The sequence below is a fragment of the Dama dama genome, chromosome 23 (genome assembly GCF_033118175.1).
Source record: "Dama dama isolate Ldn47 chromosome 23, ASM3311817v1, whole genome shotgun sequence".
Taxonomy (NCBI): Eukaryota; Metazoa; Chordata; class Mammalia; order Artiodactyla; family Cervidae; genus Dama; species Dama dama.
Window position 1 is genome coordinate 58,931,574 of NC_083703.1, and position 71,745 is coordinate 59,003,318.

Sequence of the window (71,745 nt, forward strand, 5' to 3'; positions counted from 1 at the left end):
GTGACCTGCCAGGTTCCTCTGTCCTTGGAATCCTCTAGGCAAGAATACTGGAGTGGGTTGCCATGCCCTCTTCCAGGAGATCTTTCCAATCCACAGACTGAACCCTCATCTCTTATGTCTTCTGCACTGGCAGGCAGGTTCTTTACCACTAGAACCACCTGTGAAGCCCCGTTTGTCGAGAGTGTGTGTGTGTGTGTGTGCGCGCGCGCGCGTGTGTGTGCGTGGACTATATACATGAATATAATTAGTTCAAGGAATTTTAGAGTGTGGGTGTGTGGTCTATATTCACGAATATAATTCATTCAAGGACTATTTATTAGGGTGCGTGGGTTGCAGAAATACACAGAACACACTCTAGCCCCACCAAGCCGCTATGAACAAGACAGATAATTAAACGGATTCAGTTCAGTTGCTCAGTCTTGTCCGACTCTTTGCAACCCCATCAACTGCAGCATGCCAGGCTTCCCTGTCCATCACCAACTCCCAGAGGTTGCTCAAACTCATATTCATTGAGTCGGTGATGCCATCCAACCATCTCATCCTCTGTCGTCCCTTTTTCCTCCTGCCTTTGCTCTTTCCCAGCATCAATCTTTTCCAATGAGTCAGTTCTTTGCATCAGGTGGCCAAAGTATTGGAGTGTGAACTTCAGCATCAGTCCTCCCAAGGAATATTCAGGACTGATTTCCTTTAGGCTTGACTGGTTCGACCTCCTTGCAGCCCAAGGGACTCTCAAGAGTCTTCTCCAACACCACAGTTCAAAAGCATCAATTCTTTGGCACTCAGCTTTCTTTATAGTCCAAATCTCTCCCATCCATATGTAACTACTGGAAAAACCATAGCTTTCACTAAATGGGCCTTTGTCAGGAAAAGTAATGTCTCTGCTTTTTAATTATACAATATATTATCCATTAGGAAATAAATCAGGGCACTGCCATCCAGGAGTGGCCAGAGTGGTCCCGGAAGCCCCTCTGATAAGGTGATTGGGCAGGGGAAGTAATTCTGGCCTCATTGAAAGTCCATCCCGGTGTTCGGGATTCCTCCGTCTCTGTCGGCAGCCTCTGGGGCAGAGCAAACAGAAAGGGCAGTGCTATTCCCTTTGTCCCTTCTCCAACCATAGGGACAGGCCCACCCCTGGGACTCTGGAGCAAGACCTGCTGCAGAATTGTCAAGGCCGCTTGTTCAAAGTTACTAGGAACTTCCTGTCTGACCAAAGCACTGAACACAAGGCCCCGGCACCAGCATCCCCCACCAGTGGGTCACACGGCTATGCAGAGCCAGGCCCTGAGGGTCTCAAACCCTCCACATGTCCAGGCACCAGCATTGGGATGTCCTGTGCAGTGGACATTAAGCCATCAGCCACTGTAGCCACCTGACTACACCCTGAGGGGATTCAGGTTGGGAGGCGGGGGACAGGATACTGAACCTAGATGGTTAAGGTACACATCAAAGGAATGATTTCCATGAGCCCAGACTCTTGCATCTTTGCATGCATACAAAAGTGCTAAATTCATTAACTTGTCTGGTTTTTCTTTAATTCACAAGAATCCTTTGATGTTCGACTTTCGGGTTTTTGTTACAAAAACTCCCTGTATCCTGACCCCTCCTTTACCGCTTAGGAACACTCTCTCACACTTTGGAGCACTCCCTCTGGGCTATCCTAGAGACTGCTTCCAGAGTTTGAGTCTGCATAAAGCCCACAGAATAAAATACAATCCTCAGCTTCTAGTTGTGCACCTTTTTTTAAGTTGACACTGCTCAAAGTGGGTTTGAGGGGCACAGAAAGACAGGCGAGGTGTTTACTAGTCTTGGCGATTATCCAGTACATTCTGTTAGGCTACATTTGACCCCAGGCCCAGACCAGCTGTGCCTGAAGACCCCGACTCCTTAATCCCACTCTCCCACAGGCAACCACTGTTCGGATCCTTGCCTCCCCCAAGACGCCCGCTTCAGCCCCCTGACGCTGGGAATGGAGCCCCGAGTCTTCACGGAGTCCCCTGGGGACACACTTTTCTGATTCCCCTGATTTCTCGTCTTGTCCTCGGTGTTTCCCCCAGCTCCCCAGGCCCGCTCCTGCCTCGGGGCTGTGTCACACCGCTTGCCCTTTAGCCTGCTCTTATCCATTCATTGCACTTTTCACCTCCCCAAACCCTGGTCCCCTATTCGCGGGTTTGAGTTCTCTCTCTCCCCTGCGAGGTGGGGCCTTGGATGTTTTCCTCAAGCTGTACGGTCTGGCAAGCAGAAGTCCCCCGAGGAAAGGTTTGTTGAGTGAACGAATGCATGGTGGAAGGAAAGAGCCGAGGAGAGCTCTCGACCAGAGAAGGGACCCTCAGCGCGCCCTTGGAAAACTTTGCTAAAGTGTCACCTACAGTTATTGGGCCAGGGAAGGCGGCCATCTTGCAGCCGCGCGATCTTGGGCACGTTGGATACCTTCACCCGGCCTCAGTTTCCCCTTCCGTGATTGGACCTCTAAGGGCGGGGGCAGGGCGCAGGCGGCTAGGCCTACAAGTCCCAGCACCGCCCGGGCCGGTCCAGCCCCGCCCACTCCGCGCCCCTCCCTACTGAGCGGCCGCGCGGGGAGGGGCGCCGCAGAGAGTGAGGCTGCGCCCTGGGCGGCCGGCGTCTGCTGAGCACGTGCTGACGCCGCGGGATCTGGAGGGTTCAGACCCTGGGTGGGCGGCCGCCCTGGGCGGGAGCACCGGGTTAGAAAGGCAGAGTGCGCAGGACCCGTGCCCGACGTTTTCCGCCCGTGTCCGGCAGGATAGCTGCGGGCCCCTGGCGCTCCCGCCCTGCCCGGAAGAGGGCATGGGGCATCTTTTTCGTAAAAATGCAGATGCTCAGCCATGGTTCATTCAGTTGTTTATCCTCCGGTCCCTAGGTTTCTGCGTCACCAACCTCTCCGCCCGTCGAGTGGTCCCGTGTCCCCACGTGTCACCCGCTTCTGCCTGAAAATCGGCCATTCTCCCAACAAGTACTTAATGACCTGTCAGGTGCCAGGCAGGGTTCTAGACCCCAGGAAGACTGCAAGCAGGAAACTAATAAACTCCCCCACTCCCCCCACCCGCACACACGTCCAAGCTTACGTTTTAGGAGGACTAGAGAGAAAGTGAATGAATGAATACTATATTTACTTTTAGGTAAATTTTTCTAGGCAGGTGCTGAGACAAGGGCAAAGAAGAGTGACAGGTGTTCTCTAGAAGCAAGTTAGGAGTCTAGGGGATTGAAAGCCAGAGCCATCGGCGCAAAGGGCACGGGTGACCGAATGTGAAAAGTCAGAGCAGGAGGAGATCCAGGCGCCATCACTGATGCAGTAACCTCTGAGTGCTGGGCACTTTTATGTGACTAATCCTCCCACACCACTAATAATAATAAAGGTCAATTGTTTTAATGCCTGTTGGGGTTAGGACCTGAACTGGGTAATTTATATATTAGAAAGTGTGAAAGTGAACATGTTAGTTGTTCAGTCATGTCTGACTCTGCAATTCCATGGACTATAGCCCTCCAGGCTCCTCTCCCTATGGGATCTCCCAGGCATATTGAGGATACTGGAGTGGGTTGCCATTCCCTTCTCCAGGGGATCTTCCCTACCCAATGCAGGGTCTTCTGCACTGCAGGCAGAGTTTTTTTACCGTGATTTAACCTCCAAACACCCTTTGTCACAGGGAGGGAACTGAGGCACTGAGTGACTTCCGCAACACCACCCAGAGCAGCAAATGGTCGGCCAATCCATGATCCTATTTTTGTCCCCTCACAGCCTTTAGAGAAGGCCTTTAATTTTTATTTATTTATTTATGCCTTTGCTGGTCTGCGTTGCTACACAGGGTTTCTTTAGCTGTGGCAAGCAGGGACTACTCTCTAGTTGTGTGTGCTAGCTTCTCATTGCGGCCATCTGGACTGAGGTGGTGGTCCTGGACTCAGGCCCTTCCTCTGGAAATGTTGGCCCTTGTCTGAGGCCACGCCTGGGTGTAGGTATCTGCTATGGGTTGGATTGTGTCCCCCAAGAATACATTCAAGTCCCCGGTACTCATAAATGTGCCCTTATTTGGAAATAAGATTTTTGTACTATACATCCATTTAAGACAAAGTCATATTGGAGTTGTATGGGGACTAATCCAATGACTGTTTTCCTTATAAGAAGGCTATATGAAAACTCAGACAAACAAGGAGAAGGCCATATGACACCAGAGGCAGAGGGGTTGGAGTGATGTGCCTGCAAGCTGAGAACATGGTGATTGCTGGCAACCCCAGAAGCCAGCTCTGAAAAAGGCATACTGGGAACAGAGTTCTCTGTCTGAGTGCCTTAACCAGGACCGTGGCCCTGCCGACACCTTGACTTTGGACTTCTGGCCTCCAGAGCTTGAGAGTAAATTTCTGTTGTTCTAAGCTGCCCAGTTCAACGTCAGACGCTGCAGCAGCCCCAGGAGACCAGCACAGCTGGAGGGGAGAGAAAGTCAGAGCCCCGGTGGGTGGAATCGTGGCTGTGGGACTCGTGGTTTGGAATGACCGACCTTCAGAGTCACACAAGGGTAATTGGGGCTCTCTAGGGTCATTCCAGGACTGGGAAGCACTCCTGTACCTACCTGGGCTTCAGCTGCTCAGCTAGGGAAAAGTCCAACTAAGCATCCTTTTACTTAGAACATTGCCAGTTTATGTCCTGTCCTGTTCTTCGCTGCCCAACCCACACTGGGAATGAAACTGATGGCACCCACTTCCCTGACGCCCTCCTGGCCGTCTCCTGAGTCTGGGCCCTTATACTCAGCAAGCAGTCCGGCTGGGACCCCACCTCCCTTCCTCGCCTACATCTTGGACTCAGCATCTGGCTGCAGCCCCAGGACCCACACAGACCCTCTGTTCCCAGCCTGTGCTAGAGGGCAGCCAGCCTGGTGTCTGGATCCGCTATCGCTGAGCTGGACGCTCCCAGGGCCTGAGACTCAGACTCCCTCCAGGCCTCTCCTCCAGCATCCCTCAAAAGCTCGTGTCCTTTCCCAACCCTACTTTATACATCTGTTTGCTTCTGTGTGGACCATCTCCCCTGGCTCTGGGAGGACAGGCTACTGGCTACTTTGTTCACTTCCATGTATTCAGGGCCTGGCACATGGAAGGCACTCTCTAAAGATGTGCTGAGTGGAGTTAACAACTGTGTCACTGAACACATTCCAGAGGACTGAGAATGCGTCCTCTGGAGAAGGACGCGTGAAAGGATCCCTAAAGCATGTTTCCTAACGGAGATGCGAGCTACACGATGTTCCTCTGGAGTCAAGCCTGGGCAGCCCCATCTCCATCTCAGAGCTGGGCTGCAGCTAGGGGGCGGGGTGCAGCCACCTGCACCCCCTCCCCCACCCAGACTGGGGGGCCCAAGGAACCTTGAAACAAAAAACTGAGGCAGGGAACCAAAAGAGGAAGCGCAAGAGACTTTTGCACGTCATTTGGGCATGGATTGGGCCCTGCTGTTTCAACTTCAGAGAGTAACCTGCCCCCTGGGTTCCTCTGGTCATCCATCAAGTAGTGAAAGTCCCTCTCCCTTCTCTTCAGGCAGAGGGCAGGCTGCACTGCACAGAACATAGCCGCCACCTGTCTGGGCCTTAGCTTCCTCAGTTCTAGAATGGGCATGATGACAGTGACTTCCTCCTAAGTCTTCAGTGAGGCTGAAATGAGATCACGTGCAGAGTGCTGAGCTCGTCCTCACACTGATTGTTGTTGTTTAGCCGCCCAGTCGTGTCCGACTCTTTGTGACCTCATGGACGGCAGCACGCCAGGCTCCCCTGTCCTCCACTGTCTCCTGGAGTTTGCTCAAACTCACTTCCCATGCCGACAACTGCAATTTTGACTTTTTCACCAGGCATGCCTCAGTTTCCAGGCTACACAGGCCAGGTGAGGAGGTGGGCACCTGGCAGCCCTCCCGTGTGTGCTCCTTCCATGGCTCCCCAGTGCCCAGGGACAGAGTCCCAGATCTCTTCATTCAAGATGCCTTCACTGCCTCCCAAAGCAGAGCCAAAGGGCCCAGCCTCCCAGGCTGTGTCCCCTTCCCAGGAGCTTGCAGCTATGTGGGCCATATGGCTGCTCTGCTGAGCCCAAAGAACCCTCTTCAGACAGATGATCTTAGACACTTGATAAAATGCCCGGAAAGGCAAAGGAAAACCGTCATACTAAAACACAGCTATTAAAATGGTTAAAATGAGGAATGAGTGTGCTCCTTGACTAATGCAAGAAACAACACGTAGCAGGGGCGCTGGTGAGTCAGTAGTTTCGAAGGACTAATGAGCAAATCCCCTGTGTCAGGATGTCAGTGATGCCCTGGGGTACAGGGCATCCATGGTTGGGTCACAACTGCTGCTGGGGGGCCCTGGCCCAGGTTGTGACTCATCTGTGCCTCAATCCGACCTCTGGTCACTAAAGATGTAGAATTTCCCCTTGCAGTTCACAGACCCTGAATTCTACTTGGGGGGTCTGTACATGCGTGCTAAGTCACTTCAGTCGTGCTAACTCTTTGTGACCCTGTGGACTGTAGCCTGCCAGGCTCCTCTGTCCAAGCAAGACTACTGCAGTGGGTTGCCGTGCCCTCCTCTAGGGGATCTTCCCATCCCAGGGTTTGAACCCGCATCTCACGTCTCCTGCATTGGCAGGCAAGTTCTTTACCACTAGCACCACCTGGGAAGCCCATGGGATCTGTGGGTCCCAGGTAAAGACCCCTTTGCTTTAGTTCCAGGTGCTTGTGTCACAGAGGGCCTGCACTTTTTGACTTAAAGCAGCAGACATTTCCTCTCTTAGAGTTCTGGAGGGCAGAGCCCAAACGTGTCTCAAGTCAAGGTGTAGGCAGGGCTGGTCCTTCTGGAGACTCCAGGAAGTAATCTGTTTCCTTGCCTTTTCCAGCTTCTAGAGGTTGCCAGCATTCCCAGCTGGCAGCTTCCTCCCAGTCTTTCTCCCACTGCATCTCCCTGATGCTCTCTCCCCTCTACCCGCCTCTTCCACTGTTAGAGACCCTTGCAACTCCACTGGCCCCCCGGAAAATCCAGCATAAGCTCCCTATCTCAAGACCCAGAGTCTCGGGCACATCTGCAAAGTCCATTTGCTGTGTGAATGGGCATGAAAAGCAGTAGGAAACTTGGGGACTGATGATGGTGTGCCAGTGCATACCTTGGGGCACCGCCTCTGTCAGCCTTCTAAGAGCAGCCACCGCTGGGGTGAGGATGTGGGTTAAACAGTCAGTCTCACCGGGAAGGCTACAGGAGTCTGTTTTTTGCATCCTCCAGGCCAGCAGGTGTGCTGGGAAGCCTGTCCTGCCAACGGGAGCCCCCTTTCCCGGGATGGTTCGTGGCTAATCCCCAAGCTGAGAGCCGTCTACAAGAATCAGTGCAGGGATGGGGGCCAGCCTGACTCTGCAGCTGGAGGGAGGGTGCCCACCTGCCGGCAGGGGTCTTCCCAGTGAGTGACAGGGGGAGACCCTGCCCCAGGCAAGTGCAGCCCTGCTCTGCACCTGCTTTGGGGGCCTGGGAATGTGTGTGAAGGCTCCTGTAGGTGTGACATGAACACGGGGTCTATTCCAGAGGGGACACCTGGTCATACGGCTGAAAGACACATGGCTACCTGGCAACACTTAGCTCAGGGCGCTGGGACAAAGCACCACAGAAATCTATTTCCTCACACTTCTGGAGGCCAGGAGTCCAAGATCAAGGTGTGGGCAGTGTTGGTTCTGTGAAGTGTCTCTCCTTGCAGATGGCTGGCTGTCTTCCCCTTGTCATCCCATGGTCTTTCCTCTGCAGTGTCTGAGTCCTAACCTCTTCTTTTAAGGACACCAGTCATACTGGATTAGGGCCCATTCTAGTGACCTCATTTAATCACCTCTTTGAAGACCCTCTCTCCAATCCAGTCATAATTGAGGTACTAGGGGTTAGGACTTCGAGATACAATTGGGGGAGTGGGGGACAATTCAGCCCATGACAAATACCTCCTTTGCATCTGCAGGTGAGTAAGTTGTTAGCCTTCAGAATTGTGCTCAGGGCCTTCCCTGCTGCTCAAGGGCCCTCACTGTGGAGGCCGCAGAGGCCCACAGAGGCAGCCGAGCAGTGGTTCATGTCAGGTGAAGTCCAGAAGCCAGAGAGCCTTGAGGGGGTCCCTGGGCCTTGGCACCAGAAAACACACACTGAGCTGAGGACAGTGGGAAGCAACCTGCTTGAATGCTTCCAGGCATTCTCTCTCGGAAAAAGTCAGCCTCCATCGCATTTCTTTAAGGGCCAACCCCAGAGCCAGAAAGATCCATGAAGGAGTGGAAGTGATGGTAAATACAGTGCCTGAGGTATTCTTGCCTGGAAAATCCCATGGACGCAGGAGCCTGGTGGACCGCAGTCCACAGGGTCATAAAGAGTCAGACACGACTGAAGCGACTGAGAATCCACACACGGTGCCTGATGAGGTGCCCAGAGTCAGCAGGGGCTCGGGTTTGACTCCGCTGCAGTCGGCGAGTCCTGGCCAATGAGTAGCCAGTGAAGGGCCAGAGATAGGCCCCTCCCAGTCCCCGGGAAGGCTTGTGAAATCTGGTAAGTGATCAATGCCCCTAAGCTCACCAGGGGTAGTGTTGACATGGTACCAGGGGGCTGCCGGCCACATCTAAATTTAAGACTCAAAAGGAAGAGTCTCCACTGCTGACCGGTGATGAGGAAGGGACGCTGAAGCCTTGGGGGTGACCCAGCACTGCCAGGGGCCCTGATGACCTAAAGGGTAGTGCTAGTTTGGCCCATGGGAGACAGGGGATTGACAGTGTCTTAGTACTGTGTCCATGTCCTCTCCCCATCACCACCCTTGCCCCACACCTAGGAGGGAAAAATCAAAAGAATGCACACCAGTTGCTTTTCGGGGGCTGAATTACTGTTTAAGCAAGTGTGTAACTGGTTTTTCTTATTTGCTTTGGAAATGGCCCTCACCTTAAAGAATATTTCTCAACACATCGATGCAAAATTCACAACAGACTTACATCAGGCTGCGAAGTTATTTACTCTGCTTCTGTTTGCTCTTTGGTGACATAACACCTGTTGTGATTAAAAAAACAAACAAAAAAAAAACCCTCTCAAAACTGCAGCCACAGGATTTTCCCACCTTTTCCCGCCTTCTGATGAACAAGATCTGTGAAATCCAGGAGTCCTCACTTAGCATGAAATTCTGCAGAGCTATGAAACGCTGGGTCTCTCGGTATCAACCCGGCACCTCTCAAGGAAATAGGACTCTAGTGTTGAAACTGCCTTTGCTAAACACTGCAGCCCCGAGAGACTTCCCACGAGGCGCTCTGGACCCCAGGCCTGGGGCTTATATAGCTTGTTCAAGGGCCTGCAAATGTGTCTGGGGGTGGGGTTGGGAGCAGGAGGGAGAGAGTGGAAATTGGCTTCAAAATATAAAAACAACCCCAAACTAAGGTAAGTGTCCACAAATATAATATTATCAAACTCTTCAGTGTTCCAAAGATTTGTCAGAAAACATGTTTTGAGAAACTTCCTGGTATTCTAGGTGATCATTAAGAAATCATTGCCAAGTATGAGTTAAAGACTGCCAAATAATCTCAGAAGTAAAACATAAAAAAAATTTTTTCCCCAAAAACTTGCAGCAAGAATATGTATTTAAGGTGGGATGTGGGTGCATTTTAACATATGATGTGATGAGTGGGGAGATCTTCAAAAAGTCAGAGGGCCTGGGGCCCCAGTGTCCTGGGGAAATACACTGTGGTGGATTTACATTTCTAGTAGCGGCAGTTACAAAAGTATGACAGGGTCATACCATCATCCAGAATATTATTTCAATGTGATATTAAAAAGAAGATATTTATATTCTGTTTTTGAAATCTACTGTGCCAAATTACTTCACTTTCACTTTTCACTTTCACGCACTGGAGAAGGAAATGGCGACCCACTCCAGTATTCTTGCCTGGAGAATCCCAGGGATGGGGGAGCCTGGTGGGCTGCCGTCTATGGGGTCGCACAGAGTTGGATGCTACTGCAGCGACTTAGCAGCAGCAGCCGTAGTGCCAAATTTTACATTTACATCTCCATTCTGACTAGACACACAGAGGCCTGGAGCACCCCAAGTTATTAAAATGCATCTTAAAATGGCCTGTTTGCCACCAATACCCATGTGGGATGGAGATTTTCTGAATCTTACTTTCCTAAACCAGGGCAGAGATGCTAAAGGGTGAGCAAGTGCTCAGAGCCACCCCCGCCCCCCACCCCACACAAGAAGGCCTCAACATCCCAGGAGGAAACCAACAGGGACATTAGATCTTAAGTAGAAATTCAGGAATCTGACCTCTGAAAAACTGTTCCCCTCAGCATTGTGACTCAGACGATAAAGAATCTGCCTGCAATGCGGGAGACCCAGGTTTGATCCCTGGGTCAGGAAGATCCCTTGGAGCAAGGAATGGAAACCACTCCAATATTCTTGCCTGGGAAATCCCATGGACAGAGGAGCCTGGCAGGCTATACAGTCCTTGGGGTTGCAGAGTCGGACCTAACACCTTCACTTTGACTTTCAGAATTTCCCACACAGAACATCAATCTTCTAAGATAAAAATGTATTAAAGACTAGGGTGAGCCACACCGTTTCTTCTAATAAGCTGGTACGTGAAATTGAATACAGAAGCTGGTCCCCAACACTGGCACTGGTATCCTTGGCGCCATCTGCTGGTCACATTGAAACACAGCCTCCCTGAGGGAGAATCCTCTTAGGGACATTTTGGTCCTAGCAGGCTCCCTGGGACAGGAAACTTCCCAGACACCATCCCCCTGAAGTTAGCGCATAGCAGCTGACATTTATTATGCGCCAGCCACGGAAGCCCTTCACACCCATTAGCTCTTTGAATACTCACACCGACCATTTGTGGCAGCTACTTTTAATGTCTCCCATTTTAGATGAGGTCACTGAAGCTCACAGACGTTTAAGTCACATGCTTAAGGTCACAGAATTGGTCATCACTTGATAGCTGGGGCGTGGAGGCAGGCAGTCCAACTCTGAGTGCATGTTCATAACTACGTCATACAGGTATTTCAAATGTCATTTTGGAATCGATGTAATTACCTCTTCCATTTGGGGAGAATGCAAGCACACAGTTAAAGACTGGTGGTCAGACAATAAATGCTACTTGAGGTTATTGAACCTCAAGAATTCAACCAAATCAAAAGTCCCCAACACCTGGGTTCTAATGCCTGACAATCTGAGGTGGAGCTGATGTAATAATAGAAATAATGTGCACAAGAAATGTAATGTGTTTGAATCATCTTGAAACCATGCCCTCCACCCCCTTGTCTGTGGAAAAATTTTCTTCCACAAAACTGGCCCCTCGTGCCAAAAAAGTTGGGGACCACTGCCCTAAATCATGTAAAAAGAGAGACAAAAAAAGAAACCCCAATCCAGTACATTATTAAACTTATAATGTTAGCACACCATGCAAAACAATATTTACCATTACTGTAAGCCACGTACTGGAATAGGTTCTGTCGTCTGTGGCTTCACTTGACACTACAATTCGTTGTAATTGTACCACCTACGAGGGGTCATGATTTAATTGGAAAATGCTGGCTTAGATGTTCCTATATGCATTCAAGGTTCATTTCTTACTGAGCCTTTCCTTTAAAGGAAACTAAAATTTTGCATGAAAAAAAAAAATCCCTCCATCTCTCTACGTAGCCCAGAACACATGAAATAGTCACCTTTGTGGAATTTTCACTGTATTTTTTATGGTTACTTTCTATTTGGGGTAAGAGATACTAGTTTTCCATGCAGTATTGAAATTTTTTTCTCTAAATTTATGTCAATGACAAATTTATTTTTGAGGAGCAAATGTTTTCAATAAGTGAATCGATTTAAAAGAAAAACAAGGAATGGTAGCAAAGTGTTGACTGTACCATCTAGGTGTAGATAGATGGTCACTATAAAACTCCCAACTGCTTCATATGTTTGAAATTTTTCATTAAAAAGTGTTGGGGGAAAAAAATGAACAACAAAACCTGTCTTCTCCATGAGGTTTACATACTCCACCTTCAGTGAAAGCAACTCCATCTTAAACTGGGTATAAATTTTTAATGGCAGAATGACTTGACACTAATTAAAGTGGAGTGAAGATTATACTTGGGTCTTCCCAAACTAGATGACGCCATCAAATTATGAATACCTATTGAGCACCTGGGGCTTCCCAGGTAGCTCAGTGGTAAAGAATCCACCTGCCAACGCAGGTTCAACCTCTGCGATGGGAAGATCCCCTGGAGAAGGAAACAGACACTCACTCCAGTATTCTTGCCTGGGAAATTCCACGGACAGAGGAGCCTGGTGGGCTACAGTCCATGGGGTCGCAGTTGGACTGGCACCTGCCATATGCAACACATAGTATTATGTCTACAGGGATGTCGAAGATGGAGAGTTCCTCAGACCCCACATACCTCTTACAAAACATGAAAACAAGTATCTTACGAAGTTTAATGATTTCAACAAATATTTACAGGTTCACTTTTATGTTTCAGGTTCTAGGTTGACAGAGGACTGAACCCATCTCCAGGACTCACATCCTGGGGCCCTTACTTACTCCTGGTTTCTGGCAGCCATTAAGTCCAACCAGGGACTTAAATGTTTTAAATCTGACCGTTAGAAAAGAGCACTCTAAAAGGTTCATGACTTAAGATGTACTATTCTATGGTCACTTTGAACCACAGCCAGTCACTAGCTTGTAAAAAAAGAACAGTGAAGCTCTGGCTGAACTAAAAGTGATAGTTTCTTCTCATCTCCAACGAACGTGGACTACCGAGACAATCAAGCTTGGCTAGAGCCTGGCTCTCTTCATAGCCACATCTGCACATACATACAGATGACAGGGCTACAGCGCTGATTCATAAAGGAAAGGAAAAAATTAGCTGTAAACAGTTAACTTGAAAACTAAGACCTTTCTAGTGCACCTGCCTTTCTCTCTCAGAAAATTAAAAAAATTTAAAAAGCCAAAAGAAAACAACAACCAGCCAAAACAAAACAACAAAACTTTTCAGACCAAAAGAGCCAGAGAGTTAATGGTCTGAATTCATCTATGATTTGATGAGCGAAGAATTTAAACCACTGAGTGCAAGTTATGTCTTTCAGTAGAAAACTTTATTTTGTCTTTTAGGAGTAGGCAAACATGTCTTACAATATTACAATACCTGACTTCCACACTGAGCAAGTTAATTTACAACCGGCCCCAAAGAGTAAAGCAGAAGCATTTGGGTTTGCAGGGTAAAAACACAACAGACTCTCATTTCTGATACTTACCAATCAGGAATTTTATTACATGAAATAAAAAAACACTCCAAAACTATGGCTACCGGGGGCAAGAACTCAGAGCACTTCCCATGCAGCAGACTTGGGTTCTAACTTGGGAGTCCACAAAGGCATCACCCACTTGGGCTTTGACCACAAAGGGCTGTGCCTCAAAACAGGAAGAAGAACCATGTTCCAGTCACCAGAACACCCAGCAGAGGTGAAAAGCACTGGGATGTCAAAGATGGGAATGAGGGAAGCAAAAGAAAAGCACATCCGAACTGTCCAGCAATGCTTGGAGCGGCTGCTGCTGGACATGCCACATGGCAGAGACAACCCCGGCTCAGGACTGTCTCTTCTGAGGGCCGCGATCTCTCATTTCCGACAGGGCATCTGCAATCACGAACCAAAACCCAACGAGGACGCTGAGCAGGACAACCACTTCAGAGCTCACGGGTGGGTGAGAGGAGAGTCGGACAAAGGGAGCTTAGGAGACAATCTTCAAAATGTTTATTACAAAATACAGTACAGGCTTGCCAAATGTTTCCCAATGTTCTCTAATACATACACTGCGGGACGAAGCACTGCAAATACCTGGCAGGCGCCCATGTGAATCTAAGGACGTCTATAATGATTTGAATCTCCTTAGAGGTACAGACGAAACCTGTAACCGGCAGTGGAATGGAGACGGACAGTCACTGTGGCCGCCTGGCTCCTGACTGCTGAAGAATGACATCATTTTCTCCAGAGGTTGAAATCCACATCCAGGGCTGACAACCTACTGAAAGCTGGGACCCAAATTCGTACAAAGACGAGGCAGAATGGAGAGAAAACTCCGGACAACCCACAGGTCTCCAGCCACTACTTCTTATTCCTGGGTTTTAGCTCTTCGGCTGCGTTACGCAGGAAAATGTAATTCTTCTTTTGGGGATTATAAAATTCATGTCCCTAAAGGGGAAAAAACAGTATCTTAAAAACGATGAAAAACCAGGTTAGCATTTTGTGGGTACTTTTAACATGCCAAGTCCTACGCCCTGTGCGTGAAGCATAATCTCTTAGGAGTGAAAGAGGTAAATGGACAAAAATAAAAGTCAAATCTTAAACAAAAACTTCAGTCCCCAGAGAAAAGGTTAAGGATGTGGGAGTTGCAATGTCCCCTTGGAAGGATGATCTTTTACATATTTTTCTCTTCAGCACTGAGACTCCTGTCAACCTTCCACCCACTGCTTTACTGCTGAGACGACTCCCCAGACAGCACAGCCTGGGGAGGGGAGGGTGGTGGAGAATGAGCTGCAGGTTTCTCAGCACAGGAGACACCTAGTCTTTGACGTCAGAGGGAGCAGATGTGCCATCCCAGACGCTGAGGGAGGTGACGTGCGGGAGTTGGTGTTATCTGCCGGGGAGGGAGGGGGGCTACCTGACACTGGGGGAGGTGGAAACACCCAGTTCAGGCCAGGCTATGAACAGCAAGGGGAAAAAGGAATGGTAGCCACAAAGACTGTAAGTGACAATGACAGTGACAGGACAGGAAGAGAGCAGAGTGGGTGGACAAGACAAGAGGAGTGGAAACCCACGGTGACCGAAAGGCCTGGAACACGGAGGTGGGAAGGGCCTCTGGGTGTACCCTGCCACCTGCTCTGCAATAGCCCGCTTTATTCTCATTCCTTGACAGCTATGCCGAGATGGTTCTAGAAATTCTGCTCAAACAATGACCAACCAGTCTCATAATATACAAAGTATAGCTTTTCTTACTGGTTACACTAAAGCAGCAAGCTAATATTAACCATGTAATTATGACTCCATACCACAGATACTGTCCTTCAACTGAGAACAATGAAAAACTCCTAGAACAACTTTTTTTTAAATTAAAAGATTATAATTAAGTATTCCACTGTAAGTTGACATTAACTGTTCTGATTAAGGATTTCTGAGCAGCATTCAAATCAATGAGCTCTGGTTATACACTTCTTTCAATTTACAACTATTTTTTCAAGGCCTGAAAACAGAGACCTGAGTGTCATGTGAGTAAAACATGGAGTTTTGATGTGGCTGCAGGTCAAGCAGGTGAAGAAGACGAGTTCCATCAGAGGCCCACGGAGACCCTGGGGCCCCAGGCCAGAAGCTGGCTCCAATTCCAGACAGGCAGAACCAAAAACAGCACACTCTTTGTAAAACCGAGGGTATGGCTTCCACGGGTGAAAAAATAAACAGTGATCCTAGGCCATGGGATACTACTGTCATAAATAGGAACGAACTAGTGACATACATAACAGCAAAAAAGCCTATCTAGTGTATGACTCCATCTGTATAGAATTCTAGAAAACACAAATTCATCCATAACAACAGAAAGGAAATCAATGTGTGTGTGAAAGAAAGGATTACAATACACAACCTTTTGGGGAGATAACTGTTAATCTTGACTGTGGTGATGGTTTCCTGGGTACATAAAGATACTGAAACTGATCAAAGTATACTTTTTACATATGCTTTGTGCAATTTACTGCATTGAAGTTGCTTAAAAAAGGGGGGGGGGGAGGGGGGGGAGGGGCAGCTGCATGGCTCACAGAAGCAAAGACTCAGAGAGGTTGTGCCTCCCACAGACCAGAGCAGGCATCACAACAATGTGCTGATCGGGCAAGATGTACCACACAGGTGAAGTAGATGCAGCTCAGTGACTGCCCAGCTCTTCTGAGAGAAAGAGAGAGAATCATAGGTGATTCCAAGACTTCTGCCCCACTGACCATGTGGTGTTTAAGTAAAGAGGAACGCAGGAGAAGCAGCAAGCCTGGAGGATAAAAGGAGACGGGTTGGAAAATCCACCCGATGTTTATGTCCTAGGTTAAGGTGCTCAGGGGGTGCCCAGGTGCAGACACCCCACTGGCATGGGTACACAGAAAACTGGGGCACAAGGTCAGGAGGAGGTGAGACACGAGAGCCACCAGCTTATGCTGGAGGTGCTTCATGAATGCAGATGCGCCTGAGGAACCTGAAGGAGAACTACAGAAAAAGGCCTGCGTGCAAGAGTTGGGAAGAAGGGCAAGAAGCCACCAGAGACGGTGAGCAGTCAGGAGTAGGAACACAACAGACAGTAGACATGTCAGAGACCAGGGAGAAGGCTTTGTGAATGAAGAGGAAGGGGTGGCCCACAGTGCCCAACGCAGACAATAAGCAGCTTCTGGACCGGACGAGGACAAAGGCAGTGAGGCCCCGACGACAGCTCCAGGAAACTAAGGAGGAGAGAGAGGCGGGGGAACAAGAGGGCAGGTGGTTACCTCCCTGGACGAGTTTAACAGTAAGGGGACACTGGGATTCTTAACGCTTGTTTCAGAACAGCTGAAGTGTGTGCTTATAGATGGCAGAAGGAGACAGGGGACAGGAAGAGAAGATGGAATAACAAAGAGGCAGAGAAGAATGGAGTTAAGTGTGTTGGGGATGGGAGGGGAGGGGGGCAGGATGAGTGAAGACAGACACGTGTGGAGGTGAGACTGTGGCTGAAACCTGAGTGCTCAGGTCAGTTCTTTTACCACAGCACTGGGATGACTCAAACACAACCAGGACCCCATCAGTCCGTCACTCCCTCCCCAAACAGTGAACAAACAAAAAGCTTATGCCTCTGGTGAAGGCCGGGCACCTTGCCGAGCCCTCGTCACTCTCACCCAACAACCCCCGACATCCCTGAATGACTCAGATGCCCCAGAGTGTCGGCTGCTGGGTTTACACTGACCAAGCACCTCACGTGGGCATGTTCTCAGGGAAAGGCTGAGAGGGAGGCCCTGCTGCTTCCTGCTGCAGTGAGGTGATGGTGACAGGTCACGTGCAAGACACACAGCACGTCTGGAGAGGCCTCACAACTAAGCTCAGGCCTTCGTACACCAAAGCCTGGCTCTGCTGCTGGACGGCACCAGTGCAGGCCTGGGGATTCTCACCTTTGACCAGTCGTAGCTGGAAGCATACGCAAATATGTTTCCATTGTGATTGAAGCAGCAGGCTGATATTGGCTGATCTAACTGTTCCGAAGTCTTTAGTTTTGTTCTGGCATCTTTGTCCCAAAAGCTGAATCTACCATCAGATCCCACAGTAGCAAGGGTGCCATGGACAGGATGGAACGCAATTCCATTAACCTACGAAGGATGGATACATACAATGAAGAGGGAGGAGAAACCAGGTTTTTGACAACGCAGACTTCCTGGTTCAATGAGAACATAAAATGAACAACCATAATTTCATTAGAACTGATGGCCTGCTGATCACATCAAAAATCAGCCCCGCTTCCTGAACCAACTGACAGCTCAGGACTGAATCTTGTTTCTCGTTAAAAACACAAGTCAGCAGAAGTTAATAACTACGTAAGCTAGTGGCACCAAGGAGCAAACCTCAGGAAAATGCCTTTTTCTTTTTCAGCAAATAGCAATTTCTCAGTTTTAGCTAAGCGTACCAACTGTCTACTATACTAGCACTCATACAGGTGGAAGTTGCTCCCCAAAACTCCTAAGCTTGCATTTCAGAAACAGAGAATGAAGAGAGTCAACATGTTCATAAAAACAGAAAACCGAAACCTCCCATGTAAGCCATTTGTCCCTGCACATGAACACACACAATGACAGTGATCTTTTCTGATCCCATAATGACTCAGCTATCCACCGCCAAGTCTAGTTTCTAGACATATTCTCAGGATTAACGTTTCTAAAAACGCACCGCGTAGATGTCCTGAGGAGCTGAAGTGTTGGTCCCGTTAGATCGATGACATTTAAAGGTGAAGTTATCCTTGGCACTGAAAAACAAAGGCCCAACTTAGCTTTCCTTCAAAACAAAATGTCTCACATGAACATCTGCAAGCTGACCAGGCCTCACTTACGGATTTGGGGGGTTGATGTAGTGGATAGCAACTCTCCCCTCAATGCTTCCCAGGGCAAAACCTGTTGGCTTGTTCTGTTTGTCTTTAAAAATAGCCACACATCGATGCTATAGTTGGGGAGAAAAAGTATATCATCATCATGTGAAGTATAACATTCCATAAATAACGTGAAAGCAAACAACTTTTACTCCATTTTTGGGTTTTGAAAGAACCAGAAACATATTTCTCAAACACGATAAAGAAGATTTTTCCACTCCTCCAGTAGGCATTATTTCTTTATTCAGCCACATGACTTTATGAATAAACCGCAGACCACATTCTTCCGTCCAGGTGCTGCTGCTCCTCTGCTACCCTGCGGCCTCGCTGTCACGGCAGCAGGGCACACACCCCTCAGCCCCACCAGCTCCTATTCCGGCACTGACCCCCTGGTGGGTTGGGAGGACACGTCCCTTTGATTTGCAGCATACCACTGACTAAGCAAGCGCCCTCTAGGAAGTCACCCAGTGTCCCAGTGTCTCTGCATCCCCAATTGGAAAAGGGAAGTAGTGTTTGCTGGGGGAGGATGTGGGAACAAGGGTCAAGCATACTGTGGATGTGGCCAGAACTTTCTAAACCATGAATAAGCTATGCAAAAGCTAGACACTACACCTGATCCAACACTGAGCCTGAGGGCCCAAAGGAGGGTCTCCTGGACTCCACAGAAGAGCCCAAACAAAGAGCCCATGGCCCAGTCTCCGGAGGCAGACACGCATAGGTCCACACTCCTGCTGTCATTCAACAAGAGCTGCATTTGAGTTGGAAGGAGAGAAATGGTCAGATTCAAAACCACACACAGGGTGCAAGTGAGCGTGGTAGTTAATGAGATGGGGGAGGAGAAAAGGACGGACAGTGCGTAAAGGACAACTCCTGATTTCTGGCCTAGAGAGCTAAAGGCTCCACCTAGTGAGATGCAGAGCATATGGGTAGGAGCAGGCTAGGGGCAGTGGGGAGGCCCTGGGCCTGGTATGGGATGCTACTGGGCTGAGATACCAGGGACTGGGGGTGGGGGGGGGGACGCATAGGAGCTGTCAGACTGCGGGTGCCCTTGTCAGGAGCACAGAGAGTAGGTAGCTAGGGATCCAAGACTCCAGCTCACCATGCACCCCTAACCAACAATCATGAACGGCAGACGGGACCGTGCTGAGGTTCAGGAGGCAGTGGCCCAGGGCAGATGCCTGGGGAACTTCAACATACAGCAAGAACCAGCAAGGAAGACAAAGCAGCAAGCAGAGGCCAGAGTTAAGAGACTGGCATTTAGAGCCCAGGCACAAAGTCCTAAGAACACATAGTTAAGAACATTGGTGAGTGCCATGGTTGTGTTAAGATGAGGGTGACAAGTAGCCACTGGAGTTACTGACTAGGAAGCCATCAGTGGCCGTGCCAGAAACAGTTTTGGTGGAGTCACAGGGGCAGAAGTCTCAAAGGAGTGGGTGAGAAATGAGTAGGAGGTAGGAGAACCAGGAAAGCTCATTTAAGACACTTGACTTTCAAGAGGAAAAGGTACCTAGCTGGCTGAGGGTGTGAGGGTCAGAAGAGGTTTGTTTCCCAGGATTAGACTTGAGTTTGTCTTATGCCAGCGAACAAAAAGTTGAAGGGGGTGAGGAGGAGGGAAGATGAGATACAGGAGGGAGGTGAATGGCTGATAGCCTGAGGCTCCTGAGAGGTGGGAGGGCGCAGAGCCCAACCAAAACTGGCCACTGGAGAGCGTGGACCACTCTTCAACAGGTGGGAAAAGGTAGGCAAGAGGCAGGTGTAGCCAGAGTTCTAGGTTCAGCAGGAGTTAAGATGAGGAAGTTTCCAATTATCAGCTTCTGTGTTCTAGGAGTAGAGGCAGATCTGATCTGCAGAGACAAAGGCCAAAGGAGGGAGGGATCGGAAGAAGGTGAAGAAGATCTAACAATCTGTGGCAGGTGGAGACCAAGCTGAAGGCAGAAGCTATGGACTCACAATGGAACCAGTTCACTGTAGTGTGTACCCATTCACTACCCAGGGCATGTCTGCCAAGGATGGTATTTACCCGCTAATATTGTGTTTATATCCTTAAGTCACCTCCTTTTAATATCCAAAAGTACAACAATTTCCACATGCACGCATTTACTCCCTATGATGCTAAATACAAGCTTCTTGATCTGATTCATGACTCACCTGATGCTTCAGTGGAGACTCTATCCTCCTAAATTCAGAAGGCTGATTCTCTAACTGATACACAATCAGGCCCCTCTCTGCAGTTGCCACCACAGCCATAGGATATATCTAGGAAAAAGAGGAAAGCAGAGACCTACTTAAAGTGGGGTGTGCTCTTTTATATACCAAAGTATTCTATCAATTTTTTCAGAGTCACAAAAATTAGTGAATTTTTTTTAAGCTTAACAATCCAATGGTATTTACATGTTTCAAGGTAACCTAGAGAAATCATATTTGAAAGTAGAACCTACCTTTTTAAAAGACTCACTTTTTAAAACTATGAAATATTATGAAATATTTATTTAGAACATATACTGAGGAATAGAGAAGAAATAAAAATCATTGTTCTACCACCCCTTCAAATGATAACAGTTGTCATCATTACGGTATGTTTTCTCTCGTCTTTTTTTTGAGCAGTTTTTACACACGTGTGTATATGTACATTTTTATATAATTCACATTCTTTACTAAAGTGTGTTCAGTGAGCACTGCTCCACACATTTTCCTGAGAACAGTAGTGGTGGCCATTTAAGTAATGTTCCCTCAAATCAAACGACTGCAGAGTTGGCCCACTGGGTCATTTCCAATATTTCACTCTATTATACAGAACAAAGAACATTTGCATCTCTACTTTTCTCATGATAAATTCCTGAAAGTGGAATTATGGGGCAGTTAGTACACTCTTAAGACTTATTGCTACACCAACAGAGAAAGTTCTTCAGCTTCTATCTCACTCAGGGACAGTCACCAAAGATCTAGTCCCACATCACAAAGTTATTACCAGTTTTTGTACAGTACACATCATACTGGTGCCAGCATGGCCTGTGACTGAATATGTTCGTATAATACGTGACTAAAAGAGTGTGACATCCAGTTTTCTGTAGTTCTGGAACATATGCAGTACAAAAATCTAGGTTTAAGACAAATGAGGCAATCCAAACTACATCCCACATCTGTTATTAAAGTCTGAAGGGTTTTTACGTTGTCCTCTAATTGTAAGGTATCATAAAGTAAGAAACTTCTTACCACATCAGCACAGTAACACCTTTCAGGGAGCTGTAACACCATCATAGGATTTGATGATCGTGTATCCCAAAACTGAAAGACAAAAAAACAACAACAAAACAAAAACAAAAGAAAAGTGACCAACCATTCAGAGCTAACATCCAGATAGCGTAAGAATACCACCTTGGTCAGGCCAGGAAGTCCCTCGACTATGTAGCATACCTTCAAGGTCTTATCCCAGCTGCCGGTCATCACACAGCTGTAGTTTGGTGCTTTGATCCAATGTATTGTTTTGACAGGAGCATCGTGCTTTCAAGAGAAAACCAAAACAGATCAAGGTAAAGGTAATGTAACATGCCACACAGCTTTGGTTCTGGAAATTCAAAGAAAAGGAATCTTAAATATTGAGGTCATACTCAACAAAAACCAAAGGATGGTATAGTCCTTCCCCATGACCAAAACATTCTGTGTAACATTAAGAGCATGTACCTACCTTCCATACCAACAAAATTTAATTTGATTTGAACCATAATTAACTAGTATGAGAGTGAAGGGGGAAGTACTCAGAAACAACTCACAGGGAAGAACTCCCCCACAGTTGTATCACTGAAAAGACAAACATTAGAGATCGAAGAGGTGCTCTAGCACACGGGACTGCTGTCTCAGGGTATGTGACACCTTCCTGAAAGTGTCTCAGTGTCAAGAGGCTCTTCCTCACCAGGCCTGACCCTCTGGCTCTAGGCTCTCTCCTCTTCATTGTTTCTGCTTTTCTTAGCAGTCTTCACACAAGAACCTGCCTGCCATCCTCAAGCAGGCTGTAAAAGCTCCTGACACAGGGAAGGGTGCCTCTCACTCACTGCTGTGTCTCTACTCCAAGGACAGTGCCTACGGTGTCACTGGCAATTGATACATACTTGTCTAATGAACAAGTGGCCAAACGCAGCCTGGGACAACACAAGCCAACACGGGTGCTGAAATGCTCAGCATCAGTTTTAACACTGCAGGTCTGAACATCACTAGCTCCTCATGATGCAACCCTCAACCACACAAATGCGGAAGACCCTTGATAGAACAACTTGTGAAACACCAGTAAAAACGAGAGTGCTCATAAAATTGGTGTTATTTTGTGCTGAAGAGGTTTCTGGTATATTTAAGTCTAATTGATTTGGTACAGCTGAACTGTACCTTTCCTGTAACAAAGAGTAAGAATCATTACAACCCTGCCTTGCCCAGCATCTCTGCAGAGGATAAATTTTATTATTTATTACCTGTGCAATCTGTATCGCCTGGTTACTATTGAGGTCCCACATTTTGGCAGTTTTATCACATGAGGCTGTAAATACTTTGCTCCCATCCTAAAATAAAGTAGAAAAAAATCTGACATTCTAATAAAAATAAAAATTCTATATGAACATTTAGATATTAGATTGAACATACTGAGGCAGGTTTTATTTTGCAATTTTTATTTTTCCAATTATTTGGGGGCTTGTGTATTGCAAACTACAATGTCATAAAAAACACATTTCCAGCTCTCTTCAATTATCAATTTTTTTCTAAGAGACAATGTGTAAACAGGTTAATAAAAAACTTAAACAGCATTTAGAGTTATGTAATGAAAACCAAGTCCCTCCCTGACCCCAGCTCACTGTTCAGAGGCAGTCATGGTCACTGGCAGCCTTCTAGAAGCAGCCTTTTATATCCTGTATCAATGTGTATTACCTACCAGGAGCCACTTACATTTTTTTTTTTCTTATTTTCATCAATTTCAAGCCTTCACAACAGGTACAAGAAGAGTACAATGAATACTCACAAACACATCATCTACGTTCACCAGTTTATAAACATTTCGCCACATATACTGTATCTTTCTCCCCGCAATTTCTGCTCTATACCACATATGTTCAATCATTATCACTTGTGTTCAGTTCAACATCTAACAGCATTCTAAAGTGCATGCAATAAAACTACACTAATTTACAATGATCATTGGTCCAATATAAACTACAGAATAATTGGCACTGTGTTATAGTTTTAAAATATTCACATACAGAATTCATAAAGTAGGTCAGTCAATTATGAAGTACAAGATAATTTAAAAACAGTAAGTACCGAGTTGAAAATCTAGACCTATCATCAACAATTCTTTTTCCTAAAGGGTAATAGAGTAAATATTTCAGCTTTGCAGGTCAAGTGGTCTCTGCTGCAACTCCTAATTCTGCTGTTGTAGCTAGAACGCAGCCATACACACTGTCAAATGAATGAGTGTGGTTGCGTTTCAAGAAAACTTCATTTACAAAAGTTAGCAATGGGCCAAATTGGGCCCATGGGCCATAATCTACAGACCCCTACCATGTCACTCCTGGTTCCACAGCTCAGATTTACCATTATCCTTCCCTGGCAAAAACTTATTTGAAGTCACCAGCTCTCCATCTGAAAGAAGAGAGAAAACTGTCTTCTCTATTAATGAGGCTCTAAGGGTAAGTCCACAAATCCTTGGAAAGATGCTAATGTGGGCTGTCCTGAGGCTGAGTGAAACACTGGCCCCTCAATCTCCTGAAATGTTGACCCTACCAGCTGCAGGATGCCAGGCCCCAGTGGACACACTGAGACAGAGGCCAGTCTATCAAAAGGCTGGCGCAGAGGAATGAGATCGCTAAATGCTCCCAAATCAGCTCCTCTAAGCTCCACCTGCTGTGTCCACACAGCGAGCTGTGTCCTTGGACTGCTGGAGAATCACCCTCACCAGCTGGGCTTTTACACCTTGAGGGTAACTCTGGCTCTTCTGTGCCTTTCCATATATGTCTTCCTCTTCCACGCCGGCTCCTATTTCCTACAAGCCCCTGTGAGGGAGGCTGTCAGTGCCTGGGCTCTGGAGCCAGAAGGTCCAGGTCTGGGCTCAGCCTTTCTCTATGTTACCTCAAGCAAGTCTCTTAACCACTTCCCACAGGTGCCAGGCTAGACTTTGAGTGACTGGATAACAGACTCAGAGAGATTAGTAACTTGGCAAAGCCAAAAAGTGAAGACAGAGCTGAAATTTGAATCCACATTTGGAATGGAGACAGTTCTCTAAAGCTATAAGCAAATGGTTTGCTTTTAAGATTCAGCTCAATTCTTGCCTCTTCTGCGAAGCTTTCACTGCACCCTTCCCAACTTCATAATTGCCTTCTGGGTTCTGTCCACCCAGCACAGTGCATCCTGTCTCTCTAAGAACTTAGCTCCCTGAACTGGAACTCTTCATGTCTATATTTTGACTCTTCCACTAGACAGCGCATGACTCTAATGGAGTTAGAGAAAGGAAATAAGCTGTGTACATTTCTGTAAAAGATGACGCAGGAACACCTGAACAACAAACAGAATTCTGGTGTCAGGTAACTCTACTTCTTACCATACCTGATAAGAAACTCACAATTCTGATCTGTTCTCTCATCAGTAAAGAAAGACAGGTAAAATAAATTAGAAGTATTTAAAATCTACTCAAATAGCTGTTTTTCTAAGTGTAATTTAAAACTATTATTAATCTCATAATAGCCTAATCAGACAAATCAGGAATACACTTTACAGATTGACAGAAATGCCTTAGAGAAAACTTTCAGAGATGATTAAAACGGGAGCAACTCAAAATATTTATAAACAGAATCATTTGCTATGTGTAAACTAAATACAATCACATAAATGAATGGTGTGAGTAGTCTGGTGTTTCTCATAAAAATTAACATAAATTTTTCATATGACTCGGCAAGCCCACTATTAGATATAAACTCAAGAAGAAAGAAAATTTATATTCACGGAAAATCCAGCATACAAAGTGTTTACAGCAGCATTTATTCATTACAACCAAAAATGGAAAACAACCTAAATGTCCTTCAGCTTGTGGATGGTGAACAAATGGTGAACATCCATACAATGCACTACTACTCAGCAACAAGGACAAACTAACTACTGCCAGACCCACGCCAGACGGCCCTCAAGTGCGCTGAGCTGAGAGCAGCCAGACTCAAAAGGATTCTATTGATGGCGTTCTAGTAAGGGCAGAAACACAGGGACGGAAAACACACCAGTGGTCTCCAGGGACAGCGGCTGAGGAGGATCTGACTACAAAGGGCAAGAGGAAATCTTTCGGCTGATGGACCTCTTCTATATTTTGACCACAACTCTATGCATTTCTCAAAACTCACAGAATCATACACGTAAAAGGTTTAATCTTACTGCCTGCAAATTACATCTAATAAAAAAAATTCTATGAGCCTGGAGAGGAACCTTGAGACTTAGCTTCCTCAGCACATCTGCCCCACTCTTGAGTCAGGCGCTTTTGTTTTTGGCTGTCAGCGGGAGAAGGAGGGGAGGGAGGCTGGGCCCTTCACAGCCAAGACTCCTGCTGTGCGTGACTTCACCATCCCTGTAGGCTTCTTTGTAAATGGTATACCTTTACTAAACACCCCAATCACCCACCTTCTCCCCTCAAAAAAAAAAAAAAAAAAAGGAAAGAGCTCAGAGTTGAATAAACTCAAACACATTTACTTATAATGCTAATGTTCAGCATTTGGAAGGAAAAAGAATTTCAAAGAAAGGAAATATTTCAAAAGTCTAATAATGGTAAAGGATTAATTTTCCCCATAGGACTTACTTCCTGGGACTGTAAATTTTTAATTTTAAAACAGCATAAGCTCCTGGCACATCAAGAGATATAGGAAAAGCTTTAACTGTCTAACCCTTGCTCAAGAAAATGGCAAAGCACTCCAGTATTCTTGCCTGGAGGATTCCATGGACAGAGGAGCCTGACAGGCTACAATCCATGGGGGGAGGTGCATGCGGTGCACAGAGTCAGATACGACTGAGCAGCTAACACTTTGCTCAAGCAAACAGGTCAATAAATTAGTGGATTTTTTTTTTTATGCAAGAAGTTCTCAGAGAGACTAACTAAAACCAACATAACAAAAGTTAACTGACTACATTATGAATATCAATCAATGACCGTATTTAAATTCAGAAACAGCATTTCTAAAATGTGCATGCATACATGCTATTTGTATTTCAGGTTACATAAAAACATAACGAAACTTACATCGCTCCAGCAAACATCTAGCACAGGCCCCGTGTGCATCTGCTGGGCTTTTGGAATAGTCTGTCCGCTATCTTGAACTTCCCAGCATCGAACCTACAGTAATAAAACAATGCAGACACAACAATTAATGATAACCCCTATGCTCCCAGCCATAATCAGATAAACACAAATTTACATGACAGACACTTTCCCCTATCAAACTGGCATAATAAAATGAGTAATACTTGGCACCACCAAGAAGCTGAAATCTGGACTAGTGGTAGCTGTACCCTATGTCTCAGACACTCCCTTTCTGGGACTTGAGAATTTCCCATGATGCACTTTGTATGTATTATCTGAATTCATCTCTACAACAGCTAAACCTCTGTGTACTTACTGTCATCTCCATCTTATTTCAGGATATGAAGCTTAGAGAAGTAAGATAACTGGCCTAGGTCCCCGACTTAAGTGAACAGCAAAGCCACTATGCATTTATCTGATTTTGAGTGTGATTAAATGGTTCAAGTTTGCTCGAACAAGCCACCTGCACTTCTTTTGTGAAGTGCTTCTAAACATCTTTTGCCTTTTTTTCTACCAGAATTTTTACCTTTCTTTTTGAATACTACAATTTTTGTTTGGTAAGTATGGTGTTGATGCAGGACTGTTAATGTAGCTAAAGGTGAAAAACTTTAACATACGCCTAAAGAATAGGCATCCTTCAGGATGCCTAGAAGAGAAATTCCCATAGAGCATTAGGGACAACATTTATTCTCAATGAATACTGCATATGATCAGGGAATATACTCAAGATACTGAACTAGAGTATAAATTTTTGAATGATGCATATGATCTTGCTTTCTTAAAAAAATGGCACAAGAAGTGATGCCTGCCATTCAGAATGGTTCAAACTCTTAAACTCATTTCTTTTAAAAAAAGGTCATGAATGAGCCATAACTTTGCTTTATTCACTTGGAGCAAAAACAAACAAACAAAAAACCCAGCCCTGCGCATGCAAAGAGATACATGACAGAGAGCACCTACATTTAAGGAGATACATTTAAGGAGCACTTACATCATTAGCCCACGATCCTGCAATAAGAAAGTTCCCCGGCAAGGTTGGGGGGCTAAATGATAGACAACCAATGCTATCATCAGGAGAGGATGTTACTTCAATATCCTGGGGTGGAAAAAGTCCATGTTAAAATGTATACATCACCACAATTCAAAATTGCTTTCTTTCTCACCAACACATCAAGGTGAAGTGTCCCTTTTCCCAAAAACTAAGTGAATCAGATCTCACTTGGATAAAAAGGGGGAGTGTAACCCAGCCAGTGAAAGTACTGGCACTGCTGGACCGCAGGCAGCATCTCAAAGCCACGTTTCCCAACAACGGCCCACCAGGTCATTCCTGCCCCGCAGTGCTCAACCATCATCATCACCTGCCTCCCTCTCCCAGAGAAATTCTCATTCAACAGTTGTGGACTGGACCCTGGGCACATGCAATTTTAACAAGCACCTTGTGTGATTTCAGTGACTAGGAATGTCAGGGGAAATAGGACACTAGTCCAGGGGACACACAATTTCTCTGCTCCAGTATTTGAGAAAACAGGCTGAACAAAATTTCAGCGTTTTCACCTCAAAGGAGGCTCCCACACCAAGTGGGATTCTCTTGCTGTCACGGATGTGGGACTCTCTGGGCTGCACTGTTTCTAAAAACCCCGTGAAGCTGTATGTGGTACCTTCATAGGGTTGTGATTATCTGTGGTTGTGCTGCCAAACATGCTGGTCCCACCAGATCCAAAACCCGAGGTTGTTCCAAACAGACTCATTTTGGCCCTAAAAAATAATGGAAAAAGTAAAGGACAGGTCCTCTCATAAGTAATTAACATCCTTAAGAGGCAATAAAAAGATACAGTTAAGTTATAGAAAGGATATAGAGAGTAAATAAATAAATGACTTGGTATCACGCTTCTCTCTTCTGAGGATATTTAAATATGCAATAAGCAGAGTGCCTTTTAACAATAAGCCTTCTATTTTTAGAATAGTTTTTAATGGAAAATTCCAAAGTCAGGAGAGTTCCCATATATCCCACATCCAGTTCCCTTCTTACATTCATCACAATTAATTAACCAATACCAATACATTACAGCAGAGTATTTTTCAGTCATCAACTAGAAAATAAATTCATTTTTACACAGTTTGAGACACAGCACTGAGCAGTAGGAATACAACAGGAAACCAGCAGAAGGCTCTGTTCTTCCAGGTTCCCATTTAGTGACAGTTCACTTTCCTCATACAAATTTCCACACTCTGGTTTAGATCACTATTTCTGCATGAACTTAATAAGAAAAGCAACCAATCTTGGCAGCAATCACAGGAGTTTTAAAGAGTAATCTACCTTTATCTGGTTTGGCATTGTGCTGGACATTTGCCCAGCAAGAATTCCCCACTTTTATTTTTAGGGGTGCCATAGTCTAGTAGGCCCACCTAGGTTAGAACCATGCCTCTGCCACTCACCAGAACTGGGATCCTAATCTGACCAAGCCTCATTTTCCCTGTTCTGCAAATACAGACAATATTAACACCTTATCCAGGGATGCTCTAAGTATCAAATCAGATTATCTATGTAGAAAATGTAGTATCTAGTGGATAGTGGGTCATAAACAAGTTTCCTTTTTTCCTTACAAGGAGAAAGTATATATATTATAACTCTCTGATGATTCACTTACATCGATGTATTTTCAATTCTGTAACTGGTTAGTAAATTCTTACATCCAGCTGCCTACCCAAAGGAGCCTTGCAGCTGAGTGACATGAGATAACAAGAGTAGCATCTCTTATGATGACAACACAGAATGGGAAAACTATGAGGAATTTTGGAAGATATCTGAGTTTCCTGAGCTTCAAAGAAAAATAATCAAGTGTAGACATACTAGGTCTATGAGTACATTTATATCTCAAAAAGTGACTCTGTGCAAGGATGTGGGGCTTGCTGACCACCTCTGACTCAAATGATTGAGATGTATTTGGAACATCAACTAACTGTGTGAGCAAAGGAATGACAAAGGTTCTGCAATCAAGTCCAGGAACTAAATATATGATTTTGGGCAAATTATTTAGCCCCACTGGCTCAAGCAGTAAAGAATCTGCCTGCAATGTAGGAGACTGGGTTCAATCCACAGGTCAGGAAGATACCCTGGAGGAGGGCATGGCAACCCATTGAAGTATCCTTGCCTGGAACATCTCACGGACAAAAGAGCCTGCCAGGCTACAGTCCATGGGGTTGCCAAGAGTTGGACAAGACTCAGCAACTAACACTTTCTCATCTACAAAAAGAGACACTAAGATCCACCCGAAGTGCAGCTGTACACACAGTGCCTGAAACTTCTATTCCTTCTTTCTCTTCAACCATGGAGCATTAATCAGCCTGTGTGGACCATATGCTGCACAGGACACTGGGAACCCACAAGTTCAGAAGGCAGGTGTTCATCTCTAGCCTACCTAGTCTCTTGCTCCCTCCTTGAGCACTCCAGCTCTGAGGGTTTCCTTTCTGCCTGTGAATACAATAAGCGCCTCCCAGTATGAAGCATTCCTACCAGCTATTCCTGCAACCTGGGATGACCCGGCCTCCCCCGGTGGAGGGAGTCGCTTTTTGAGATTATTAATGCGCTCATAGACCTAGTATGTCTACATTTCATTATTTTTCTTGAAGCCCAGGAAACTCAGATACCTTCCCAAATCCCCAGCTGTCTCAGTGTGAATTTTCAGGTCCCACTTCAAAAGGTAGCTCCTCTTGTGAACTTTTGGGGGTGATGGAAATGGTCTAAACTGCATCGTGAGGATGCTTACACGACGGTATTAAAGTTTCCAAACTCATCAAAATGTGCACTTTAAATAGGTTACAGTGTGTAAGAGACGTTCGGTGAAACTCTTGGAACATTTTTTTTTTTAAAGTCACCTCAGAAGCTTCCCTGCCTTCTGAAAGTAATACACCTGATCCTCCATCACTTGCCCCTTTTCTTCACAGCACCGGTCCCCATCCGGGACTTGTCTGCAACCAGCCCCCTCCCCAGGAGAGTGCCAGCTCCAAACGGCCCAGAGTTGTCTGGATGTTCCCCTAAAACACACCTGGCCCGCAGCACAGCGCCTGGCGTGTCACAGATGCTTGCCTGGGCGGAGTGTGAGCACACGGATATAATAAAACACTTGGCGGAGGAAAACAGAAACAGAGTCAACTGCAGACACTGATAAGTGTAACAAAGGCGCTCAAGCACGTTACCCTGGAAGAGACTACCAAGAATGGTAGGGAAGGTCTCCGAGGCGGCCGCTTGAGTCTGAGGAGAAGCCAGACGTGTAACCAAAAAGGGCAGAGGCGATAGGGGCTGCCATCGACTCGGCCCTTTCTCGGTGCCTCAGTTTCCCCACGAGAAAAACGAGGGGATCAGACCAGCGGTGATCCTAACGCACCCTTTCAACTCCGACGTCCCTCCCAGGGGCCACTCAGGAAGCTCGCCAACGGCCCGGCTCGCGCTCCAGCACCTCGCGGCGGGACGCACTCCCCCGGGGACCCGGCCTCAGCGGCGCCATGGCGGCGGGGAACAAGGAGAATCCGCACGGGGCCTACCTGAGAGTCGCACAGCGGAGGGAAGTCGGCGATGGGAAGCGGGAGGAGCTCGAGAGCCTGCGACCCCGCCACCCTGCTCGGGCGCGGAGGAGACAGAGGCGAGGTGACGGAACACTAACCCCGAGGGACTGAGATCCCCTCACGCCTGCCGAGGAAATTGCCCTAATTACCGCGGAGACACTACGCATGCGTCCCTAAGCCACTTCCTTTGGCGTCCGGAAGACAGGGAAGGAAAGAAAAGGCTTCTCCGCCCTCAAGGCAATAGCACATGCGCAGAAGCACTATTGATGCCTCGAAGTCCTCGTGCCAGCAGTTTGCGGATTGGTCGAAAGTTGGTGTCGACGCAGTTGCCAAGCGACCGCTCAGATAATTCCGCGGCCCCGGCAGGAAAAAGGTAGTTAGAATCTTCTCTTGTGAATTTACTGTAGCAAAATTCTGATTGCCGCAAATTCAAGTTCAGGGCCATCCTTCGAATAGCTGTCTGGGTGGCTTGCTGTCTGGGTTCCTACCGTGGCCTCCCTATTTGCGACTGGGGTATCTTGAGCCATTTGGGCTCTTTGGACCTCAGTTTATAGCTGTAAAATGAGGACAATGATGCCTAACTTCCAGGACTATTCTTAGCTAGGCTCAAGTGAAGTAACACGAGTGAAGGTCTTTTGCTAAGTGTAAGGTTTCATAGTAATATTAAGGGACTGTTGTGACGCACATATGCCAACTCTGAATATATCAGCTGGCTTCCCCCTCCTCCTTTATGAATATCTAAAGGAAAAAAGGAGGGGTTGTGGTACATACACTGAACCTTCTCCTTTTCTACTCAGTGTGGGCAGCGTACCAGAAACCTTGACATCTGAGAATCCGGGGGACCTAGTTATAGCATGAAGATTCAAAAGGTCCAGTGTGGGTCCAAGAACCTACAGTTCTAGCAGACTCCCAGCTGAAGTCGCCAAGCAGACCACAGTTGAACACCAAGAATCTATATGTTTAGAAATCACCTGGGGAAACTTTTTAAAAAATAACTGATGCCTGGGCGTCACTCTTGAAGATTCTGATTTAGCTGGCTTGGGGTGGAAAAAGGGAATTAATATTTTTTAAAAGCTCTCTGAGTGATTCTAAAATGCAGCCAGAGTTCAAGAACTTTAGTCTAAACAATGATAATAGCTCGTTTATTGGCTGGCTGCTGTTTATTATCTGGCTGCTCCATCTTCTATAATTTCCAGAGCAGCCCTATAGGGTAGCTGTCTCCATTTTATAGAAAAAGAAAAGGAGGCTGAGAGAGGTATTGTGACTCGTCAGATATCACACAGCTGTTAAGTGACAGAGCCAGTTGAAGTAGGTCCTGTACCTAAACTCTCCGAACCAGCAAAACCTTAGAATCATCTCTGACAAGTACTCCCTCCTCAGTGACACGTTTCCTCATTGTTTCCCACGTGAATCATCTCATACCATCTCTCCTTTCATCTTTCAAAGTCTTCTCAATTCAGTTCAGTTCAGTCGCTCAGTCGTGTCTGACTCTTTGTGACCCCATGAATTGCAGCACGCCAGGCCTCCCTGTCCATCACCAATTCCCAGAGTCCACCCAAACCCATGTCCGTTGAGTCGGTGATGCCATCCAACCATCTCATCCTCTGTCGTCCCCTTCTCCTTCTGCCCTCAATCTTTCCCAGCATCAGGGTCTTTTCCAATGAGTCAGCTCTTCACATCAGGTGGTCAAAGTACTGGAGTTTCAGCTTCAGCATCAGTCCTTCCAATGAACACCCAGAACTGATCTCCTTTAGGATGGACTGGTTGGCTCTCCTTGCAGTCCAATGGACTCTCAAGAGTCTTCTCTAACACCACAGTTCAAAAGCATCAATTCTTCAGTGCTCAGCTTTCTTCACAGTCCAACTCTCACATCCATACATGACCACTGGAAAAACCACAGCCTTGACTAGATGGACCTTTGTTGGCAAAGTAATGTCTCTGCTTTTTAATATGCTGTCTAGGTTGGTCATAACTTTCCTTCCAAGGAATAGGCGTCTTTTAATTTCATGGCTGCAGTCACCATCTGCAGTGATTTTGGAGCCCAGAAAAATAAAGTCTGACACTGTTTCCACTGTTTCCCCATCTATTTCCCATGAAGTGATGAGACCAGATGCCGTGATCTTAGTTTTCTGAATGTTGAGCTTTAAGCCAACTTTTTCACTCTCCTCTTTCACTTTCATCAAGAGGCTTTTTCGTTCCTCTTCACTTTCTGCCATAAGGGTGGTGTCATCTGCATATCCGAGGTTATTGATATTTCTCCCGGCAATCTTGATTCCAGCCTGTGCTTCCTCCAGCCCAGCGTTTCTCATGATGTACTCTGCAAATAAGTTAAACAAGCAGGGTGACAATATACAGTCTTGACGTACGCCTTTTCCTGTTTGGAACCAGTCTGTTGTTCCATGTCCAGTTCTAACTGTTGCTTCCTGACCTGCATACATGTTTCTCAAGAGGCATGTCAGGTGGTCTGGTATTCCCAGCTCTTTCAGAATTTTCCACAGTTTATTGTGATCCACACAATCAGAGGCTTTGGCATAGTCAATAAGGCAGAAATACATCTTTTTCTGGAACTCTCTTGCTTTTTCGATGATCCAGTGGATGTTGGCAATTTGATCTCTGGTTCCTCTGCCTTTTCTAAAACCAGCTTGAACATCTGGAAGTTCATGGTTAATGTATTGCTGAAGCCTGGCTTGGAGAATTTTGAGCATTACTTTACTAGCATGTGAGATGAGTGAAATTGTGTGGTAGTTTGAGCATTCTTTGGCATTGCCTTTCTTTGGGATTGGAATGAAAACTGACCTTTTCCAGTCCTGTGGCCACTGCAGAGTTTTCCATATTTGCTGGCATATTGAGTGCAGCACTTTCACAGCATCATCTTTCAGCATTTGAAATAGCTCAACTGGAATTCCATCAGCTCCACTAGCTTTGTTTGGAAGCTCTATGGTCATTCATAAATATCCTCTTGTATTAAAACTGCAGAAGGATTTACTAATGTGAATAGTAGCCATGACCAAAACTGAATTTTAATTGCTTTTTTTTTTTCATAATTTCACCTTTATTTTATGGCTAAATAATCATACCCCCCGATACAGATGATTTTGATCCCTCTTCCTGTTTCTGAAGCGAAAAGTTAGGTGACACCACAGCCTGTCTTCCATCTGTAAAGTCATATTTTGAGGGGCAGGATGCTTGCATCCCAGTTCCACTTCTACTCACTGCCTTTGTAACTGGGAGAAGTTACAATCTGGCCTTGGTTTCATCAACTGTAGATGGGGATAACAGTAATAATAGCTATTCTGTAGTGTAACTGTTAGGACAAGTGTGGGTTTGAATAACACCCTTGGAATGTTACTGCTATATTTGGTGCACAGGCTGCTACTATTGTTCCACTGATAGGGTATGCAAAGGCAGCTTGTCAATTACATATTCCTAAACAGCAGAAAGATTTTTTTAAAGTATGCTGAATAACCAGTATTATACAAGAATCTGTATATAATAGAGGCTTGTGGAAGATTCCTTGGAAATGGAAAATATAATTCAACACATATTAAACACCAAAATATGTAAGACTGTGCTCGGTGCTACCTATGTGGGTGTAAAACACAAAGTTTAAAATCTAGGAAGCTAGACAAGGCAAATACACCCATGACCATATGAGACAGAATACAATAAGCACTAAATAACTCCAGAAAGAATGAAAGGATGGAGCCAAAGCAAAAACAACACCCAGTTGTGAATGGGACTGGTGATAGAAGCAAGATTTGATGCTGTAAAGAGCAATATTGCATAGGAACCTGGAATGTTAGGTCCATGAATCAAGGCAAATTGGAAGTGGTCAAACAGGAGATGACAAGAGTGAACATCGACATTCTAGGAATCAGTGAACTAAGATGGAACTGGAATAGGTGAATTTAACTCAGATGACCATTATGTCTACTGCTGTGGGCAGGAATCCCTTAGAAGAAATGGAGTAGCCATCATAGTCAACAAAAGAATCCGAAATGCAGTACTTGGATGCCATCTCAAAAATGACAGAATGATCTCCATTCATTTCCAAGGCAAACCATTCAGTATCATGGTAATTCAAGTCTATGCCCCAACCAGTAAAGCTGAAGAAGCTGAAGTTGAACAGTTCTATGAAGACCTACAAGACCTGCTAGAAGTAACACCCAAAAGAGATGTCCTTTTCATTATAGGGGACTGGAATGCAAAAGTAGGAAGTCAAGAAACACCTGGAGTAACAGGCAAATTTGGCCTTGGAGTACAGAATGAAGCGGGGCAAAGGCTAATAGAGTTCTGCCAAGAGAACGCACTGGTCATAGCAAACACCCTCTTCCAACAACACAATAGAAGACTCTACACATGGACATCACCAGATGGTCCACACCGAAATCAGACTGGTTATATTCTTTGCAGCCAAAGATGGAGAAACTCTACACAGTCAGCAAAAACAAGACCGGGAGCTGACTGGGGCACAGATCATGAACTCCTTATTGCCAAATTCAGACTGAAATTGAAGAAAGTGGAGAAAACCACTAGACCATTCAGGTATGACCTAAATCAAATCCCTTATGACTATACAGTGGAAGTGAGAAATAGATTTAAGGGACTAGATCTGATAGACAGAGTGCCTGATGAACCATGGATGGAGGTTCATGACATTGTACAGGAGACAGGAATCAAGACCATCCCCAAGAAAAAGAAATGCAAAAAAGCAAAATGGCTGTCTGAGGAGGCCTTACAAATAACTGTGAAAAGACGGGAAATGAAAAGCAAAGGAGAAAAGGAAAGCTATACCCATTTGAATGCAGAGTTCCGAAGAATAGCAAGGAGAGATAAGAAAGCCTTCCTCAGCGATCAATGCAAAGAAATAGAGGAAAACAATAGAATGGGAAAGACTAGAGATCTCTTCAAGAAAATCAGAGATACCGAGGGAACATTTCATGCAAAGATGGGTTCAATAAAGGACAGAAACGGTAGGGACCTAACAGAAGCAGAAGATATTAAGAAGAGGTGGCAAGAATAGAGAGAGGAACTGTACAAAAAAGATCTTCATGACCCAGATAATCACGATGGTGTGATCAATCACCTAGAGCCAGACATCCTGGAATGTGAAGTCAAGTGGACCTTAGGAAGCATCACTATGAACAAAGCTAGTGGAGCTGATGGAATTCCAGTTGAGCTATTTCAAATGCTGAAAGATGATGCTGTGAAAGTGCTGCACTCAATATGCCAGCAAATATGGAAAACTCTGCAGTGGCCACAGGACTGGAAAAGGTCAGTTTTCATTCCAATCCCAAAGAAAGGCAATGCCAAAGAATGCTCAAACTACCACACAATTTCACTCATCTCACATGCTAGTAAAGTAATGCTCAAAATTCTCCAAGCCAGGCTTCAGCAATACATTAACCATGAACTTCCAGATGTTCAAGCTGGTTTTAGAAAAGGCAGAGGAACCAGAGATCAAATTGCCAACATCCACTGGATCATCGAAAAAGCAAGAGAGTTCCAGAAAAAGATGTATTTCTGCCTTATTGACTATGCCAAAGCCTCTGATTGTGTGGATCACAATAAACTGTGGAAAATTCTGAAAGAGCTGGGAATACCAGACCACCTGACATGCCTCTTGAGAAACATGTATGCAGGTCAGGAAGCAACAGTTAGAACTGGACATGGAACAACAGACTGGTTCCAAACAGGAAAAGGCGTACGTCAAGGCTGTATATTGTCACCCTGCTTGTTTAACTTATTTGCAGAGTACATCATGAGAAACGCTGGGCTGGAGGAAGCACAGGCTGGAATCAAGATTGCCGGGAGAAATATCAATAACCTCGGATATGCAGATGACACCACCCTTATGGCAGAAAGTGAAGAGGAACGAAAAAGCCTCTTGATGAAAGTGAAAGAGGAGAGTGAAAAAGTTGGCTTAAAGCTCAACATTCAGAAAACTAAGATCACAGCATCTGGTCTCATCACTTCATGGGAAATAGATGGGGAAACAGTGGAAACAGTGTCAGACTTTATTTTTCTGGGCTCCAAAATCACTGCAGATGGTGACTGCAGCCATGAAATTAAAAGACGCCTATTCCTTGGAAGGAAAGTTATGACCAACCTAGACAGCATATTAAAAAGCAGAGACATTACTTTGCCAACAAAGGTCCATCTAGTCAAGGCTGTGGTTTTTCCAGTGGTCATGTATGGATGTGAGAGTTGGACTGTGAAGAAAGCTGAGCACTGAAGAATTGATGCTTTTGAACTGTGGTGTTAGAGAAGACTCTTGAGAGTCCATTGGACTGCAAGGAGAGCCAACCAGTCCATCCCAAAGGAGATCAGTTCTGGGTGTTCATTGGAAGGACTGATGCTGAAGCTGAAACTCCAGTACTTTTGCCACCTCATGCGAAGAGTTGACTCATTGGAAAAGACCCTGATGCTGGGAGGGATTGGGGGCAGGAGGAGAAGGGGACAATAGAGGATGAGATGGCTGGATGGCATCACCGACTCAATGAACATGAGTTTGAGTAAACTCCGGGAGTTGGTGATGGACAGGGAGGCCTGGCGTGCTGCAATTCATGGGGTCACAAAGAGTCAGACACGACTGAGTGACTGAACTGAAGTGCTAGAGCTTCCCAGGTGGTGCTAATGGTAAAGAACCTGCCTGCCAATGTGACGTAGAGAGTTGCAGGTTTGCTCCCAGGGTTGGGAAGACCTCCTGGGGGAGGGCATGACAACCCACTTCAGCATTCTTGCCTGGAGAATCCCATGGTCAGAGGAGTCTGACAAGCTACAGTCCATGGGGTTGCAAAGAGTTGGACATGACTGAAGCAACTTAGCACGCACACATATAGTTTATATTCCATTTTTAGGTGAGTAGAGAGCGAATATATTTGTAATTTTAGTATCAATTTCTTTTCATTTGAAGTGATCTTTAATTCTTCTACTTTAAAAGTCCTAATATGTTGTCTTAGGTTTTTGTAAATAGCTTGGTTGCAAAGAAGCACACATTAAGTGTAGCTTTACAAGGAATTGGGGGCATCTAAAGCTGATGATACAAAATGGGTTCCTGTGTGTAGAAGTACTCAATCTCACACAGAAAGCCTCATGGTTTTCACAACCTCTTGTGTCTCAAACTCTTTCACCCCATTCCTGAAAACAAGGGCTTGAAATTATTACAAAGAAATATCCACCCAAAAATAGTGGGAAAATTTGAGAGAACTATAGAGCTTCTGCCAGCAGAGGGAGACCTTGACTTCTTTTTACAAGATTGTTTTCTTGGTGAACAGAAGTCCAAACAGAAGTAATGTTTCTCAATAGTTTACTACAAAAACATCCTGCTGAAAATATTTTTTAACATCTATGTGGCTTAGCTTTGACAGCATCTCTTCTTTTCAGCATCACTGAAGAGGTATTTACATCAAACAGTTCAAATGAGACACTAAGGGAAGTCATAGATGGAAACCCCGGAGTGTTTTTTTGCCTGTTTTGTAGAAAGTGCAAAATGGGTTTATTTTCCCATGAAATCATGACTTCTGAAATCAATTAGCATCATCAATGATGACAGCTAAATTTCCCAGAAACCTGGGGATATTATGAGAGCTTTTATTTTACAAGGGTGATTATGAGCCCTTAAGGAAAAACCAAGATTCTATGAACATCTTTCTGTTGCACCAGTTTTTATTCACTTTAATTATAAACAGATTCCAACCCAAATGTTGTCTTTATTAAAATTATGAAAATATTAAAAATAAATACAGATGGTAGAGAGGATGTCTGTTGTCAGTTGCCATTTTAAACTGCTGCCTATTTTACAGTAATCCTTTTTAGAAACAAATCTTAAGACTTAGAATTCTAGCTGGGTACCAAACAGCCACTAACATTAACTTTTCATCTGTATCTAATAAAGATAGGGAGCTAAGCCCAACTGCAGTGTATTTTGCTCTCCTCTCTCCTCCCATTTTTATTTCCCAAAATAAATGAAAATTAGTTTACATAAATTTCTAACATAAACTTGAAAGGAATTTAATTATCCAAAGTGAATGTATCTGCAAAACTTTTTCAAATCTATTTTCAGATTTTAATGACTATGGTAGATTTTTTTTATTTCTCCTCATTTTGACAGTATACCCTAATCCAGACCTTCTGTGGCTTAACCACATATTTCTAAGTTAGTATTTTTCTCCTTTACAAAACTTGTCAAAATTCAATGATTATTAGATGTTAAGGGAGGAAGTGTTGTATACATTCAAAGAAAAACTTGCAATTTATAACATTTTTTAGAATTTGCAATAGTCTCACAAGTAAGTCAAATTAATGGTACACCAGAATATACTCAAGAGGAAATATCTGGTTCTGATGTGACTAGAGAACATAACGTAACAGGCTTGACATCAGGGACCCTTACTGGGCAGTGTGCATGCCTGGCCACACATGACACCCTTGACAAGCACCAGTACCATGATTAAAGCATGAACTGTGGAGTCAGACTCCCTGGGAGCAGGTCCCAGCTCCACCGCTTTGTAGTTATGTGACCTTGGGAAAGTTACTTAACCTCCCTGCACGCTTGATGCCTCATCTGAAAATGGAGATAGGAAAGGTACTTGCTCATAGGGTTTCTGTGAACATAAAATTAGTTAAGGCTGGTAAAGCATCTAGAAAAATACCTGGCAACATAGTAAGTGTCATACAAGTATTTTTCATTATTGTATTTGACCTTATTTACCTCTTGAGCAGGGCTGGCTTAATGGCTGTGCCACCAGCGCAGTCACACAGGGCCCTGCGCTGAGAAGGGCCCTGCGCTTGCTTTAAGTCTCTGCTGCTGTCATCTTGAAATTCTTAATAACTCTGAAACAAAGGACCCTATGCTTACCTTCTGCACTCAGTTCAGTCACTCAGTTGTGTCCAACTCTTTGCGACCCCATGAACCGCAGCACGCCAGGCCTCCCTGTCCATCACCAACTCCCAGAGTCCCCCCAAACCCATGTCCATTGAGTCGGTGATGCCATCCAACCGTCTCATCCTCTGTCGTCCCCTTCTCCTCCTGCCCTCAATCTTTCCCAGCATCAGGGTCTTTTCCAATGAGTACCTTCTGCACTGGGCCCCAAATATTCGGTACCTGGTCCTGCCCTGGAGGTAGATGGTGTCACTGTCCCCTTCTGCTACATCTGGCTGGGGCTTTAGACAAGGAACAGCCTCTGTGTTCTCACCTGTAAACTGTGAGTCTAACTACTGCCCTGACAAGGCTCTTGGGAGAGTTAAGTAAGATAATATGTAAGCAGTGATTGGCACATGTAAGTTCTCAGAGGTATATTCTGTTCACATTTATCGTGATAAAAATTAACCCAATGTTTCTTCACTTCTCCTGTAAATACATATTCTTGCCTACAATTACAAGAAAGTTTTCAGTGCAGTTAAAAGTTTGTTGAAAATACAGAATAAAATCATAAAACTCATCTCTGGAAAATTAAGATAGGTTTACGAGAGGAAAAGATCACACCTTTACTGTTATAGGTAGGAGTTATTAAAATTTGAGGCTTCTGTAAATCTTAAAGCTGAACAAGTTCTTTGTTCAATAAACCTCGGCTAGAGAAGAACTCAAGTGACTTGAATTTGGGTGAGAACTGATGAAACCCTGGGGAAGTTTTTCAAATAAGTATATTATTAAGAAGTATGCTCAAAGTCAAATCAAAGCACTGAGGACTACATCAACCCAGTATTTATTCATAATAAATATTACCACTACTTTCACAGTGAATGACTGAGGCATGACCCCTACACTATGAAAGCAAAGGAAAATGTGACTAAGAAGAAATTGCTTGATACTTTCATTAATCTGCAACCTTTCAAATTTAGGTTATTATTACTTTTGTTACTGGGGCTTCCCTGGTGGCTCAGACGGTAAGGAAACCTCCTGCCATGCGAGAGACCTGGGGTCGATCCCTGGGTTGGGAAGATGCCCTGAAGAAGGGAACAGCTACTACTGGAGAATACACTCCAGTATTCTGCATAGTCCATTGGGTTGCAGAGTCAGACATGACTGAGTGACTTTCACTTCACTTCTTCACTTTTGTTACTAACAGGATACTTCATGAAGTAATAGAATACTTCATGCCTTAACATTACTTGTACTGTAGAAAGTAAATAAAGCATTTCTGCAGACTTTGATGACATGTGTTAGACATTTTTTCAAACAAAATTTAAAAGTCAAAATAACATACATCCTTCTATGATTTAATTTAGAACACAGGATAGAAATTAATCTCTCAGAGATAAGCCTTATCAAGAAAATTAGAGTATAGCAGTTTTTGACAAAAAAATACAATTATGAAAAATTATTAATTTTACCCCTATAAAATGAAGAACATTTGCTCTTTGCACAACAGTATCTACTGCTGAAAACAAAACTAATGAAAAGCCTCTTGTGATCACAAGATACATTCTGACATATTTTTATATCCACCCGCCAAATTTTAATTTGTTAGGTAAGTATACTCTGGAAAGATAGTCTGATGATAGGAAGGTCAAAGCTTGAATTTCTGCCTTCATTTTAGAGTCTGCCATTATTTCCATCTGTCAATAAAAGTAAACTATAGTCATACCAGAGTCCTTTGCTACAGTTCTGTCAGCTCAAACTGGTAAGTCTAGATTTGTTTTAGTCTCCAACACCATGGGCAATAAACTTTAGGTCAGCCAGAATATTTTAGAGTTGCTAGAGCTAAAAATATTAGTGTGGATTCCTTCAATAGTTAGGAATGATCTGGCATCTTTATAATTTCCTTCGCTCCATTTTTCCTTCATGAACTACGATAGAACCGTAGACAATGGGTATTTAACTATGATGAGAATAAATTAGGTCAACTCCACCCAGCTAACCTTATCTATTAGCATTCACAATTCAATGTTTCAGCAACAATTTACTGCCAAACAATGCACATGGCAGTTGCTAGTTATATAAAAATTCAAGAAGGATAGCTTCAAAATATGATGCAAATAGCCACTGCTAAAAGTAAAAAGCAATAAAACATGACATTTGCATTTTAAAAAGAAACATACTTCTTTTCTCCAAAATGGTTGACAAGTAATATAAGGTCTCTTTAGGATGCTGTCAAGTTTCATCTGGTCCCGTTTTGTCAGTGGAATTAAAGTACATTTGGGTATATTTAATCTGGGGGAAAAAAATAGGTAAAAAAAATCAGTAAAAACAAAGTGCTCCTGTAACTTTAAGGTCACATACATTTCATTTTTATTTATCATGCTATTTCAAAAGACTCAGAAATAACAGATGAAAAAATCAGTACAGGTTCACTTTTAAATATGGAGTTTGAGGGAATCTGGTATGTCTTCGACCAGCAAGTGTTCAAGATCATAGTGGAGGTCTGTTTCAAGTTGTTGTTTTCTTTCATGCCACACTCACAGGACGATGACAGGAAGATAGACATCGGTTATAAAACAAATTCCGGGAGCACTAACATCATGTGTCTCAACACCAGGGCTGCCCCCAGAGCACCGCAGTCTTAGAGCAGTGAGTGCCAGTGTGTGTGTGGCCAGCAACGAGATCCACTGTGGGATTTCAGGTCCCACTGAATCCTTAATTCTTTGTAATTCAATGAGAATTTTCTGGGCCAAGGAAGTTAGTCTATCAATTTTCACTTATGCAGTCATGCGTGCACACAGACATATGTACACACATCTATCTTGTTTCAAATTTTTAAAAAGTGGATTGTAATTTTATCTTGGTATGTGTTTTAAAAATAGGACATGAAAAAAAAATAGAACATGAGAGGTTCAAGATTTATGCTGTGAATTGCTTTTTGAAGTCACAAATCCTGGATTTCCCAGCAGAGCTCTAGTTTCAAACAGTCTTTCTCAATGTCCCCACAATAATGACTATTTGCCACTGGCAGCTCCTGGATAGGGTGACAATTTGATTGAAAGGGAGGCCTAGAGGATTTCCCTTGAAGCCATGTTTGTATAGCTATCATGCTATATTTTCTTTGATTGTACATTTATTTAGAGTACATTTATTTTGAGGGCACTGGTGGGATTTGTGAGATACACCTAGAGTTTCTTCGTTTTCTGCCTTAATCAGATTATCTGTCCTAAACTTGTATTAGAAACGATCTCAATACAAATAGATCACCCCCAAGGGATTTTGACCATGATGTATACACTAAACTGAACAAAACTTTGATTCACTACAGCGTAAACATTCGAAAGTCAAAACCTGAATGTTTTCTCTTGTGCCCTCATTTTGTAAGAAGCATCGATCATTCTATTTTTAGAAAATAAGCAATTTTAACCAAGGTTTGCTCACTGCTTGAAGAAATCCAAATATGTTTAATTTCACTCTCACTTCTCACTAGCCAATTAAAACAATAAAATATCTTAAAATATCACATTAGCAGAGATGAATAAAGTGATAATGTCTTATGCTGAGGGGCAGGTGGGCTCTTACTCTCCAGGGAAGACAAAATAATTAACCTATCCAGAGGGCAGCCAAAGCCTTAAAAATGTGCATACCCTTTGACCCAGCAATTCCGGGAATTCAGCCTATGGGACTAATTAAGGATACAGGCAAAGATTCAGTCACAAGAGGGTCGGTCAGAGGACTATCTTTCAAAACAGAGATTTGGAACCCATCCAAATGTCCAACTACAGGGGACTGACCAAACAGACACACTCAGAATTGAAACCAAGTGGAAGAAGACATTCAAATAAGATCATAGGGATGTATTTATTGATAAGGAAGTGCAATTACATTGTGTTGTGGGAGAAAAGAAGATTACAAAATCAAGCTCTTTCAAATTCTTTTGGAAGAAATTATGGCAATGCACAGCAAATAATCTACAAGGGCAGAACTGTTCGCCTATAGGTGACTTTTATCCTGTTACTTAATATTTTTTTCTATAACGAATACATATATCTTAAAACTGACAAAATGTAGATCCCCCAACTTTAAGTAATCTTAAAATGAGATTTTTAAATGAAATTAAGAACCTATGATAAAATCAATTCAGATGGCAAATGGTGTTGTCAATGATTACTATTTAGATTCAATGTCTTAATACTTTGTAAGTATAAAGAAATTATTAAAGACTTTATTTAACCATAAGGGTAAAACAAAAAAATGTCTTCTAACTAGCTAAAGGCTCAATTAACCAAATATATTTAAGTATTTTAGTAGTTGAAACAGAAATATCAATAAATTAAATTTATAATGCTATAATCCTGAGTTATCGTGAACATAAGTAAAAAACAGTAAGCACTTCTCCTGGTAGTAACTCTTCAGGCTGAGTGCTACATGTTACAGTGAGTCATCATTTTAAATACCCTCATTGTGCTAACTGTCTAACCTTTTGATATCAGAAGGGAGGAGACCAAGCCATCTAATAGCTGGAACTGTGAGATTATGGGCTTCAAAAGACATAGCCTAAAATAAAGAGCAGAAGTATATTAGCTAAACCTTTTGCAGAGAACTAGCAACACTTGTTTCTGCAGCAATTTTTTTTCAACTTATCAAGGACTAGTACTGAAGACTTCACACTCTCCGAGGCCACAGAAGTAAGAAAATCACCAACAGCTTAGCTAAACTGGACTTTCAGTGGAGGTTTTAAAACTGCTCTATACTATTTCTGTGTTGATTTTCAATAACATGAAAGTACAAATGACCCTCTCTGACCCAAATTTATTGTCGTTTGTGATTCCACACCTTAATCCCTTGCTCCACCATCCTTTTCTTCTGCTATAAACATACACATCAGGGACACACAAAGTGTACACCAGTGGTTCCCAAACTTTACCATGAGTCAGGGACACTTGGAGGGCCCACCTTTAGAATTCCAGACTCAGGAGGTCTGAATGGGGACTGAGATTTGCATTTCTAACAACTTCCCAGGACCACATTTTGAGAACCACTGATGTGTAGCAGTTGCCGTCCCTAGTGGTAAAGTTTGGTGGTCTTTTCATTTCTCCCAATGGTTGGAATTGGAAAAGTCAGAATTCAAGACTATATATAATTTTCAGGGTATAATTGGTAATCAGTGTTGTTATGCTGAGGGCTTGCCGTTACTTCAGCAGGCCAGGAGAGTGGAGGATAATTAAGGCCTCTTGCCCAAAGGTAATCCCACTTTGTCATCTGCAGTCACACTGGTTATGCTGGAAGCTGGAATCATAAACTCTGAAACAGAGCGGGCCTAGACTAGGACAGTAGCTTCCCTGGTACCTTTAGGGGGCTCTCAGCTTACTAGGGGCTGATAAGTAAATGCAGAAATCACTCCAGTGAATAATACAAACTATCTCAATAGTGGAAAAGGAAAAATATTTTTCTATACTTACCATAGATCCATACTTATAGATACACATTATCTCTATGCCTGTTAAAAGAAAGTTAACTTTGAAATTTGTCTTCTTGCATATTAGAGTTAGATAATTGTATCTAACATCTGCAATTTTTATTTTTGTGGACAATACCAGTGGAAAATTTATGGTTCAGTTTAATACAGTAAAAAACAATAAATGCCCCAAATGATTAGTCATTGATTTAAATCTAATAATCATATTCTTTTAAAGTATTTTATGAAAGTGTTCTATGAGGAGAAAAACACAGCTATAAATATGATTTGATTATGACTATTTCAAATAGTCTAACAATAAATTACCATGTGGATCAGCATCTACCAGAGTGAAAACAGGAATGTGAAATGTATCCCACAACTTCTTGACTAGAAGTCTTGTGTTCAGATCAGGTACCCCCTTTCCCTAGAAGCAAGGATTGAAATCATGCATTTTAATTTCAGTAGAATGAAACTGATGACACTGTATCCTTATTATTAACATAAATATCTTCATAACTTGACTTAATTATCCCAGGTCTATGTAAATATTTTAGCAGAAACAGAAATAATAAAAAATGTGACATACATAAGGATGTCCACTGCAGTGTTACTTAAAAGGACAGAAACCACAGTAAATATCCAAAAGATCTAACAACAGGCAGCAGAGCACAGTGGTGGCATGCATCAGCTTCAGAGCCAACTGCCTGTGCAGGCGTCTGGCTCTGCCACTTCTTAGCAGCGTGGACCTTAACAATCATGAAAACTCTCTGAGGTTTGGGGCTTTGTAATAACACCTTCCAATATTATTACAGGAACTAAGTTATTTAATAATTATAAAGCATTTAAAAGTATCTGGTTTAAACTCAGGATTTAATAAAACCAACAGTAGAATAGTATTATGAAGTGATTAAAACAATAATTATGTAGAAAAATAATTTGAAGAGCATTACAATAATGTTAAAAGAGAGAACAGGAGACCAAATGAAATGTGGAACAGGGAGGAAGCAAGTAGAGATGAGAACGGGCTTTTAATGGGAGAGCCCTGAGTCTGAATTCCCTCTCCACCAATCACTAGTGGGTTTCCTAGTCTCTTTAGGCTATGGCTTTATTTATAAAACTGGGCTAAATATGCCTACCACCCAGAGTTATGGCACTGCAGCAATGTGGAGTGAACTATCTTAATCCCAGTACTAGTTTTTTTTTTTAATATGTATTTATTTAATTTACTTATTTGGCTGTGTCTGGTCTTAGTTGCAGCACACAGGATCTTTTGTTGTGGCACTTGGGCTTTGTTGCCCTGTGGAGTGTGGGATCTTAGTTCCACGACTTGGGATTGAACCCACATCCCCTACATTGCAGATTCTCAATCATTGGACCACCAGGGGAGTCCCTCTCCAAGTCCTAATTTTGACCAGCCTTGAGATTGTGGTAAAACACATTCCTGGGTCCCAATGTCCTATTGTTAAAATGGGGATGATAATAACACCTACCTCATAAGGCTGGAGAGACTTTACAAGTTGATATGAGGGCATGAAGAGAAGGGGGCAACAGAGGATAAGATGGTTGGATGGCATCACTGACTCAACGGACAGGAGTCTGAATAAGCTCCGAAAGATGGTGAAGGAGAGGGAGCTGGTGTGCTGCAGTTCATGGGGTCCGAAAGAGTCAGACACAACTGAGTGACTGAACAACAAACAATGTAGAAAACAGCAGTAAATGTGAACCCTTATTACGTAAAGTGCCTAGCAGAGTTCCTGGTGCATCACGAATACATAGTGAATGGTAGTGTACTTTGTTTCCTTTGGGAGAGATAACCCATATATGTGGTAGAGGAGTCAGATAGTACCAAAGATTCCTTCCTAGCCCAGCCCTCGACTCTCAGCTCCCCTCTGCAGGGGCAGCTACTACAGGCCAGCTTCTAGTGGGTGTTTCACCATAGTAACAATAGTAGGTTATCAATGGATGCCATGACAGCACCAACATGTAGGCAGACAAAGACTAGAAGGCAGCATTCAAGAGGAAAGACAAGGTAAAAAGAGAAATGTGACCAAGAGCTGAGCTTTATGTGCATCTCCAGTGCACTAGTACCAGCTGTGATTCAAACTCCAAGGGCTGAAACAGAGGCCTGGGCCACTGTTGGTTTCTTTGTCTATAATGGCTTGTCTTCTGATCAGTCCAGCAAACATGCACTCTCACCAGAAAGGTGTGAAAGAGCAGGAGGACTCCACCGAAAATGAACCACAGGACAACGCCACTGAGAGATCACTTCAGGGGTTCAGGTATGGCCTTTATTACTGACAAGGTCTCAGTGTGCATTTTCTGTCACAACTGTTCTCTCCTCTCTTCAAACTGAGCACATGCCACTAGGATCTCCTGTTATCATATCAAATTTTTATCTCTAAGACTATATTCAACATCTTTTTTCTACGAAGAACCAAGCCTCCCTTGCCACTTGTTCTATAGCATCCATGGGGATATCGTGGTAAAGCTCCACACAACAGAGTCATTTGGACTCATTCCTCTCATCCTGTGGTCATCACGTCCTTTTAAACTTGCCTTGGAAATGTCCTTTGCTTGAGTCCTTTCTCTTTAACCATTTCCCTGGCAACCTGACACCAAGGTAACTACCTGACAGCCTCCAGACAGGATCCCTGAATATTATTGTCTCCCTATCCATCTAACTGATGATGCTACCACACAAATCCTTGTCATTTCCTTTCTCACCAATCCTTCTCACTTTTGTTAACACTTGATATTTTTGTACTAAATCAGGATGCCTCCTGGGGGTGGCCAGGCCTTCCAAGATGCCAACAGCTGCCCAACATCCTGCTCCCTCGGCAGGGCAGCTCTCCTCACTGCTTCCAAAAACAGACCTTACAAGCATCATACTTAATAAGCCAGGAGAACTGTAAGTAGATGAGCTTTTTTTTTTTCTTCAGAGAACTAGGTCTTTATGCAGATCTGTAAGAGTGGAGGAAGGCTCGCACAGGATGGGGAACCTGATGTATCTGTTGCTCTCCCATCATCTCACTGACCCACACCCCTGGCTTCCTGTACTGCCACCTCCTTCTTCCCCAGGCCAGCAGATGTCATTGGGCTCCCCGGTTTTATGAACACCTCCCACATTACCCTTTGCTAATTATTGCCTGTAGTTCTCTGTGTATTACCTCAACATATGCTTCTGTGTTCTTTGCTCTTCTTTCAATAGCATACAAACCGTGTGAGGAAGAACAAGGACTAGCTCTTGTTCATTCAACCCTATCAAAGCTCCCATGTTACCATATTATAGTCAAGACAAGTAGCCCCTGTGGGAATGGTGTGAGGGTGATACTGAGAGCCTATGTAAACTTACATTTTTATTAGAAAATCTCTGGTATTTAAGAATCGGGACCATCACCTTGATTTCAGTCAGATTTGAGGATGGTTAAATAAATGCCTCAGACATTCTTGTTCTATAATCCCAAAGGATGCTTCATAGTGACAAGAGAATGCTGTTCAAACTCACAGATGACATTATAAACCACTCTTGTGTGTATATGTGCTTCAGTTGTGTCTGACTCTTTCCTATTCCATGGACTGTAGCCCGCCAGGCTCCTCTGTCCTTGGGATTTCTCAGGCAAGAATACTGGAACAGGTTGCCATTTCCTACTCCAGGGGATCTTCCTGACCCAGGGATATAACCCATGTCTCCAGCATTGGCAGGCGGACAAACCCCTCTTACTGATCACCAAAGTAGCCCATTAGTCTGGTAATTGAGGTAAAAGTAGATAATATACCGTAACGATGATGCATGGAGACATTTTGTTGCAAAAGTTGTCATCCAGGAGGCGCTGAAATGTTGCATCTTTTTCTACAATTAGTAGAAATTTCGCATCCGTAATTAAATCTGTGAAGTTAAGGCTGATAAATTTAAGGCATGTGTGTTTCAACTGAACCAGTAATTATAAGTAACAATGCCATATCAATCAATTCAAAAATAGCTATAGATATAGAATTTTTGTTTTTACCTTCACACGTCAGATACCTAGTCTCTTCCAGGGCATCTTCCCAACCCAGGGATCGAACCTGCTTCTCTTGCTTGTCCTGCATTGGCAGTCAGATTCTTTACCACTAGCCCCACCTATTCACACACAGTATTTACATATCTGTCTTTCTTACTAGATAGTGAGCTTCTAAAAATATCCTAGAAAAGGGAGCATGGTATGTTCATCTTGACCAATACAGGGTATGGCTTACTGGTTACACATTATGAAGGCTTGATTTATTAAAGTAAAAATAAATGAACGTTCTGTAAGTTTAAATAGCTTTCTCACTCAAAGGATACTCTGAATTCCTTGAATATTAGATGGCACAGCAACAGCCTAAGTTAACAAGAGGAGACAGTTTTTATTTTAAATAAATAGCAAGTATAACAACATTTGGGCTTCACTGGTGGCTCAGACGGTAAAGAATCCGCCTGCAATATGGGAGACCTGGGTTTGATCCCTGGGTTGGGAAGATCTCCTGGAGGAGAGCATGGAAACTCTCTTCAGTATTCTTGTCTGGAGAAGAGTCTGGCAGGCTCTTCCCTTCTCCAGGGGAAGAGTCTGGCAGGCTACAGTCCGTGGGGTCCCAAAGAGTCGGACATGACTAAGCGACTAAGCAAACATACACAATAACATTTAAAAATGTATCAAGAACACTTTTTGTTGTTGTTTAGTCGCTCAGTTGCAACACCCGTGGACTGTAGCTCACCAGGCTCCTCTGTCCATGGGATTTCCCAGGCAAGACTATTGGGAGTGGGTTGCCATTTCCTCCTCCAGGGGATCTTCCCAAGCCAGGGAATTGAACCCGTGTCTCTGAGTCTCCTGTATTGCAGGTGGATTGTTTACCACTGAGCCACTGGGGAAGCCCTATATTTTCATTTTTTAAAAATACACTGTCATCAGAAGTCTACACCTCAGTAAGAAAATAGTAGGACACAGATTTACTTTTCAATAAGAAAAGAGACATACGACCCAAACTACTTCCCAGCAGGTGAAAATTTCTTGGAAACTTTATAGATATGTGGCTTAAAAAGCAGAAACTGATGAAGGAAAGACTTCCTTATGTAGAATCTCATAGGTGTCATTCTCCTCTTTCCAAAATGGTGAGTTAACCATTTCCAAACTTCTGTGCTAGTTCTGTGACTTTCCATGTACTAAAGCCTAGCAAACACTTTAGTCTCAAACTTACAAATTTCAGAACCAGAAAATTTTATGAAGATACATAAATAGCCATGCTAAAATGGTCAAGTCACGCTCTACCTGAAAACAACAAACAGTGCATTTAAGAAAGGAATGTGTATGTTTGTTTATTTCAATATGACATCTGACAATTGGCATATTTGGAAACTGGGTAATGTACAACCCCATAAAGCATAAACCTATTCATCCTTTCATTTTATTTAAAGTCTTAAGCTCTGAACTACATACCAAAGCCAGTCAATAGAGTGCATTTCAAACACAAAGGAGTTTGAAATGGAGTGGAAGCACATGAACACATTATGATGCTTACTGTTGCACGTGTGCAGTTCACCTTGGTGCCATCTTCCTCGAGGTACTTTAAATCGCCAGCAATTAAACCTTTTGATGTAGACAGCTGAAAAAAGTAATAGTCATATATGAAACCTTTTTCTCGAGTGAATTTTATGCTTCTAAGTCCCTTCTCATGTTCACCTGCTAAATTATATAGGCATTTTGGATCAGACTGGAATTTAAGAAATAAAGGAGAAAATACGTAAGCGTTTAGGAATGAAAAGTGTCTGAAAATTCATCAGTTTTGCTTCCTTTAGCCAAGGGGATACACTGAGACTAGTTTATTTAAATTCATAGTGAGAAAAACATAATATCAAAAATATGAAAAGGTGGCACAGGTTACATTTATTCTATTTTCATACATTTTGTTTTAAAATATCTTGTATTAAATGCTACTTACTATATGCAGACTTCTCCTCGGCACTTTTAACATACAGGAAATATCATTGATAATATTGTCCACAACAGTCTGGTTACCAAAGAGTTGGCTGTCAGTGTAATAAATGTCTCTGTGAACATTTTAAAAATATATATTTTAATTAACCATATTTTCTCTGGATATGATAAATATTGGAATACTAACTGAAGAAAGCTTTGAGTGGGTGTAAACAAATAATTTATTACCCACAGTCTAGTTTTATGTAACTTTTCAAAACATAATGAAAGTCAATCCCACACATATAATGAAAGTCAATCCCACTTAACCTCACAACACATTTCAAAGAGTAATTTATTAGAATAATGTACTTACCTTTTGGTTGCATAAGTGTTGCTCTGTACTAATTTATAAATCATGGAAAATATTTTAAGAATTAGTGCTGGAAAATAAGATGGAGTAAGTAAGTTACTCATCACTTACAAAAATCAAAACATTCTGTGATCAAGGATTAACTCTCTCCAGTTACTTTCCACAACATTATAAAAATTATCTTTCCAAAAGAGAAGTGTTAAGTACAGAATGATAATTGTCTACAAGATAGATAAAATTAAGTGTTCTATGTACAGCAAAATTGAAAGAATATTTTTCCACTGAATCATATACTTGAACATTCATTTTGGAATAATACTTTACTTCCACATTTATTGACAATGCAAAATTCTACAAATTTATTTCAAGTACAGGATGGCCTATTAATGAACAAGTAAAATAATTTAGCTCAGAACAACTATGACCCACAAAGTAATCAAAATTATTTACTTTACCACTAAAAGCTATGAAAGATGAATTTACCAAAATTTTTAACTGATTTTGGTGAATCACTTTTGATTTTTCTTGTGGTACAATGAGATACCATGTGAAGACCCACAGAATCTTCAAACCTGTCATTTTGTTTAAAGCAAGGGAATAGAATAAAAAAGAGTTAACTTCTGAACACCAAACAACATACAATATATGTCCTCTTCTGAACATCATTTAAATCCACAGTTCTTCTCAATGTAAGCACTGAAGTTTTAGGATAACCTCGTTTATAAGCTTAGAGAATTCCAAGTGGTAATCAGGTAGTTATCTTTGCAACATACAGAGGCACTAAAAGAGTGTTTAAAATACATGAATTAAACACCTTTGATTATAGTGTGTGTGCATGTGTGTGTATTTCTTTCCTGGGAAGACATTTAGGGTATGTGAACTGTTATAAATTATTTCACAATTTTATTAGCATTTTGCTTATTGATTTAATACTTTTATTCAATTTAATAATAAGATTTGAAATATTTCATTTAATTTACCCCCAAAGTTACAGTAATGAAATAAGTTTATACTCGGTTGTTAAATTGAACTGCCAAGCCTGTCCTAAAGATGGCAGAAGGCACCAGGCAAACAGGCCAGGTGACAGCTGCTTCAAGGCTTGGTGAAATCCACCTTGCAAAATATGATTCAAAAGTTTACAGTTTCACTAATTATATTGATCATAAAAGAATAATGAATGACTAAAGAGCCTTAAGATTTCTTTAATTCTTTTCCTGTAACTCTTACTGAGGACTAATCTTGCAGTGTTTTTCACTGTTTAGTGAAAAGTGTCTACAGGTTGAGGACCTGAAAGAATCAAACTATATAACTAGATTCCAAGACTCTGATAAAGCTGTTTGCTGATTTTACCCTCTTGGGGACATGACTTCGCAGGAGGAGATCTGCTAAGAGAATGAGCCATCGCAATGTGTTCTGTGCTCAGGATACATTTATTTTGGTCTCAATATCAGGGCTGGTTATAGCTCCCCTGAGCAAGTGGTTTGCTTCTGCAGTACAGATAAGAATTCTGATGGTGATATTTTCCCCTTTGAGTGCTAGAAAGCTTAGATCCAAGGCTGGAGCCTATTTTTAGCAGGACTGTTTAAGACTTTATCATATGCATTTTGAATTCTAACTTCTTTTGGTGCTCCATTTTTTTGTTCCTAGCATTGTTTTCCCTTTGTCTTATCTTTCACACCTACTTGTAGTTTATATAACCTGCCTGTATGGTATGTATTTTATAAACTTCCTTAAATCCTTTTTGGCAGGGTAAAGGCAACAAATAGAATTAAATCCAACTAGAACTCTAACTCAAATAAATTCTAATAATGACTTAGATAATGCACTTAAAAATTTAAAAATGCAAAATGCCCACTTTATATTTTCCCAGCTTGATCTGTTGTCTACTGTGAATGCAGGCGCTTCATTTCTTGCCAAGCTTGTGACTATGTCTTGGATAATTTTTTCTATAGATGAAAGAACCTCAGAACTGAAACAATAAACACACAATGATTCAATCTTAATTCTAAATTAGACCTTTACAATAGGTAACATTTCCCCAGAATATTAATTTTTTGTTTCACTGGTTGTTTTTTAAGACTAGATGATACATGTCAATATTTTCTCCCACTAAATTTTAACATGAGTAATACATTAAAACAATTGTATTTATAGTGGTGGATTTCAAGGAAATTTCATTTGCTTGTAATTTTACTTCTCAATTACCAACTTAAGTACTATCTCCCTTTTAATGACCAATTTATAAATACATTGATATAAATCTATTGATATAAATACATTGATCTTCAGATCAATCTACTTTAAATACAAACTCATTGACTTGAAATACTACTGATAAATCTTTTAATTGATGTAATACTGGCTTTTAATTTATTTCCCCAAATGCAATGTGAAAATATTTCAAAAAAACAGTTCTTACTATAGTATGTTACCCTAATTGATGTCATGCCATAAATCAGCCCTTTTGAATTTTAGTGATACAAAAAGAAAAAAGTTTAATCATTACCATAAAAGGGCTTGGCAACTACTACACCACAGAAAATGATTAAGACTTAGCACAGTTTTCCGTCAGCTGACTCTTAATTTCACAAGCCATCAGCTTCAAAAAATGTTATTCTGTTATAAACACCATAAAAATATTGCCTAGGAAGGAAAATCATATTAAATCTAGAAAATGCACAAAATGTAGTGTTCTAATTTCCATAGAAACTTCACAGCTTTCATTGAAAATGCATGTATCAGAAAATAACTTTTAAAACATTCAATATTTTCTAACTTTGGGAGCAAAACTGATTCAAGTATCTTATTCATTTTTCTAGTTTGGGAAAAAAGCTGCAGTAATATTATGACTAACTTTAAAACAATCAGATTTACATCTGAAACCTAAACAGGGACTGCCACCCCCTTCTTTTACCCTCTTCCAGTACTCTCTTAACTAAAACATATTATAAAATTTGTCGCTTTCTAGGGCATCTTGTTTTTTTTTTGGTAGTTGGTCTGGGCTTAAATGACAGTAATTTGTTTAAGTGAAAAACCTTGCTGATAAAACTAGAAAAGCAGATCAAGTAAGCGGAACAACAGAGCATTTTAAGTGAAAGTGGTGAATAATGTAAACATATTTCCTGCAGTTAACTCCAGGTTGGGCAGCTGGAGAATCTCTGTAATTGATTTTATCAGCACCACACTCTTAAGCTAAACTCTAACTGCTTTAACTGATTTAAAGAAATGTGTATTTTCTTCCCTTTAAGGTCCATAAATCCCACTGTCTTACTATAAACCACTTAAAATGTGTTGACTTCCTCATTCATTTTGATAAAACACACTTACTAAGAACTCACAACATTGATTTCCCCCACCTTTCCTTCAAAAAAAAAAAAAAAAAAGCTTGAAAACTTCTAAATTTTCACAACTTTTAAAAAAATAAACACCAAGCCAAACTGCGCCTTAAACTCCTCCAACTGTCCAGATCTCAGGAAACCCGTGACGCCAGCTGTAGGGATGCTCCTGGAACATTCTAGAAGACACAGCGGGGGGTGGGGGGGCTGTGGGGGTGGGGTGTAGGTGCGGCTGGCACCGGGCTTTTTGAATTGAGAGTAAGAAGAAATAGGGGGCACTAAACAAGGGCCTTTCTTGGCGTTCAGGGCTAGTGGGCCAAACAGGCCTCCGTGGCCTCAACATTCTGAGGTGGCCTTGCTCCCCAGACTGGAGAGACGGGAAGGGGGTCCAGCATTTCTCCACAGAGCACCTCAAGCCTGGCTGGGCAGAACCTTCTTGCTCCCTAACTTCCAGCCGTCTGTGCCCCAGAAAGAGCCCGTATACCTAGAAGCCAAGCGCATCCCGCTACCCGCGGGCTCCTCGCCGCCTCTCCTCAGGGCGGCCAGTAGGGAAGCCCTGTGCTGGTCCAAAACCTCAAAAAACGAGGCCTCGGGGCCCCTGGGCGTAAAGGCCATAAGGACCGACTGCAACAAAAGCGCCCAACAACAGGCGCTCCACCTGGCCTGAGATCACCCCTCTCTGTACCCACAATGCACTTCCAGGGGTGGGGCCTGGAAGGACAAAGTGCCTCTCCCGAGCTTGGGGGGCCGGACTGCGCATGCGCACACCTGACTCCCAGGTGGGGCTGGACTGACGCACGTGCACAGCGCTTGCACTTAGACATCTGTGCGCAGGGCTCTATCAGGTGCAACCTCACCTGGGAGACGAAGTGATGGGCCCCTTCCTGGGTACCTTCTGACAAGCCTCAGGGACCAGCAGGATATATTTGGGATGTGGGACCAAGATTTGAGACCTTGAAATGGTTTCATATCTCCTTTTTTTGGCTAGTTAGGGAAAGTTGTATCAATGATTTTTAACTAAAACAAGTTGTTATGGCTATCCAACTGTGTATCAGACACAGTTCTAGGCACTGGGTTCAGATGAGGATCAAGGCAAACGAAACTTCTGCCCTTGCTAGCATCTATGTAGTAGCCGAGGGCTTAAAAACCCATTTCATTCAGCCTCTCCCTTTAAACTCTCATAACCACACCAGTGGGGATTTTGCAAGAGAGGAGAAAGCGGTCCACAAGCCCAGGCAAGCCTGGGTTAACATCCCAGCTCCATCACTTTGTTGGCCTGCCAGATTTTGCAAATTATAATACAGGACCCTCAGTTAAAATTGAATTGCAGATAAACAGTGAATACTTTTTTTATGGATAACTTGGTCCCATGCAATCTGTGGGACACTCTTTTACTAAAAAATTATTTCATTGTTCACCCAAAATTCTTATTTAATTGGTCATCCAGTATTTTAACCTAGCAATCCTCCCCTTACAGATTTGAACTGAGCCTTCACTCCTACTCTCTTCTAGAGCAGAAAACAGAAATTCTGAAGCCTCAGGGAAGGAGTGCTGCCCCTGGGGGACAATTTCCTTGAGGGAGAGGAAACAGGGAGAGGCCCTGGAGCAAGGCAGAGCTGAGGCCTTCCTAAGGAGTAGGGGGCAGGATGGTGTCCTGGGGTCTTAGCCCCAGAAGAGCCACTTGACAGCAGGCCCTCTCCAGAGAACTGTTTTGTTCCCTCAGTTCCTGGTCATTTGATCCTGTTAAAACAAAACTTGCTTCCCACCATAAATAATGAACTCCCTGTGTTGATAATGATGACTCTGTGCCAAGCCCGGTGCTGAGGGCCTTTATTATTATCGGCACTAATACTTCCTCACTGCCTACCCTACACTAGGCAATTGTAGTCTGCCCTAGGCAATTGTAGTTATTGAGGACATGTCTGTGAGCAAGGCACGCAGAGTCCTTGCCTTTAGGGGACTCACAGTCTAAGGGGAAGGGGGAAATTGAGGAGAAATAGGTGGACACCAAAATAATTGAGGGTGAGCTGTGCATTTGAATCAACAACCCTATGCAGTAAAAATTATTCTCCCTGTTTCACAGATGAAGAAACTAAGGCTTGGAGAGCCTGAGCGGGTTGTGCAAGACTGCATTGTGATCAGCATGATGAAAGGTAAATCTCAACTCCAAAGTGGAGCTCTTACCATTAGGTTATGAGGCACCACTGAGGGTCTGGCTGGAAATGGGTCATAATTTTGTGAGGGTGTCTTTGGTGGTGGAATTGCCCCTCAGGGCTCAGGTTTCTCACCTTTCAGATGAAAGCTTTGCAGCAGGTGGGTTCTCCATGAGAAATAAACAAATAAAAGGTCTTTAAATGGTGAGGCTGAGTGGGGTGCCTCTTTCCCAGGACTGGAAACATCTGACCACTGGTCTCTGTCCCTCAGGAGGGCAGACCCTTTTGTATCACACAACACTAACACTCAGCCAGAAGCCAGTGGCCTCTCTAGACCTGACATGAAATGAAAGGTCCTGAACTGGGTGGGGGCCGGGGCAGGGGATCAAAACAGCGAAGGGAACAAACCCATAATAAAGCTGGCCTTCCTACAGGCAGAAACTGCAAGGTGCAGACTTGAAAGGGCCTCTCTGGATTCTCCCTGCATGGATCAGAAGGGGTGGCCTGAGCCCTCCTCCCAGGCAGCACATCCCTGCCCTCAGTTATCCACCTCCACTCAGGTAACCTGTGTGCACCTCCTTTACATCAAAGTGAACTGGCCCAGTCCCAAGCTGAGAGGAAAGCAGAAAAACAGATTCCACCCCTCACGACAGATTGCAGAGGAAACTTGCAGGTGCCGCTTTGCAGGGCAGTCCCAATACCAATTTCTTTGCTCCTGCTGGGCCACTGCGCTCAGCACAGGGACGAGGGTCGGGGTCAGGGAGCTCCCCAAACTGCATTCCAACTACACATAGTTGGAAAAGTGAAGAGCTTTTCCCCAAACCTTACTTGCAGGTCTTTCCTCCAAGCTCAGCCTATCAGTCAGAAATGTGTTTGAGGACCAGCAGCTTCACGATGGTTGAAAAGAGCATCATTTAAATTAGATGCAGTGATCATTTCCGTGTCTAATGCACCAAGAGGTGGGGAAGGATGGGGAGGCCCTTTCGGCAAACCAGACAGGAGAGGATCCTGTGCTTGGTACATTTAAACAAAGTGGTTTTTTCCTTAAAGCAAATGTGAATGAATTTTAACATCTTGTAGAATTCGAGAGGAAAGAGTAGAGAAAGTGCTATAATAATTTCTTTACTTCCTGGGGCTTTATAAGGTGTTTTACTTTTGTGTGTATACTTTAAAATTTTTTTTAAAAATTGTAAGAATGATACATGCTTCCATAAAATATTTACATAATTCAGAAGGTATGAAGTTAAAATGAGCAAACTGCAACTCCATTGCCCTGCGTCCTGCTCGGTACTCTCTGATCCTTCTGACCCTGGAATTAGTCCTTCTTGCCCTGAGGGCCTTTGCACTTGCTCTTCCCTTAACAGCCTGGAATGCTTTGTCCTCTTTTCTCTCTGTGCTTTCTGCCCTCCCTCGATAAATCCAGCCTGGCTCGTTCTCCTGTGTCCTTCAGATCTGGTCTGGACCTCTGTCCACACTGCCCCTAAGTCTTGACCCCTGCTTTTTCCTTGTCTTGACATGCCTTCCTTTCTCCTCCCCGGGGAGCAGGCGCTGAGCTCAGCCAGTGGTCCCAGTTCCTCTGTGCCTGACACAGGGAAGATACTCAGCTCTGCTTGTTGAATGAAGGAATAACACCCTGAGGTATTTATTTCTGTAATCTCTCTTTAGTATTTCATCCAGTCATCTTTCTACAGATGTCCAAAGAGGCATAATTTTTTAAAATAATTTTATTTCTTTATTTTTTGGCTGTGCTGGGTCTTTGTTGTTGTGTGGGCTTTCTTTCTAATTGTGGCAAGTGGGGGCCACTTTGTAGTTGTGGTGTGTGGGCTTCTCATTGTGGTGGCTTCTTCTCTTATGGAGCATGGGCTCAAGGGCTTCAGCAGTTGCGACTTCTGGGCTCTAGAGCACAGGCTCAGTAGTTGTGGCCCATGGGTTTAGTTGGTCCAAGGCATGAAGGATCTTCCCAGATCAGGGATGGAACCCATGTCTCCTGCATTGGCCAGTGAATTTTTTACCACTGAGCCACCAGAAAAAGTGAAAGTGAAAGTCGCTCAGTCTTGTCGGACTCTGCGACCCCAAGGACTATACAGTCCATGGAATTCTCCAGACCAGAATACTGGAGTGGGTAGCCTTTCCCTTCTCCAGGGGATCTTCCCAACCCAGGGATCAAACCCAGGTATCCCACATTGCAGACGGATTCTTTACCAGCTGAGCCACAAGGGAAGCCCACGAATACTGGAATGGATAGCCTATCCCTTCTCCAGGGGATCTTCCCAACCCTGGAATTGAACCGAGGTCTCCTACATTGCAGGCAGATTCTTTACCAACTGAGTTATGAGGGAAACCCAGCACAATTTTTTAATATGAACAAGCCTCTACTGTGAATTATTCTGGTGTTGTTGCCACTGGTCATAACATCAAACATGCAAAATCTCATTTACTCCTTCCCATTTTAGGAGAGAAAGTTGAAGCTCTGAGAAATATAAGTGAATTTGCTGGGTTTTCTGGAGATGCAGATGACAAAACATGGACAGGAATAGTTTCTCAGCTCTCAGCCACTACATGATATTGCCTCTAAGTCAAGGTAACTTAGTGCTGATGAATAAATTCACACATTTTTCATAGCCAGTGATTGTATACCTGGATGTAGGTTGTAAGGCAGAGCAATGAAACAACGTTAAATTGAATTTTATTAAGAGCCCCAAAATATCTGTAAGCCTGTAGGTCATTTTACTGATGAAGTCATGCTTGTTTTTAGGGAGGGGCTATGTAATCCACTCCCATAGACCCAACACCAGCTGCCATGATTGGTCAACCAGGAATTTGTTTGGATTTTCCCATAAAATGTTACGGAAAACCCCAAACAAACATTTTGGCCAATCCAGTACATCCTCCCTTTCCCCACCCTCACTCCAGATTATTTAGAAGCAAATCCTGGGCATCGTATTACTTCATCCACAAGTATTTGAACAAATATCTCTAAAAAATAAGGATCCTTTAAAAAATAACCATGATCCATTATCATATCAAAACTTGACTTCACAATCATCCTTTCACATCACGAATTTGCTATCACTGTTGAAATTTCCCAGCCATTTCATAAATTGTTCTTGTCAAAATGCAAACAAGGTACATCTTTGCATGGCTGTGGTTTGATATTTTTCTCATTGCTGTTGTTGCTAAGTTCGTGACTGACTCTTCGAGACCCCATGGACTGCAACACACCAGACTTCCCTGTCCTTCACTATCTCGCTGAGTTTGCTCAAACTCATATCCATTGAGTCAATGATGCCATCCAACCATCTCATCCTCTGTTGCCCCCTTATACTCTTGCCCTCAATCTTTCCCAACATCAGGGTGTTTACCAGTGAGTCAGCTCTTCATATCAGGTGGCCAAAGTATTTTAACTTCAGTTCAGCACCAGTCCATCCAATGAATATTCAGGGTTAATTTCCTTTAGGATTGACTGGTTTGATCTCCTTGCAGTCCAAGGGACTCTCAAGAGGCTGCTCCAACACCACAGTTCAAAAGCATCAATTCTTTGGCACTCAGCCTTCTTCATGGTCCAACACTCACATCCATACATGACTAGTTGAAAAACCGTAGCTTTGACTGTATGAAACTTTGTTGGCAAAATGATGTCTCTGCTTTTTAATACACTGTCTAGGTTTGTCATAGCAGTCTTCCAAGGAGCAAGCATCTTTTAATTTCATGGATGCAGTCACCATCTGCATTGATGTTGGAGCCCAAGAGAATGAAATTTGACCCTGTTTCCACATTTTCCCAATATATTTGCCTTGAGGTGATAGGACCAGATGCCATGATCTTCGTTTTTTGAATGTTGAGTATTAAGCAAGCTTTTTCACTCTCTTCTTTCACCTTCATCAAGAGACTCTTTAGTTCCCCTTCACTTTCTGCCATTAGAATGGTATTATCTGCATGTCTGAGGTCATCGATATTTCTCCCAGCAATCTTGATTCCAGCTTGTGATTCATCCAGCCTGGCATTTCCCGTGATGTACTCTGTGTAGAAGCTAAATAAGCAGGGTGACAATATACAGCCTTGACATATTCCTTTCCCAATTTGGAACCAATCCGTTGTTCCATATTTGGTTCTAACTGTTGCTTATTGACCTGCATGCAGATTTCTCAGGAGGCAGGTAATGTGGTCTGGTATTCTCATCTTTTTAAGAATATTCCACAGTTTGTCGTGATCCATACAGTCAAAGACTTTAGTGTAGTCAATGAAGCAGAAATAGATTTTTTTTTAAATTCCCTTGCTTTTTCTATGATCCAGTGTATGTTGGCAATTTGATCTCTGGTACCTCTGCCTTTTCTAAATCCAGCTTGTACATCTGGAAGTTCTCCATTCATGTACTACTGAATCCTAGCTTGAAGGATTTTGAGCATAATCTTTCTGGCATGTGAAATGAGTGATATTTCTCTTAAGACTCTTTCATTCTAGAGGATTCTCTCTTTTCCTTCCTTTCAGTTTACTTCTTGGAGACACCAAGTCATTTGTCCCAGAGAGTTTTGTGCAGTTAAGAGTTTGTGGGTTACATCCCTGTGGTACCATTTAACATGTTTTTCTGTCCCCGGTAGTTCCTACCAGTGAAAAGTAAAAGTCCCATTTAGGGACTTGACTGTTTCTGGTTTGATTTTTTTTTTTTTTTAATAAAAATACTCAGTAGGTGGTTGGAAATGTTTAGGGCCTCCAGTCTAACCTTCCAGGGTCTCTGTGGCTGGGACCTCCAGCTCAAGATGCTCCAAGCAAGCCCGAGCCTCTCATTAACAGAAGGAGAAGCCAAGCCTAGAAGGTTTAGTTGTGCACAGCAGAGTCCCTGCAGACTTCAAAATCTCTTAGCAGAAGACCACCCTGGAGGAGGAGACCAGGGAGAGCTTTAGAAGCTGCAGTTACATCCACTTCGTGTGGGTCTGCAGGAAAGTTCCTCAGGCTGGCTCCCTCTCTGCTTGCCAGCACGCAGGGTGGCCCACAGCCCCAGTCTGACTCATCCTCTCTGCCCTGTATTTCTTTCTTCCTCACACCCCAAGCGGACTGCTCATCGCTCTCCTCCACTCACCCTTGTCATCAGAACTGCTGAAGCTGGGACCTAGAGACACCCCACCACGACTACTTTCCACTCTTGTTCCAAGGTCTAGTCCCACTTTATTTGAAAATCAGCCGACACCTAGCAGAGACTTGCTTTGATTTTAAAAGACTTTAAAAATTTTAAAGTAATTCTCATCTTCCTCTTCTGCTGTATCTTTTCCTTCTTTTATTGTTTGTTTTCCGTCTTAAAGACTTCTTGGCAACCAGTTTTGGGAGAAAGAGATCTTTTACCAAAGACCAGAAGGCGTGTTCCATGCCTGCAGCCAAGGTGATAAAACTCCTCAGGTGTTTTCCCTTTCCACTACCAGTGTTGACCGAGCCCGGGCACGCGCCAGGAGGGCTTCCCAATACCTGTGGACAGGTTCATGATTCATGCAGCACTCAGAGACAAGCTGCTGCCTGGCACCCAGCTTCTTCTTGGCACCAGAGATTCAACGAACAAGAGCACCAGATGTCCACACACACACTGCTGGTGTTTTAGTGAGGAGGGCAGATTATAAAGAAGAAAACCCAAGTACACGTCATAAATTCAATAATGGTGTGTTACAAGGAAAATGAATCTGGGTGTTACGGCGTGGGTGACTGGGTGGAAAACAGCAAAGAAGGTGGACAGACAAAACCTGAATAATGAGGAAGTTGGATCCAAGTCTTGGCACTGTCCTTTGGTACCTGTGTGATCTCCAGCAAGATTCTCAACCTCTCTGGGCTTCAGTGTCTTCTTTTGTGAAATGAGGGTATTAATGGTATCTACATTATAGGGTTAGCATAAGAAGTAAATTAGTTAATATATGTAAATGAGTCAGTGTATGTCTGGCCCATTGTGAAAACTCAATAAGTATTATCTCTTATTAAGACATGTTCCTCTTAGGAGTGTCCTTGTGCATATCTACAAATTGAAGGCTCTGAGAAGTCCTGCATTAAAACCTTACTGAAATTGTTTGGTTTACATTTGCCGAACTTACTTTTTTCATGACATTCCCTCATGAATGTTCAGGAAACCAAAGCTTCTCAGAACACATTTTAAAAACAGTTTTATTGAGCTATAATTCACATATAAAATTTGCCCATTTAAAGGGTGCAGTTCAATAGTTTTTGTAGTATATTTGCAGTGTGCAACCATCATCACAATCTAACTTTAGAATATTTTTGTCCTTCTCAAGAGAAACCCTGCATCTACTAGCAGTGATTTCTCATTTTTCCCTTCCCCCAGCCCATATAACCACTAATCTGCTGCTGTCTTTATAGATTCGCCTGTTCTTCACAATTCATATAAGTGGAATCATACGTTATGTGCCCTTTTGTGACTCATTGCTTTCATTCAGCATAATGTGTTCAAGGTTCACTCACATCAGGGCATATATCTGTGTTTCATCCCTTTCTATGGCCAAGAAGTATTTCACTGTATGGACATACCACATTTTATTTATCCATTTATTAGTTGATAGACTTGCGTTGTTTCCACTTTTATGAAGAATGCCACTGTGAACATTCCTGCAGATGAACATTTTGTGGATGTATGTTTTCATTTCTTTTGGGTGTATACCCGGGAGTGAAATGACTGGGTCATGCAATAGCTCTGTTTAGCATTTGGCAGAAAAGAGCACTCTTTTCGGTATGTTGGTGCTATCCTTTTGTCTTCTCTGTTGTTTTCCTTCCTCTTCCTCCCTGCTACCGCCACCCTCCCGACCCTTCCCACCATCTAGGAAGCAGGTCAGAACTTTGCCACTTCCCAGCTGTGTGAGGTTTTGAGCAAGTGAAATTTACATTTCTCAGAACCTCCATTTTCTCACCTATAAAATGGACATAAAGACAAAATGAGATTATTTATGTAACATTCTTACACTAGTGTCTGGCCATCAATGGTAGCTGTATTCTTGTTAGTAGCATCTGTGCATGTGCTGGTAAGATCTTACCAGTATCAGCATTATATGTTGGTAGATGTGATTGTAAACAGTGTCATGACCAGGAGTCCTGTCCTTGCCTCCCAGGAGGGAGAAGGACAGGCTCATCCTCACCTCCACTTGATTCCGTCAAATGAATCTCTAAAGTGATTGCATCGATGTGCAGTGTCAGTGGAAGCCTCACTTACATCCTTGCCAACCTTTGATCATGTTTCAGCGTTCTTTACTTTTTGCCACCTTATGGCTTTGATGTGGATACCAGGCACCTTACGTGGACTGTTTCATTCAGCACCTACAGACACCCCATGAGGTAGATACAAAAATTCTCCCTGTGTTGCGGATGAAGAAACAGGCTTTGTGAGGTCAAGGGCCAGCCCTTAAGATATGAAGGCAGGCAGTCTGGCTCTGCTGCCTGGGCTCTCAGCTGTGGCTTCATTCTGCTTCCCATGGAGCCAGGGCTGGCAGATGCACATGAGAGTGACCTCGGGGTGACTATTTAAGACCATTAAGAAATTTACATGTTCTTCCTTTCATTCAACAAATATTTATTGAGCATCTACTCCATGCCAGACGCTGCAAACAAAGTCAAGTCCCTGTCCCCAGGGCTTAAGAGTCCAGTGGGGGAGACAGATCAAATAAATCTGCAAGAGTACTTCAGCTCGAGGGAGAGAAATGAAGCAGGATGAGGAGGCTGCAGAGCGACGGGGGCGATGGTTCCGATGGGGGGTCAGGGAAGGCTTCTGAAGGAGGTGGCCTTTATATGAAGACCTGAATGAAATGTAGGGTGGGCCACATGCCCACCTGCAGTGAGAGCTTTCTTGGAAGAGGAAACAGCAAGCACGAGTCTTTGAGGCAGAGCTTGGTTGGGATGTTTGAGGAACAAGGAAGCTGTCGTAAGTGGAATTCTAAAGCCAGATCCCCAGTCTCTGGTCATTCGACCAAACACGAATCCAGCTAGTGCCATAAATGGACTTTGCATTTGTAATTAAGGTCCCAAGTCTGTTGACCCTGAGGTGTGGAGATGAGCCAGGTAGGTTAGGTCTAATCAGTTGAGCTCTTTAAGAGCAGAGAGCTCTCTCTGGCTCCTGGCAGGGGAATTAAGAGGTGGTTGAAGCACAGGAAAGATTCCATGTGCGACTGCTGGCTGCAAGTGGAGGAAGATACATGACAAGGTGGCCTCTAGGACCTAAGAGCTGCCCCTGGCTGAACACCATGAAGGAAAGGGGGACTACAGTCCTACAGCCACAGGAATGGAGTTCTGCCAGTTACGGGCAAGAGCTCGGAGGAGAATCCTCAGACAAGAGCACAGCTGGCGAACACCTTGACTTCCACCTGAGTGAAGGGTACAGCTCACCCTGCTGGACTTACAGCTTCCAGAACTGTGAGCTAATAATCAGGTGTTGTTCTCAGCTGTTGACTTGGGGGGTAGGGTAATTTGTTACATAGCAGAGAAAATGGATACAGAGGCCTGGTGGCTGGAAAGGAGGATGGGAGAATGGTGGCAGGGAGAGGAGACAGGGCCTGAGAGGTCACATTGGGCCAGATGCTGTGGGACTGTGTAGGCGGTGGTGAGCACTTTGGCATCTGCGCTGAGGGACACAGAAAACCACCACAAGCATGTAGTGCTCAGCCCTCCTCGCTGTCCGTTCCCAAGTTTGCCGCCTCTAATTTTCCATCCTCCCAGTGTTCCTCCCACCACCACCCCCTCCCCCACTTCCTGGTGTCATCTACCGATGCCTGCTTGTGAATTGGTTGGGGCACTATTGATGGGAAGGGACTGGAAAACAACACAAACTACTTAACCCCCCCTCCCCCGCCCGAGTCCAGGGCCTTCAGGCTTAGCTGGATCCAGGAGTTCAAGTTACCTTCAGAAATCTGTGCCTTTGCAACTCTCTACTCTGCTTTCTTCATTGTCTTCATTCTCAGGCAGCCTCTCCCCATTCTGGTGGTGGAAATGGTTATCAGCAGCTGTGAGCTCACATCCTGCCCTGTTATCAATCTGAACAGAGCCATCCCATCTCTCCTGCATGGTTCCCCTAAGAGTCCTGGGATAACTGGCACTAGCCCAGGTTGGGTCACATGACCACAGCAGAGCCAGTCACTAAGGCTGGGGGTAGGATAGGGAGAAGACTTTCAGTGGCCAGGCCACCACTATATACCTGTTCCAGGACATGGAGCACAGGGGATGGTGGGGAGCAGGGGTCTTTAAGCCTACCTGGAAACCCCTTGAATGGAGAAAGGGAGAGGTGGTCCTTGGGGATCCTCTTGGTGGTCACTGGGGTGCTGGAGCAGCCAAAGAGGATCTGGATGCCAGGCAGCACAGCCAGCAGACATCCACTAGAGCAGCCAGCCCCATCCACGCCTCTGGGCGCCATGGTGCCTGTGGCAAGAATATAGCTTCTGCGTGGGCCTTCCAGAGCCTCACGCTGGGTCCTGCTCAGATCACAGGGCCCTCGCTTCTCCCCTTGTTATCTCTGCATCCTATTAGGTCTTGGCACCGGCGTCAGGGGTTGTGGAAATACCACAGGGCCCTGCCTCTGCCCTGTTGTTTACTGAAGAAATAAATAGAGAAAGGAACTCAACTGAACAGATGCTTGGACCAGCAGAGCAGCCCTGGGAGATTCATGCCACAGAGATTCATCGTCATAAACAGGCGCTGAGAGGGGCAGCCTGGAGAGTCTGTCCAAGTCCCAAACAAACGGGGACCCACAGCCAAATGCGAGGCCAGCTGGAAGGCCCCTAGCCAGGGAGGACGGGAGCCCCTCGGCTGGAGGAGGGTCGAGCAGGATGCTCCAGCTCGTTGTCTGTGTGGAGGGTCGGGGTGGGTGCCTATGGCTGCATCTGCTCCTTGTTGCTTTCTAGAGGCAGCGCTGGAAACAGATCTGGGAGGACAGGTGTGCTGCTCAGTCTGGATGGAGCGCCTCCCCTCCCCAGACACCAGTAATTGTGGTGCTTGGCCTCCCAGTGGTCCACAAGGACATCATTGAGTACCCTCCTTCCCCACCCCCCACCTCCTGCTGCCACACTTTACTCCTGGGGCCACTGCAACCACACAAGCCTCCTTCTATTCCTGAAATCTACCAGCACACCCCTGTCTCGGGGCCTTTGCATCTGCTGTTCCCACCACCTGCAGTACTTCAAACACATTGCCCGGCAGCTTACTCCCTCACCTCCGCTAGGCTTCTGCTCACATGTCCGCTTATGACACAGGACTTTTCCATCAGGCTCAGTTTGCTGCAGTAACAAACAAGCCCCAATTCCTCATGGCCAGGCACAGCCAGTGCTCACCTCTCACACACACTGCATATCCGGTGTCATCACCTGGGGGCTCTGATGATCACCCAAGGCTCCATCTCTACTTGTTTTTTGCAGCAGTGCAGTGGGTGGGATCTTAGTTCCTCAATAGTGGATAGAATCTGCACTTCCTGCAGTGGAAGCCTAGAGTCTTAACCACTGGACCGCCAGGGAAGTCCCTCCATCTCTGCTTGTGTTTTCATGGTTACAGTGGCCGCAGGACGGGAGGATGGAAAAGCACGTGGTGGCTCTGCAGGTCCTCCAGGTAGTCACACCTGTCACTTTCATTCACGTTTTGTGGCCAAAGCCACTCACAGGTATCTAGAAGGAGAACCAAAAACATTTGGTGAACAACTCAGCGTCACCTATTTTCTTAATTACCCTGCATCTGTGGACCCCGCTCTGCTTTAATGCCTGTTCCTGCCCTGCTCCCTGCCTGACATTACATTATATTTAGTGTTTTTGCCTCTTCCACTAGAATCTAAGCTCCATGAGGTCAGGCTTTGTCTGATTTTGTTCACTGCTGTACCTGCAGCCTTAGAGCATTGCCTGGTATACAAAAGACACTCAGATAAGTTTCATTCAGGTGGATCAGCAGTAATACAAACAGGCAGTGAGTTAGGGTTGATGATGATGTATGTGCTCAGTCCTGTCGAACTCTTTGCCACCCCACGGACTGTAGCCCACCAGGCTCCTCTGTCCATGGGATTCTCCAGGCAAGAATACTGGAGTGGGTTGTCATTTCCTCCTCCAGGGGATCTGCCCAATCCAGGGACTGAACCCACATATCCTGTGTCTCCTGCATTGCAGGCGGATTCTTTACCCACTGAGCCATCAGAATCTTGGGTTAGAGTTATTGCCTTATTTTATAGCTTCAGTGGGAGTTGTCACCAGGCCTCCCACTGTAGAAGGAGCAACAGATAAGGCATCACTCTATCTCGAGGCCCTCTTTGTTCTACCTGTGTTGAAAATGATACCCACATGTTTGGAGCTGTTTATTCATCTTGCATGTGGAGGTGATGCTGGTGGCTGCACAGCCCTTGAACTCAGTTATCCCAGGGCCGCTCAGCATCCCTGCTTGGTCTGCTACTTGGGTTTATTCGCCAGCCGTTCTATTGAACAAGTGGGTTTCATTAAGAAGCACTACCAGCCATTCAGACCTTCTCAGGTAACTCATTAGCATGTTGTCTAGACAAGGTAAATTCTGGAGAGAAAATAGCAGTAAGGCAGGAAGAAAGGAGCAGTCACCAAATTCATGGTTGGGGAACCTCTCAGGCGATTGTCCCCAATCACAGGGCACCCAATGACCAATGGCTTCTGTTTCTACTGCATTCGATGGGGAGTTTGGCGTCTCTTTCAGAAGATTGGTTCAAGCCTCCACAGTCAGGACCAGGAGCAAGGACCTCCCTGAGAGTAGCCCAGCCTGCCAGCCACAGGCACAGTTCACCTTGGCTTTCATAGTGGCTGAGAGCACATTATCTGTGGCCAGAATTCCTGGGTTCACACTTGAGTCCTGCCAGTTATTAGCTGTGCTATATGCTGTGCTTAGTCGCTCAGTCGTGTCAAACTATTTACGACCCTGTGGACTGTAGCCCTCCAGGCTCCTCTGTCCATGGGATTTCCCAGGCAAGAATGCTGCAGTGGGTTGCCATTTCCTTCTCCAGGAGATCTTCCCCATTCAGGGATCAAACCCCCATCTGTTGCATCTTCTGGTTTGTCAGGTGGATTCCTTAACACTGGCACCACCTGGGAAGCCATCATAGATTGTTAGGAGGATTAAATGAATTAATACATTTCCTTAATTAATTAATTAATACAAACATTCATAAGTAAAGAGCTTAGAAAGGGGCCTATCACATAGTAAGTGCTCAGTAAAACTTAACCATCATTATTACCACCATTATTATGATGATGATGATTATCTTTCTGTTGTGATGTAGATGTTGGTCAGTATAAGCACCTGCTCAGAACTCTGGTCATATCTTTTCTGTGTCCCTTTTCAGCAATTTGATCAAAAGTCTGACTTTATCAGCTAACGGATGTGTTCTGGCCCTCTGCAAGATGCTGGAGTGTGTTAATTGTAGCATCAGCTTTGCCCCCTAGAACTTGGGAATCTCACTCATTCAGTTTGCTCCAGCCATCACCTGCAATCTCCCCCATGCTGTTGCCTCTTCACACAGAATGCCGCCTCCTTCCACTGGTTGGTGTTGTCCATTCTTGGGGACAATCTTCCCTATAAGTCTTCCTCACACCCCTGCCCACTCCATCTCTTACTCCTTCTTGTTCTTACAGCTCCCAATTCTGGAAGCACCCACGTAGAATCTTCTCTGGAGACCCACCTGCCTACACAGTCTCTTATCTGTAAGTGGGACATTGGATCCCATCATCTCTAAGATCCTTTTCAGTCTAATGTGGGTTTTTGAAATATAATTAAGAGAATATTGATGAGATCTTTACAGAAAAAATCATAAAACATTATTTAAGGTCATGAAAGAAGACCAGAGTAAATGGAGACATATGCCATATTAGTGGATGTGAGATTCAGTATTATAATATAACAAGTGTGTGCCCAACAACCTAGGCCCAGTGAAATTCCAATAATCATTTTTGGAATATGCATTCTCAGTGGAGGTTAGCAAATCAATTCTAAAGCTTGTATGGAGAAACAGAGGCAAGAATAATTTAGACAAATTAAAAGAAGATATGGGGCAATTTAAGACATCAAGATTTGTTATAAAGCTTGAGTTTTTGAGAGAGACTGATATTGAAACAATGATGGATATATAGGTGAGTGAAATAGTGGAAGCTTGTTCTGCAACTCAGGTGACCTTGAAGATAGAAGGAAAGGATGGACTACTTAAAAAACAAATGTTGCTTTAGCAACTGTTTTTCCAGGTTAATTTTTTTTGATTCCTACTATGTATCATAATTCATACTCAAAATTCAATTCAAGGTGGGTTAAAAACCTATGTATGAAAAACAGAACTTCAAAAGGAAAGCATAAGAGAAGATGACTTTGGTTAGGGATGAATTTCTTTAACACTGTAGGTGGGAAAGTTCAGGAAGACTAGTGGCCAGGCTGTGGGTCTAGAATCAGCACTTGTCTGCAGTGCAGTATCAGACACCCAGCTTCGTCTTTCTGCACCTCAACTCATTTCTCATAAAGGGTGGGTGAGCATCTGGGAAGACACCATCAACTGTCTCCCTCCCCCAAGTCCCCTCCTTTCTGGCAAAGCCCACTGCTCACCCTGGGAGGTGAACACTCAGGTTAACTCCTTGCTAGTGAACTGGTGCTAAATGGAAGGCTGTGCTCCAGTCCTGGGAGATGACACCCAAGAGCCTTTGTGCCTTAGGTTTAGGGGAAAATCTTCCATCCCTAATAGATATAGATAAGGCAAATGCCTCTCACCAGGAGGTTGTCACATCTGCTGGAGTTGCAGCAGCCTTTCGTGACCATGAAGGAAGAGGTAGGTCTGCCGTCAATGGGAGAGCAAGAAGATGAAGATAGCCTGGGTCTTTGAAGAGTTCACAGGGATGCCAATCCTGCCTGGACCAGCCTGCCAGCAGACATCAAGTGCTGGGAAAAAGTCCAGTTTCCTTCTTATTCCATCTGATTTGAATTGCTTGACTTGTGACCTGCTGTCAAAAGTGTTGCAGTGGTCCTAATGTCATAGGTTTGCTGGGAAAATTAAGTTTAGGTAATGATATTTGTAAAACGCTTAGCACGATCCCTGGAGGCTGAGAGAGTTGGACAAAGGACAAGCTTTACAGTCACGAGAACACAGAAGCCCTTCAGCATTGTGCATGCTAAGTTGCTTTAGTTGTGTCAGACACTATGTGACACTATGAACTGTAGCCCACCAGGCTCCTCTGTCCATGGAATTCTCCAGGCAAGAATACTGAAGTGAGTTGCCTTGCCCTCCTCCAGGGGATCTTCCCAACCCAGGGATCCAGTGCGCATCTCACATGTCTCCCGCATTGGCAGGCAGGTTCTTTACCACTAGCGCCACCTGGGAAGCCCCTTCAGCATTGTAACCACAGTAAAAGTTAAAGTTAACAGGGACTGAGAGGCACTCACGGTGGGAAGGAACAGGGAAGGGTTTCCAACTAAAGGCTCTTGGTGAGTCCTCTTAAAGGTCCTTCGAGATTGATGCTATTACTGGGTTATTCACACAACAGGAACCTGAGGCTCAGAGAGGTTAAAAAACTTGCTCCAGGGCTCCCAGCAAGAAAGAGGTGGGGCTGGGACTTGAATCCTGGCCTGTCCCTAACTCTGAGCTTGTCCGCAGCACTGGGCTGGTTTTCTT

The 71,745-nt window shown here is 44.1% G+C and overlaps 2 protein-coding genes across 3 annotated transcripts; both read right to left on the minus strand.

Moving 5' to 3' along the window:
• Positions 1-13,741: 13,741 nt before the first annotated feature.
• Positions 13,742-31,207, minus strand: RAE1 (ribonucleic acid export 1). Its single transcript, XM_061126947.1, has 12 exons — positions 31,002-31,207; positions 28,118-28,214; positions 27,451-27,555; positions 26,400-26,492; positions 22,606-22,692; positions 21,560-21,646; positions 21,359-21,430; positions 20,294-20,401; positions 18,110-18,216; positions 17,950-18,025; positions 17,181-17,375; positions 13,742-14,202 (listed from the first exon to the last, which is right to left on the minus strand). The coding sequence occupies exons 1-12, from the start codon at positions 31,187-31,189 to the stop codon at positions 14,116-14,118; spliced, it is 1,302 nt and encodes a 433-aa protein (XP_060982930.1). The 5' UTR covers positions 31,190-31,207; the 3' UTR covers positions 13,742-14,115.
• Positions 31,208-41,462: 10,255 nt separating this feature from the next.
• On the minus strand, positions 41,463-55,599 carry SPO11 (SPO11 initiator of meiotic double strand breaks). Of its 2 annotated transcripts, XM_061125807.1 has the most exons (13): positions 55,469-55,599; positions 53,505-53,618; positions 52,133-52,221; positions 51,653-51,719; positions 51,302-51,410; positions 50,882-50,965; positions 49,671-49,707; positions 49,123-49,232; positions 45,671-45,770; positions 45,348-45,385; positions 44,366-44,442; positions 42,066-42,177; positions 41,463-41,582 (listed from the first exon to the last, which is right to left on the minus strand). In XM_061125807.1, the coding sequence occupies exons 1-13, from the start codon at positions 55,597-55,599 to the stop codon at positions 41,463-41,465; spliced, it is 1,188 nt and encodes a 395-aa protein (XP_060981790.1). The 2 variants fall into 2 exon arrangements, with proteins under 2 accessions (XP_060981790.1, XP_060981791.1); XM_061125808.1 differs by lacking the exon at positions 53,505-53,618.
• Positions 55,600-71,745: the final 16,146 nt, after the last annotated feature.

What these genes read in the sequence shown, in the direction of transcription:
- RAE1 (XM_061126947.1), bottom strand. Translation starts at nt 31,189, where the DNA reads ATGCGTAGTGTCTCCGCGGTAATTAGGGCAATTTCCTCGGCAGGCGTG. An exon ending in GGTGTTACTGTGCTGATGTG is followed by an intron (nt 20,402 to 21,358) that starts GTAAGAAGTTTC and finishes TCTTTTTCCTAG; the next exon opens with ATATATCCTATGGCTGTGGT. An exon ending in CTCCTCAGGACATCTACGCG is followed by an intron (nt 17,376 to 17,949) that starts GTGCGTTTTTAG and finishes CATCCTTCGTAG; the next exon opens with GTTAATGGAATTGCGTTCCA.
- SPO11 (XM_061125807.1), bottom strand. Translation starts at nt 55,599, where the DNA reads ATGGCCTTTACGCCCAGGGGCCCCGAGGCCTCGTTTTTTGAGGTTTTG. An exon ending in GGGATGCGCTTGGCTTCTAG is followed by an intron (nt 53,619 to 55,468) that starts GTATACGGGCTC and finishes TTATTGTTTCAG; the next exon opens with TTCTGAGGTTCTTTCATCTA. An exon ending in AAAATCAGTTAAAAATTTTG is followed by an intron (nt 51,720 to 52,132) that starts GTAAATTCATCT and finishes CTTATTTTCCAG; the next exon opens with CACTAATTCTTAAAATATTT.